This window comes from Salmo salar, chromosome 03 (assembly GCF_965601325.2).
Source record: "Salmo salar chromosome 03, fSalSal1, whole genome shotgun sequence".
Classification (NCBI taxonomy): domain Eukaryota; kingdom Metazoa; phylum Chordata; class Actinopteri; order Salmoniformes; family Salmonidae; genus Salmo; species Salmo salar.
Window position 1 is genome coordinate 7967058 of NC_138293.1, and position 71263 is coordinate 8038320.

Below are 71263 nucleotides of genomic sequence, written 5' to 3' on the forward strand. Positions count from 1 at the left end.
GAACTTGCCTTTGTATCTAGCCTGGGTAGGAGGTAAAGGGGAGCCCTGGGGAGTGCTGGAGCGGGGAGCGTCCCAGTCTGCAGGATGGAAATGTGGAGGTGAATGAGGGCTCTGTCTACCCCTACACTCTCCCTCCACACTCCCCAGTACTCCTGCCCCCTACACTACCCCTACACTCTCCCTCCACACTCCCCAGTGCTCCTGCCCCCTACACTACCCCTACACTCTCCCTCCACACTCCGCAATACTCCTGCCCCCTACACTCTCCCTCCACACTTGCCAGTACTCCTGCCCCCTACACTACACCTGCCCTCCACACTCCCCAGTACTCCTGCCCCCTACACTACACCTGCCCACCACACTCCCCAATACTCCTGCCCCCTACACTCTCCCTCCACACTCCCCAGTACTCCTGCCCCCTACACTCTCCCTCCACACTTGCCAGTACTCCTGCCCCCTTACACTACACCTGCCCTCCACACTCCCCAGTACTCCTGCCCCCTACACTACACCTGCCCTCCACACTCCCCAGTACTCCTGCCCCCTACACTACACCTGCCCACCACACTCCCCAGTACTCCTGCCCACTACACTCTCCCTCCACACTTGCCAGTACTCCTGCCCCCTACACTACACTTGCCCACCACACTCCCCAGCACTCCTGCCCCCTACACTACACCTGCCCTCCACACTCCCCAGTACTCCTGCCCACCACACTCCCCAGTACTCCTGCCCCCTCCATGCCAGCTCCAGTGGTCCTACAGATCAACCATCCATCAGGTGGTCTGACTGGGACATTAGTTAAGATTTCTCGATAAATTGATTAGTCAAATTAAAAAATAGATATAGGATTTTAGAAAGGGCCCATCCTGAGTTATTTAAAAAATATATATATATATTTTTGTACTGTTGTGTGCCATCCATTTGGGTACGTTTTCATTGAAAGCCTATGGGTGCTTTTTAGGTTGTATTTTCCCACATGGTATTTTTGGCCCCTCTATTCACCTCTACTATACTCCCTTGTTTCAAATGTTTCTCACCCGAGAAACTGTAGGAAGATGTTGTAAACCCGGATGTCTCAGGTAATCTGGAGGAAAAAGAGTGAAAATATGACAGTTTAACAACCTCCTCACAGTCTTTTTAGATTACATTTTATGATGTTAAATTTGACTAAAGAAACCAGTACACATGCCTTCATCTACACGCAGAGACATAAAAATGGTATCCACAACTTTTATAACTTTTATAACTTGTATAGCTGCTTTAATTGCTTTACGTTTGCTGGACCCCCAAGAAGGCAGCAGCTAATGGGGATCCATAATAAATACAAATACAAATCTGACTCTGGGGAAGTAGAATAACACAATTGCCAGAATCTCACACTATCCTTTTAATACTGTATGTATTGATTGTACTGACTTGAGGTGGTCTCCTTCCAGCAGGGTTCTGTAAGTGGAGATCTCCACGTCTAGAGCCAGCTTGACGTCCAGAAGCTCCTGGTAGGCCATGATCTGCTTGTGGAGGTCATTTTTGGCCACCTCGATGGCCGACGTCAAGCTGGAGATCTGACCCTGGTACCCGGCCACGCCCATGCTAGACTGGGCATGGGCTTCTGCCAAGCTCTGCTCCAGGGACATGTTCTGGAGAGAGGGGTGGAGAGAGAGCACAGGAATGGAGGAGTGTGAGGGCGGGGATTCCGGATAGAGTAAGGTAGGAGGGTAAAGGAGCGAAGGAGATTATGTGAGAAAAGATTAAGTGAGACAGGGAAGAGGAGAAGAGAGGGTGTGGGAATGGGAGATGAATGGGAAGTGGAGAAAGTGAGGGTGTGGGAATGGGAAGAGGAGAAAGAGAGGGTGTGGGAATGAGAGAGAGAGAGAGAGAGAGAGAGAGAGAGAGAGAGAGAGAGAGAGAGAGAGAGAGAGAGAGAGAGAGAGAGAGAGAGAGAGAGAGAGAGAGAGAGAGAGAGAGAGAGAGAGAGAGAGAGATTTAGCTATAGTAACTATTGTATTTGCATGTTGTAATGTCTTGGATGAGCAAAGATCTTTAGACAGTGAAAATCATCTCTTGTTTAAGAAAGGAACAGCATTTTCTTTCAACAGAAAAAAAAAACTGAAAATTAATTAGTGTAAGTTCCCTCTGAGGAAGTCTGTCTGGCACATTCAGAGCTGGTATCATGTGGGACTTTCCTGTCACTCAGAGAACCAGATACAGATTCAACCACTTCCTGTGTCTTCTGCATTCTACTTCCTGACGTGATTTATCATAAAGTCTGACGGTGATCTGCTGGGAAGCAGTGTACTGAAACAAAAGTTAAACAGTCGGTGTAGCTGGCGAACCGTGTGAAAAATGTTTTTTTGCTTTGTTGGCTGAGGTACATTTTTCACAAGGTCTTACTCAGTTGTTTTACTGCAGGTGGTTTCTCTTCTGAAATTGGCCTTGTGATAGCACTATGGTGGGGATTCTCCATGTGGTCACAGTGAGGCATTTTATTTGCATTTATTTAACTAGGGAATTCAGTTGAGAACAAATTCTTATCTACAATGACAGCCTACCCCTTGCCAAAACCAGACGACACTGGGCCAATTGTGCGGTGCCCTATGGGACTCCCAAATCACAGCCGGTTGTGATACAGCCTGGAATCGAACCAGGGTCTGTAGTGACGCCTCTAGCAGTGAGATACAGTACCTTAGACCGCTGCGCCACTCGGGAGATAAGACCAAGACTTTGAGATCAAAATGTTAGGTGTCCCCTCTCACCCCCCAAAACTTTACTGTAAAGAGGGTATTTTTTTTTTGTGTGAGGTGAAGTAGTAAGATGGAGGGTCCCACTCACTGCAGTGACCAGGCCTTGGAGCTCTAGACCGAAAGCCTGCAGCTCCTTCCGGGCCACTGAGATTTCCATCTTGGCCTCTGAGACGGCCTCCGAACTCTTGGCAGTAGCGGTCTGTATCTCTTCCATCTGCAAGAGGAGAGAGACACTCCCTGTTAAAACACTATTTACGTTCTTTGGGATTAGCTCATTTAAACAAGCGCCATTTTGTCACTTGGTACCAGGTAGTTGCCACTCAGTAGTAAACTATACAGATTACGAGAAAGTATCAAAAAGTATGCTTTGTTATTACAGACAGACAGACAGACAGACAAGCCAGGGTAGACAGACAGAGACAGACAAGCCAGGGTAGACAGACAGAGACAGACAAGCCAGGGTAGACAGACAGAGACAGACAAGCCAGGGTAGACAGACAGAGACAGACAGACAGGCCAGGCCAGGGTTGGCAGTTAGATAGATGCAGTAAATTGTTGAAGAACCTTCAGTTTGTAGTAGGCGTCCGCCTCATCTCTGTGTTGCTGCACAGACTTCTCGTACTCCACCCTGATCTTGTTGAGAGCAGTGGAGATGTCGAAGGACTTGCCCGTGTCAACCTCGATCATGGACACAGACGTGTCCATAGACGTGGTGCCCAGTTTGGACTGCAGAGTGGACAATTCCTGTGTGGATAGACGGGTGGACAGTGATGTACAGAGTTCAGCTAGACGGAGTCAGGGTAGAACAGAGAGGTCAGGTAGACAGAGAGTCAGGTGTGATGAACACATACACTTTGACAACCAGATATCAAAATAATGACATTGTTCATTTACTGTACTCATACTTAATTTACTATACTAATTTACTATACTCATAAACATAAACACTTTATTCTCTGTACCTCTTCCTGCGTCTTGGTGACAAAGTCCAGTTCGTCCTTCAAGCTGGAGTACTTGGCATCCAAATCAATGCGTAATTCAGATGCCATATCTATGTCCTGGAAAGAGAGAGTGATAGTGGTACATCTACACGCTGAACAAATTCGGAGGGAGAGTAGGGAATTTTGTCATGGGGGAGGAGGAGTATGTCCGTAAAATGTACACCATATCCCAGTAAAAATAAATGCCTCTTTGTTTCTCTCTTTACCTTCTTCATAGCTGAAATGTCAGAGTCCAACTGAAACTTCACACCTTGCTCAAAGTCAAACCTGCAACAACATGCAGCAAAACCCTTTTTAATGCACCATTCAGCTGCACAAGGAAGTTCCATCTAACCATCAAGCTTGTCTATAGAGGGGCCAGATGAATATGGGACGAGGATAAAAGTGCTATGCAAAATAAAAGCTATCCGGTCAAGAGGCATAATTTCAACAAATGGAGGAATCTTAAAGGATCACCGTTTAGAGTTTCCATATAGTTTTATCAACCGAATAAAGTAATAACTGCTTCTTGAATGTTCAATTACTTACAGTATTTGTCTAAATAAAGGTGGACTAAGTTAGAATATTTATAGTTGTATTGTGCTAGTACTCTAACCAAGATATTAAATAATTCTCTGAAAGTGAAATAAAATATGTGAAACGGACACTCACTTGGCCTTGAGTTCGTGGGCAGTGCCACGAACGTTGTCCAGCTCGATCTCCAGTTTGATGGTGTCCAGGGTGAGCGTCTCCAGGGCACCGCGGTACTCGACGAGCTGAGCCTCGTACTCCGCTGTGGTGGTGGTGGAGGACTCTGGAGACCCCATGTCCGCACCCCCCGACAACTGGGACAGTCTGGCCTCCAGGATGGCGTTCTCCTGCTGGAGGACTCTCACTTTGCCCATGTACGAGGAGAAACGTTCGTTGAGGCCGGACAGCATGTTCTTCTCTGCCTGCCGGGACCTCATAGGAGCCAATGCTGGGCCCAGAGAGGTACCCAATGCCATGGCCGACCCGCCACCGATCCCCCCTGCTGCCATGGTGCGCCCCATAGCGAAGGCAGGACTGGCCATCAGGACTCCACCATAACCTCCACCATAACCTCCACCTCCACCATAACCTGCACCTCCACCATAACCTACACCTCCACCTCCACCACCACCTCCACCTAAGCCACCACCGAAACCCAGCCCACCCCCTGCTCCCCCACCCAACCCCAGCCCAGACCCCATAGCCAGTCCTCCTCCCAAGCCCAGCCCCATGCCCAAGCCTCCTCCGCCACCTCCCCCAAAGCCACTGCCACCTCCCCCAAAGCCATCTCCAACTCCCCCAAAGCCAAAGCCCAACCTGGCTCCACCGCCTCCTATTCCCCCAGACAGGCCACTACCGGCCGACATCCTGGAGGACCAAGCCATGGACATGATGTGCAGCTGAGGATCACAGCATATGCAGCAGATGTAAGAGAATGGGAGAGAGAGCTGTCTATGAGAGTAGATTCCCCAAAGAAAGCAGATCTGGATTTATATACTGTGGAGTCAGGGAGTGGGGGGGGGGGGGGGGGGGGGGTTGAGGGAGTGGAGGAACAGGACGAGGCTTGTGACTGTGCCACACCACCACTCAGGCACAGACAGAGCCCTCGGGGTGCTGGAGCACCTGCCCTTTTGCCTTACTATGAAAAAATGCCCATTTGATTGGTGGAAAAAAATATATATACAGTTGAAGTCAGACGTTTACATACACCTTAGCCAAATACATTTAAACTCAGCTTTCACAATTCCTGACATTTAATCAGAGTAAAAATTCCCTGTCTTAGGTCAGTTAGGATCACCACTTTATTTTAAGAATGTGAAATGTCAGAATAATAGTAGAGAGAATGATTTATTTCAGCTTTTATTTCTTTCATCACATTCCCAGTGGGTCAGAAGCTTAAATACACTCAATTAGTATTTGGTAGCACTGCCTTTAAATTGTTTAACTTGGGTCAAAAGTTTTGGGTAGCCTTCCACAAGTTTCCAACAACAAATTGGGTTAATTTTGGCCCATTCCTCCTGACAGAGCTGGTGTAACTGAGTCAGGTTTGTAGGCCTCCTTGCTCGCACACGCTTTTTCAGTTCTGCCCACAAATTTTCTATAGGATTGAGGTTAGGGCTTTGTGATGGCCACTCCAATACCTTGACTTTGTTGTCCTTAAGCCATTTTGCCACAACTTTGGAAGTATGCTTGGGGTCATTGTCCATTTGGAAGACCCATTTGCGACCAAGCTTTAACCTGTTGGGGATAGGGGGCAGTTGTCCTTAAGCCATTTTGCCACAACTTTGGAAGTATGCTTGGGGTCATTGTCCATTTGGAAGACCCATTTGCGACCAAGCTTTAACTTCCTGACTGATGTCTTGAGATGTTGCTTCAATATATCCACATCATTTTCCAGCCTCATGATTCCATCTATTTTGTGAGGTGCACCAGTCCCTCCTGTAGCAAAGCACCCCCACAACATGATGCTGCCACCCCCATGCTTCACGGTTGGGATGGTGTTCTTCGGCTTGCAAGCGTCCCCCTTTTTCCTCCAAACATAACAATGGTCATTATGGCCAAACAGTTCTATTTATGTTTCATCAGACCAGAGGACATTTCTCCAAAAAGTACGATCTTTGTCACCATGTGCAGTTGCAAACCGTAGTCTGGCTTTGTTATGGCGGTTTTGGAGCAGTGGCTTCTTCCTTGCTGAGCGGCCTTTCAGGTTATGTCAATATAGGACTCGTTTTACTGTGGATATAGATACTTTTGTACCTGTTTCCTCCAGCATGTTCACAAGGTCCTTTGCTGTTGATCTGGGATTGATTTGCACTTTTCCCACCAAAGTACGTTCATCTCTAGGAGACAGAACGCATCTCCTTCCTGAGCGGTATGACAGCTGCGTGGTCCCATGGTGTTTATACATGCGTACTATTGTTTGTACAGATGAACATGGTACCTTCAGGCATTTGGAAATTGCTCCCAAGGATGAACCAGACTTGTGGAGGTCTACAATTTTTTTTCTGAGGTCTTGGCTGATTTCTTTGGATTTCCGATGCTGTCAAGCAAAGAGGCAGTGAGTTTGAAGGTAGGCCTTGAAATACATCCACAGGTACACCTCCAATTGACTCAAATGATGTCAGAAGCTTCTAAAGCCATGACATCATTTTCTGGAATTTTCCAAGCTGTTTAAAGGCACAGTCAACTTTGTGTATGTAAACTTCTGACCCACTGGAATTGGGATACAGTGAATTATAAGTGACATAATCTGTCTGTAAACGATTGTTGGAAAAATGACTTGTGTCATGCACAAAGTAGATGTCCTAACCGACTTGCCAAAACTATAGTTTGTTAACAATACATTTGTGGAGTGGTTGAAAAAACGAGTTTTAATGACTCCAAACTAAGTGTATGTTAACTTCCGACTTCAACTGTGTATATATATATATATATATATATATATATATAAATATATATATTTTTTTAAAGTGCTTGTATTGTATTTTTTTGTCTCTTTTCTCTCGTAACTTTAAATGCAACGAATTGCCTATCAAACTACATACTTTGTCATTAACACATTAATCTTGAAAGAAGTCCCCCCCCCAATGGCTTAAACTTTTAGTTAATGAGGGATACAAAGTATATTGAAAACATGTGCTTCCACACAGGTGTGGTTCCTGAGTTAATTAAGCAATTAACATCCCATCATGCTTAGGGCCATGTATAAAAATGCCCAGTTGCCCATTATTTTGGCTACCATGGCTAGAAGAAGAGATCTCAGGGACTTTGAAATAGAGGTCTCAAAGGAATATTTTAAAGGATGTGTGTGTGTGTGTGTGTGTGTGTGTGTGTGTGTGTGTGTGTGTGTGTGTGTGTGTGTCATCAGATCTCAACCCAATTGAACACTTATGAGAAATTCTGGAGCGGCGCCTGAGACAGCATTTTCCACCAACATCACCACAACACCAAATTATGGAATTTCTCGGGGAAGAATGGTGTCGCATCCCTCTGATAGAGTTCCAGACACTTGTAGAATCTATGCCAAGGAGCATTGAAGCTGTTCTGGCTCGTGGCGGCCCAACAACCCTATTAAAACACTATGTTGGTGTTTCCATTATTATGTGGCAACCTGTATGTCAGTTATGGTATGCTTTTAATGCTCGAGTTTGAAATCAGCCTTTATTAATAACTGCTAAAAAAAAGTACTGCCTCACTTCAACACGATATCAGTTACAGTACTATAACTTTGTTATAAAATCTATAATGCCTTTTTTCCCCTGGCTGTCTCCCAGCTATGCTATATGTCCCAACGGGTTCTCATTCCTGATGCTCATAAAACCTGGAATTCAAGTGGTGATGCAAAGGATACTGTCTGGTCTTGAAAGCCTCTGCGGGCGTTTTTAGGACGCTGTTTTTAGGAGTCTTTCCAGGTAAGAGGGTGTAGCGTGCCTATCTCTCCATGCGGCAGGTGGGGCATACCTGCACGTTGTGTGAAAACATGTACGCAGGATTTCAGCTTAACCCACCATCAGCTATCTGTGTAGCCGGCGCTTCACTAGCTAATCAATCATACTCTAAAGATTGCCCCTGCGGTCAAATACTATTTCTCTCATATTGGAAGGTTGAATGCCACATCACTAGTTAGCCTACGTGTGTTCTTTAATACAGAATCTAGATTGCATACGTCCTGCCATTACTGGGAAATGTTTTCCTTTGTTCTCATTATTAATGTAAATTGCTGAAGTTGATGGTAATGTGTGACTTTATTTAACTGGGAAATTCAGTTAAGAACAAATTCTTATTTACAATGACGGACTACCCCGGCCAAACCCGGACGACGCTGGGCCAATTGTGCACCGCCCTATGATATGCATGTTGTATAACCATTCTATAGCTCTGTACTGTTATTTGTGCACATTTATTTAAATGTATTTAACCGGACAACCTGTAGTGGTTACTATCTTAATTTACTGTAAATACCACTTTTTCATTCTTCATGGTCCTTTAATCCTCCACATATCATTCCTATTTTTTGGGCAGTATTATGTTACAAACATGTTAAGACAGCCTGAAAACACCAATAACCTGTACAAAAAAACATTCATGGCCCTTGTTGAGCAGGTGTGGGCTAACCTGTGTTGGCCTGGTGTGGGCTATCCCTTGTTGATGGGGTGTGGGCTTGATGTAGGCTAGCCCTCGTTGGGCCGGTGTGGGCTTGGAGGTTAGCCCTTGTTGGGCCAGTGTGGGCTTGATGTAGGCTAGCCCTCGTTGGGCCAGTGTGGGCTTGATGTAGGCTATCCCTTGTTGATCCGGTGTGGGCTTGATGTAGGCTAGCCCTCGTTGGGCCAGTGTGGGCTTGATGGAGGTTAGCCCTTGTTGGGCCAGTGTGGGCTTCATGTAGGCTAGCCCTCGTTGGGCCAGTGTGGGCTTCATGTAGGCTAGCCCTTGTTGGGCCGGTGTGGAATGGAAGGTTTGTATACTACAAAATAACAAACTATTTGATCAATTTTAGAATAAGGCTGTAATGTAATAAAATGTGGAAAAGTCAAGGGGTCTGAGTACTTTCCGAAGGTACTGTATAGCCATTGTTCAGCTGGAATGGAACTTTTGGATCCTGTATATTTGACTGTGATATGTGATTGTCTCACCTAGCTATCTTAAGATGAATGCAGTTACTGTAAATCGCTCTGGATAAGAGCATCTGCTAAATGACTAAAATGTAAAATATAAATGTTTTACATAGAGATCTAATATTACTGTATTGATTAAAAAAAACATGTTTTTAAATATTGGTCACAGATTTATTATTTGTAAAGTTCTTTATTAAACATTTGTGTAAAACCTAGCAGTACTACTTATTTCTCTGAGAGTGAAGCATATACTGTATACAGCGTTTTAATAAAAACAAGATTATTTGTCCCACCGAAATGAAACCATCAAGTGGTAAATTTCAAACAAATACATGTCATTGAACAATCCCATGATTAGATAGTGAAAAGACACCCCTATCCCTTTCATAAGTTCTTTAACCTGTTTGGGATAGGGGGCAGTATTTTCACGGCCGGATGAAAAAACGTACCCGATTTAAACTGGTTACTACTCATGCCCAGGAATGAGAATATGCATATTATTAGTAGATTTGGATAGAAAACACTCTAACGTTTCTAAAACTGTTTGAATGGTGTCTGTGAGTATAACAGAACTCATATGGCAGGCAAAAACCTGAGAAAATTCCAAGAAGGAAGTGGCCTGTCTGAGAATTTGTAGTTCTTCTTTTGATTCTCTATCAAAACTACAGTATCTGTGGGGTTACGTAGCACCTTCTAAGGCTTCCATTGGCTCTCTAAAGCCTTCAGAAAGCAGATTGAGGCGTTCTGTCTCTGGGCAGAGTATAGTAGCTCAGTTTGTCAGTGGTCTGCCTGGTGACAAAGAGATTGGATATGCGCGTTCACGTGAGCACGCTGTTTTTTCTTTTCCTCTTGGAATGAATACACTATTGTCCGGTTGGAATTTTATCGCTATTTTACGCGAAAAATCGCATAAAAATTGATTTTGAACACCGTTTGACATGCTTCTAAGTACGGTAATGGAACATTTAGAATTTTTTTGGTCTCGAAATGCGCTCGCGCGTTACCCTTTGGATAGTGACCTGAACGCACGAACAAAACGGAGGTATTTGGACATAACTATGGATTATTTGGAACAAAAACAACATTTCTTGTGGAAGTAGCAGTCCTGGGAGTGCATTCTAACGAAGATCAGCAAAGGTAATACCATTTTTCTAATAGTAATTCTGAGTTTAGTGTGCCCCGAACTTGGCGGGTGTCAAAATAGCTAGCCGTGATGGCTGAGCTATGTACTCAGAATATTGCAAAATGTGCTTTCGCCGAAAAGCTATTTTAAAATCTGACATAGCGATTGCATAAAGGAGTTCTGTATCTATAATTCTTAAAATAATTGTTATGTATTTTGTCAACGTTTATGATGAGTAATTTAGTAAATTCACTGGAAGTTTTGGGTGGGAATGCATGTTCTGAACATCACATGCCAATGTAAAAAGCTGTTTTTGGATATAAATATGAACTTGATTGAACAAAACATGCATGTATTGTATAACATAATGTCCTAGGAGTGTCATCTGATGAAGATCAAAGGTTAGTGCTTCATTTAGCTGTGTTTTGGGTTTTTGTGACATATATGCTTGCTTGGAAAATGGTTGTGTGATTATTTTTGTCTATGTACTCTCCTAACATAATCTAATGTTTTGCTTTCACTGTAAAGCCTTTTTGAAAATCGGACAATGTGGTTACATCAAGGAGAAGTGTATCTTTAAAATGGTGTAAAATAGTTGTATGTTTGAGAAAGTTGAATTATGACATTTTGTTGTTTTTGAATTTGCCGCCCTGATATTTCACTGGCTGTGTCCCGCAGGTGGGACGCTAGCGTCCCACGTAGCCCATAGAAGTTAAACAATAAAAGCCTATTTACTAATATTTTGGAAAAAGGTTTTGGAAAGAAACTAAACTATATAATTTTGTTTCAGTAATTATCAGTTTTGAGAAGTTTCATTAAAGCTGGAATCCTTTAATGAAACTTTCTCATGGCTTCTGGAGGGAAACGCTGTAGGAATGCTCAACCGGTGTCGCTTATTCAGCCGACAGAAACTTTCAACCGGTTCTCCCCATTAAGCGAGTCGGAGTCGGAGGCCGAGACTTCTCTGGTCTCTACTCCTCCCGTTGTGGGGTCTGAGACGCCGACGGCTCCCACCATTAGCTCTGACAAATTGAAAGCCCTAGTCATTGGCGACTCCATTACCCGCAGTATTAGACTTAAAACTAATCATCCAGCGATCATACACTGTTTACCAGGGGGCAGGGCTACCGACGTTAAGGCTAATCTAAAGACGGTGCTGGCTAAAGCTAAAACTGGCGAGTGTAGAGAGTATAGAGATATTGTTATCCACGTCGGCACCAACGATGTTAGGATGAAACAGTCAGAGGTCACCAAGCGCAACATAGCTTCAGCGTGTAAATCAGCTAGAAAGATGTGTCGGCATCGATTAATTGTCTCTGGCCCCCTCCCAGTTAGGGGGAGTGATGAGCTCTACAGCAGAGTCTCACAACTCAATCGCTGGTTGAAAACTGTTTTCTGCCCCTCCCAAAAGATAGAATTTGAAGATAATTGGCCCTCTTTCTGGGACTCACCCACAAACAGGACCAAGCCTGGCCTGTTGAGGAGTGACGGACTCCATCCTAGCTGGAGGGGTGCTCTCATCTTATCTACGAACATAGACAGGGCTCTAACTCCTCTAGCTCCACAATGAAATAGGGTGCAGGCCAGGCAGCAGGCTGTTAGCCAGCCTGCCAGCTTAGTGGAGTCTGCCACTAGCACAGTCAGCGTAGTCAGCTCAGCTTTCCCCATTGAGACCGTGTCTGTGCCTCGATCTAGGTTGGGCAAAATTAAAAATGGCGGTGTTCGCTTTAGCAATCTCACTAGTATAAAGACCTCCTCCATTCCTGCCATTATTGAAAGAGATTGTGATACCTCACATCTCAAAATTGGGTTACTTAATGTTAGATCCCTCACTTCCAAGGCAGTTATAGTCAATGAACTAATCACTGATCATAATCTTGATGTGATTGGCCTGACTGAAACATGGCTTAAGCCTGATGAATTTACTGTGTTAAATGAGGCCTCACCCCCTGGTTACACTAGTGACCATACCCCCCGTGCATCCGGCAAAGGCGGAGGTGTTGCTAACATTTACGATAGCAAATTTCAATTTACAAAAAAAAAAAACAATGACGTTTTCGTCTTTTGAGCTTCTAGTCATGAAATCTATGCAGCCTACTCACTCACTTTTTATAGCTACTGTTTACAGGCCTCCTGGGCCATATGCAGTGTTCCTCACTGAGTTCCCTGAATTCCTATCGGATCTTGTAGTCATAGCAGATAATATTCTAATTTTTGGTGACTTTAACATTCACATGGAAAAGTCCACAGACCCACTCCAAAAGGCTTTCGGAGCCATCATCGACTCACTGGGTTTTGTCCAACATGTCTCTGTACCTACTCACTGCCACAGTCATACTCTGGACCTAGTTTTGTCCCATGGAATAAATGTTGTGGATCTTAATGTTTTTCCTCATAATCCTGGATTATCGGACCACCATTTTATTGCGTTTGCAATCGCAACAAATAATCTGCTCAGACCCCAACCAAGGAGCATTAAAAGTCGTGCTATAAATTCTCAGACAACCCAAAGATTCCTTGATGCCCTTCCAGACTCCCTCTGCCTACCCAAGGACGTCAGAGGACAAAAATCAGTTAACCACCTAACCGAGGAACTCAATTTAACCTTGCGCAATACCCTAGATGCAGTTGCACCCCTAAAAATTTAAAACATCTGTCATAAGAAACTAGCTCCCTGGTATACAGAAAATACACAAGCTCTGAAGCAAGCTCCCAGAAAACTGGAACGGAAATGGCGCCACACCAAACTGGAAGTCTTCCTACTAGCTTGGAAAGACAGTACCGTGCAGGATCGAACAGCCCTTACTGCTGCTCGATCATCCTATTTTTCCAACTTAATTGAGGAAAATAAGAACAATCCAAAATTTCTTTTTGATACTGTCGCAAAGCTAACTAAAAAGCAGCCTTCGCAAATGGAGGATGGCTTTCACTTCAGCAGTAATAAATGTATGAACTTCTTTGAGGAAAAGATCATGATCATTAGAAAGCAAATTACGGACTCCTCTTTAAATCTGGGTATTCCTCCAAAGCTCCATTGTCCTGAGTCTACACAACTCTGCCAGGACCTAGGATCAAGGGAGATACTAAAGTGTTTTAGTACTATATCTCTTGACACAATGATGAAAATAATCATGGCCTCCAAACCCTCAAGCTGCATACTGGACCCTATTCCAACTAAACTACTGAAAGAGCTGCTTCCTGTGCTTGGCCCTCCTATGTTGAACATAATAAACGGCTCTCTATCCACCGGATGTGTACCAAGCTCACTAAAAGTGGCAGTAATAAAGCCTCTCTTGAAAAAGCCGAATCTTGACCCAGAAATTATAAAAAACTATCGCCCTATATCGAATCTTCCATTCCTCTCAAATTTTTTTGAAAAAGCTGTTGCACAGCAACTCACTGCCTTCCTGAAGACAAACAATGTATACGAAACACTTCAGTCTGGTTTTAGACCCCATCATAGCACTGAGACTGCACTTGTGAAGGTGGTAAATGACCTTTTAATGACGTCAGACCGAGGCTCTGCATCTGTCCTCGTGCTCCTAGATCTTAGTGCCGCTTTTGATACCATCGATCACCACATTCTTTTGGAGAGATTGGAAACCCAAATTGGTCTACATGGACAAGTTCTGGCCTGGTTTAGATCTTATCTGTCGGAAAGATATCAGTTTGTCTCTGTGAATGGTTTGTCCTCTGACAAATCAATTGTAAATTTCGGTGTTCCTCAAGGTTCCGTTTTAGGACCACTATTGTTTTCACTATATATTTTACCTCTTGGGGATGTCATTCGAAAACATAATGTTAAATTTCACTGCTATGCGGACGACACACAGCTGTACATTTCAATGAAACATGGTGAAGCCCCAAAATTGCCCTTGCTAGAAGCCTGTGTTTCAGACATAAAGAAGTGGATGGCTGCAAACTTTCTACTTTTAAACTCGGACAAAACAGAGATGCTTGTTCTAGGTCCCAAGAAACAAAGAGATCTTCTGTTGAATCTGACAATTAATCTGGATGGTTGTACAGTCGTCTCAAATAAAACTGTGAAGGACCTCGGCGTTACTCTGGACCCTGATCTCTCTTTTGAAGAACATATCAAGACTGTTTCAAGGACAGCTTTTTTCCATCTACTTAACATTGCAAAAATCAGAAACTTTCTGTCCAAAAATGACGCAGAAAAATTAATCCATGCTTTTGTTACTTCTAGGCTGGACTACTGCAATGCTCTACTTTCCGGCTACCCGGATAAAGCACTAAACAAACTTCAGTTAGTGCTAAATACGGCTGCTAGAATCCTGACTAGAACCCAAAAATTTGATCATATTACTCCAGTGCTAGCCTCCCTACACTGGCTTCCTGTTAAGGCAATGGCTGATTTCAAGGTTTTACTGCTAACCTACAAAGCATTACATGGGCTTGCTCCTACCTATCTTTCCGATTTGGTCCTGCCGTACATACCTACACGTACGCTACGGTCACAAGACGCAGGCCTCCTAATTGTCCCTAGAATTTCTAAGCAAACGGCTGGAGGTAGGGCTTTCTCCTATAGAGCTCCATTTTTATGGAATGGTCTGCCTACCAATGTGAGAGACGCAGACTCAGTCTCAACCTTTAAGTCTTTACTGAAGACTTATCTCTTCAGTAGGTCCTATGATTAAGTATAGTCTGGCCCAGGAGTGTGAAGGTGAACGGAAAGGCTGGAGCAACGAACCGCCCTTGCTGTCTCTGCCTTGCCGGTTCCCCTCTTTCCACTGGGATTCTCTGCCTCTAACCCTTTTACAGGGGCTGAGTCACTGGCTTACTGGTGTTCTTCCATGCCGTCCATGGGAGGGGTGCGTCACTTGAGTGGGTTGAGTCACTGACGTGGTCTTCCTGTCTGGGTTGTGCCATTGTGGAGATCGTTGTGGGCTATACTCGGCCTTGTCTTAGGACGGTAAGTTGGTGGTTGGAGACATCCCTCTAGTGGTGTGGGGGCTGTGCTTTGGCAAAGTGGGTGGGGTTATATCCTGCCTGTTTGGCCCTGTCCGGGGGTATCATCGGATGGGGCCACAGTGTCTTCTGATCCCTCCTGTCTCAGCCTCCAGTATTTATGCTGCAGTAGTTTATGTGTCGGGGGGCTAGGGTCAGTCTGTTACATCTGGAGTATTTCTCTTGTCTTCTCCGGTGTCCTGTGTGAATTTAAATATGCTCTCTCTAATTCTCTCTTTCTCTCTTTCTGTCTTTCTCTCGGAGGACCTGAGCCCTAGGACCATGCCTCAGGACTACCTGGTATGATGACTCCTTGCTGTCCCCGGTCCACCTGGCCGTGCCGCTGCTCCAGTTTCAACTGTTCTGCCTGCGGCTATGGAACCCTGACCTGTTCACCGGACGTGCTTGTTGCACCCTCGACAACTACTATGATTATTATTATTTGACCATGCTGGTCATTTATGAACATTTTAACATCTTGACCATGTTCTGTTATAATATCCACCTGGCACAGCCAGAAGAGGACTGGCCACCCCTCATAGCCTGGTTCCTCTCTAGGTTTCTTCCTAGGTTTTTGGCCTTTCTAGGGAGTTTTTCCTAGGGAGTTTTTCCTAGCCACCGTGCTTCTTTCACATGCATTGCTCTTGCTGTTTGGGGTTTTAGGCTGGGTTTCTGTACAGCACTTTGAGATATCAGCTGATGTACGAAGGGCTATATAAATACATTTGATTTGATTTGATTTATACGCCAGACCGAGGCCCCTGCAGTGGACGAGTGGTTCCGCCCCGTCCGCCGTCAGAAGGATCAGGCGGACCGCCACTGCACTGAGGCTCACGTGTTCCATCCTGGTGATCGCGTCTGGCTCTCCACCAGGAACCTCCCGCTCCGCCTGCCCCGCCAGAGGTGTGCCCCACAGGGAACGGCATCAGCCAGGGGACCAGCAACTACCGGCCTGAGGAGGTAAACATGAAAGGAGGGTGAGATTCCCTCCTTTCAAGTTTCCCTCCTCTGGCAGGTGGTTGCTGGTCCCCTGGCTGATGCCGTCCACCGTGACACCCCGCCGCCTCCCCTAGACATCGAGGGGACACCTGCCTATGCTGTTAGGTCCCTCCTGGACTCCGGACGTTGTGGGGGTTAGCTCCAGTATCTGGTGGACTGGGAGGGCTATGGTCCTGAGGAGCACTCTTGGGTACCGGACATCCTGGACCCCAACATCATCCGGGATTTCCATCTCCATTGTCCGGACCGGCCCGCTCCTCGCCCTCAGAGCCGTCCTGGGGCTCGAGCAGTGCGTTGGGAGGGTACTGTCATGCCTACTCCTGCTCCCTGCCTCCTGCGCTCGACCTCGCCGGTCTACTAACCACCAGTCCTGGCAGCCATCAATGCGCACAACTGATCACCATCATTAAGCACACCTGGACTTCATCACCACCCTGATTACTCTCCTTTTATATAGCCCTCAGTAAGCCTCAGTCATCAGACAGTAATGTTCTCTCTCATGTTCAGTACGCTTCTCATGTTTGTTCTTTTGTATCATTTCATTATTAAACTCAACTTCTGCACCTGCTTCCAGACTCCTGTAAACATTACAATAAACTCAAAGCTGTGGGATTACAATGTTGCAGATGACTGCTCGATGGCTCAAAGTGGGGTCCCTCGAGACCCGGCTTTTCTAGTGTTTAGGTTAGAGTACCACCGTCTGCTACTTCCCAGTGATGCATTAAAGTTCCATGATAATTATAAAACTTATTGAGTGAAACTAAACTTACTTGCTTGCTTTTTGATAACCTACTGTAGATGTGAGACCTATTGAGTGAACATGCAGCTATAATTGTAACTTGCTGAACTCCTTGTCAAACAGGTAGGAAAACTTCCAAAAGCTCAAGTAATTTGTCCAAAAATAGGAAATAGCGTTGTATGAAGCAAGAAACCACTTTACAAAATAAAAGTATAATAATTATCATACAGAGGATAAGAAAATAGGTAGGCTACCCTATGTATATTGGCTTCTTAGCATATTCAAGCCTGACAAACCAATATGCAAAATACCTTTGCATATTCAAGTCTGACTCAAAACAACACTCTTTACCTAACTCGCTTTTCAAAGATGTCTAGAAATATATACGTGTTGTGCTCCTGTAGGAACCAATCACTCCCGCCATTGCTGACCAGAAATTAGCTAGAACTTGGCTAATAACTAGCGAACTAGCAAAAAATACCAACAAATGTACAGACGCAGTGATTGTGTGTTTTTGTAGACTGACACGAGTTGAATTGGTATTTCTAGACCCGCTTGTCCCCATTTGCTTGCTAAATATTGGTATGAGGCCAGGTTAAAAAAAAATTCAGCTGATAATTGATTAAAAGGACCCCTCCAGAAGAAGTTACCGGCGCATTTCAAAGTAATTCCTGTCCTAGTGTGGAACTGCTGGTTCTGTTCCACCCTCCAAACACTGACGTATGGCTCCTTATAAATATTGATTAATCGGGCGTGTACATCTCCACTTTGCTCTGTATGCACAGCCCATACGGTCTCTGTCGCAGCCCACACTCTACGAGTAAACAAACCAAAAAGTCAGGGTCAGGGTAGCTTTGCTAATCACTACAGAAAACAGCACAGCTAGCTACGAAAAGGTGGAGGACCATCCACTCTCCTCTTCTACAACGGAATTGAAAAATCACGGATGAAACAGAGTTTAGCGGTAACCCTTGGGTTTTAGCGGTGAAGCTAGAGGCAAGCTAACCTACTTCCTGGGCCAATATGTAACGACGGTCGTCAGGAATGGACCAAGGCGCAGCGGGTTGAGTGCTCATAATTAACTTTTTAATGAAAACACTTATACAACCAAAAAACTAAACGATGGATGACGAATACAGACTTGAAGGCGAACAACAGCAATTCAAGTGACAACCTCCCACAAATTACAAACACAAACACACCCTAATATATAGGACTCTCAATCAAAGGCAACTAGACAACACCTGCCTTCAATTGAGAGTCCACACCCCAATTAACTAAACATAGAAAACAGACTAACTAGAAAGAACATAGACTAACAGAGCAGTGACCAAAAAACCCCGGAATACATAAATCAACTACCCTCTACATAATACACACACCCCGAACCACATAAACCAAATACCCTCTGCCACGTCCTGACCAGCCTACACTAACAAAAGAACCCTCATACTGGTCAGAACGTGACACAATAAAGCTAGGTAGATAGTGGTAACTACTAGCAACTATGTATAATTTGTTCCAAAAATGTTTCCAGCATAAGAGTACCTGTAACTACACTAGCTAGTTCAGCTGTTTTTCTGATAACTTTATTATCTGAAGCATCAATGGTTAAAAAAAGTAGCTGTACTTGAAATTTATCTAGCTTAGCTACCTGTCTAGCTAACTAAACAACAGCTGTAACGTTTACAAAGTATCCCCACTAGACGACCAAAATATATTTTTTATTTAACTAGGCAAGCCAGTTAAGAACAAATTCTTATTTACAATGCCAGCCTACCGGGTAACAGTGGGTTAACTGCCTTGTTCAGGGGGCAGAACAACAGATTTTTACCTTGTCAGCTTAGGGATTCAATCCAGCAACCTTTTGGTTACTGACCCAACGCTCTAACCACTAGGCTACCTGCCGCCCCTACACTCTAACCACTAGGCTACCTGCCTGCCCCTACACTCTAACCACTAGGCTACCTGCCTGCCCCTACACTCTAACCACTAGGCTACCTGCCTGCCCCTACACTCTAACCACTAGGCAACCTGCCTGCCCCTACACTCTAACCACTAGGCAACCTGCCTGCCCCTACACTCTAACCACTAGGCTACCTGCCGCCCCTACACTCTAACCACTAGGCTACCTGCCTGCCCCTACACTCTAACCACAAGGCAACCTGCCTGCCCCTACACTCTAAATCAAATCAAATTTATTTTTATATAGCCCTTCGTACATCAGCTGATATCTCAAAGTGCTGTACAGAAACCCAGCCTAAAACCCCAAACAGCAAGCAAAGCATGTGAAAGAAGCACGGTGGCTAGGAAAAACTCCCTAGGAAAAACTCCCTAGAAAGGCCAAAAACCTAGGAAGAAACCTAGAGAGGAACCAGGCTATGAGGGGTGGCCATTCCTCTTCTGGCTGTGCAGGGTGGATATTATAACAGAACATGGTCAAGATGTTAAAATGTTAAAATGTTCATAAATGACCAGCATGGTCAAATAATAATAATCATAGTAGTTGTCGAGGGTGCAACAAGCACGTCCGGTGAACAGGTCAGGGTTCCATAGCCGCAGGCAGAACAGTTGAAACTGGAGCAGCAGCACGGCCAGGTGGACTGGGGACAGCAAGGAGTCATCATACCAGGTAGTCCTGAGGCATGGTCCTAGGGCTCAGGTCCTCCGAGAGAAAGACAGAAAGAGAGAATTAGAGAGAGCATATTTAAATTCACACAGGACACCGGATAAGACAAGAGAAATACTCCAGATGTAACAGACTGACCCTAGCCCCCCGACACATAAACTACTGCAGCATAAATACTGGAGGCTGAGACAGGAGGGATCAGAAGACACTGTGGCCCCATCCGATGATACCCCCGGACAGGGCCAAACAGGCAGGATATAACCCCACCCACTTTGCCAAAGCACAGCCCCCACACCACTAGAGGGATGTCTCCAACCACCAACTTACCGTCCTAAGACAAGGCCGAGTATAGCCCACAACGATCTCCGCCATGGCACAACCCAAGGGGGGGCGCCAACCCAGACAGGAAGACCACGTCAGTGACTCAACCCACTCAAGTGACGCACCCCTCCCATGGACGGCATGGAAGAACATCAGTAAGCCAGTGACTCAGCCCCTGTAAAAGGGTTAGAGGCAGAGAATCCCAGTGGAAAGAGGGGAACCGGCAAGGCAGAGACAGCAAGGGCGGTTCGTTGCTCCAGCCTTTCCGTTCACCTTCACACTCCTGGGCCAGACTATACTTAATCATAGGACCTACTGAAGAGATAAGTCTTCAGTAAAGACTTAAAGGTTGAGACTGAGTCTGCGTCTCTCACATTGGTAGGCAGACCATTCCATAAAACTGGAGCTCTATAGGAGAAAGCCCTACCTCCAGCCGTTTGCTTAGAAATTCTAGGGACAATTAGGAGGCCTGTGTCTTGTGACCGTAGCGTACGTGTAGGTATGTACGGCAGGACCAAATCGGAAAGATAGGTAGGAGCAAGCCCATGTAATGCTTTGTAGGTTAGCAGTAAAACCTTGAAATCAGCCCTTGCCTTAACAGGAAGCCAGTGTAGGGAGGCTAGCACTGGAGTAATATGATCAAATTTTTGGGTTCTAGTCAGGATTCTAGCAGCCGTATTTAGCACTAACTGAAGTTTATTTAGTGCTTTATCCGGGTAGCCGGAAAGTAGAGCATTGCAGTAGTCCAGCCTAGAAGTAACAAAAGCATGGATTAATTTTTCTGCGTCATTTTTGGACAGAAGATTTCTGATTTTTGCAATGTTACGTAGATGGAAAAAAGCTGTCCTTGAAACAGTCTTGATATGTTCTTCAAAAGAGAGATCAGGGTCCAGAGTAACGCCGAGGTCCTTCACAGTTTTATTTGAGACGACTGTACAACCATCCAGATTAATTGTCAGATTCAACAGAAGATCTCTTTGTTTCTTGGGACCTAGAACAAGCATCTCTGTTTTGTCCGAGTTTAAAAGTAGAAAGTTTGCAGCCATCCACTTCTTTATGTCTGAAACACAGGCTTCTAGCGAGGGCAATTTTGGGGCTTCACCATGTTTCTGTCACGTCCTGACCAGCAGAGGGCGTATTGCTTAGTCTAGGTCAGGATGTGGCAGGGGGTTTGTGTTTGTTAAATGTTGGGTTGATGATTGGGACTTCCAATTGAAGGCAGGTGTGTATAGTTGCCTTTGATTGGAAGTCCTATATAGGTGTGTGTGTTTGTCTTTGGGGTGGTGGGGAAATGTTCTGTGTTGAGCCTATGCTTTGCCAGACTGTTGGTTGTTCGGTCATTCTCGTGAGTTCGTTTTGTTGTTTTGATGTTCATTTAGTCTGTAAATAAATACACACGATGAGCATACACATACCTGCTGCGTTTTGGTCCTCTTCTCTCCAGTACGACATTTTTAAGGATGAGTACGACTTATTCTACGACAGAATTCCCCACCAACAAAGGACCAAGCAGCGGAAGAAGGCTGGCGAGGTAAGGGAGACCGAGAGGCACCCCAAATAATTTTTTAGGGGGGGGCACAAGGGCTGTTTGACGGGGCAAGAGCTGCCCACCAGTCAACAGTCGCCAGAGCTGCCCGCCAGTCAACAGTCGTCAGAGCTGCCCGCCAGTCAACAGTCGTCAGAGCTGCCCGCCAGTCAACAGTCGTCAGAGCTGCCCGCCAGTCAACAGTCGTCAGAGCTGCCCGCCAGTCAACAGTCGCCAGAGAGGTCAGACTGCGCTGAACTGCCGGAGTGGCCAGACTGCGCTGAACTGCCGGAGTGGCCAGACTGCGCTGAACTGCCGGAGTGGCCAGACTGCGCTGACCTGCCGGAGTGGCCAGACTGCCCTGACCTGCCGGAGTGGCCAGACTGCCCTGACCTGCCGGAGTGGCCAGACTGCCCTGACCTGCCGGAGTGGCCAGACTGCCCTGACCTGCCGGAGTGGCCAGACTGCCCTGACCTGCCGGCGTGGCCAGACTGCCCTGACCTGCCGGAGTGGCCAGACTGCCCTGACCTGCCGGCGCGGCCAGACTGCCCTGAACTGCCGGCGCGGCCAGACTGCCCTGAACAGCCGGCGCGGCCAGACTGCCCTGAACGTCCCGAGCTGCCAGACTGCCCAGACGTCCCGAGCTGCCAGACTGCCCAGACTGTCCCGAGCTGCCAGACTGCCCAGACTGTCCCGAGCTGCCAGACTGCCCAGACTGTCCCGAGCTGCCAGACTGCCCAGACTGTCCCGAGCTGCCAGACTGCCCAGACTGTCCCGAGCTGCCAGACTGCCCAGACTGTCCCGAGCTGCCAGACTGCCCAGACTGTCCCGAGCTGCCAGACTGTCCCGAGCTGCCAGACTGCCCAGACTGTCCCGAGCTGCCAGACTGTCCCGAGCTGCCAGACTGCCCAGACTGTCCCGAGCTGCCAGACTGTCCCGAGCTGCCAGACTGCCCAGACTGTCCCGAGCTGCCAGACTGCCCAGACTGTCCCGAGCTGCCAGACTGCCCAGACTGTCCCGTGCTGCCAGAGTGGCCCGACTGCCTGGAACGGCCTGCACCTGAGCCACCTCCAGGATAGGTGGGTTGGGGAGGGAGGGTGTAGCACAGTGCCGTCGGTGACGGCAGCCACCCTCCCTTCCCTCCCTTATGGTTTAGGGGTTATTGTTTGTTGGGTTTTTGTTGGGGTATTGGGGATTTTCTTGTTTTTCTTTTTTAGGTGCATCCTGGAGTCTGCACCTTGAGGGGGGGGTACTGTCACGTCCTGACCAGCAGAGGGCGTATTGCTTAGTCTAGGTCAGGATGTGGCAGGGGGTTTGTGTTTGTTAAATGTTGGGTTGATGATTGGGACTTCCAATTGAAGGCAGGTGTGTATAGTTGCCTTTGATTGGAAGTCCTATATAGGTGTGTGTGTTTGTCTTTGGGGTGGTGGGGAAATGTTCTGTGTTGAGCCTATGCTTTGCCAGACTGTTGGTTGTTCGGTCATTCTCGTGAGTTCGTTTTGTTGTTTTGATGTTCATTTAGTCTGTAAATAAATACACACGATGAGCATACACATACCTGCTGCGTTTTGGTCCTCTTCTCTCCAGTACGACATTTTTAAGGATGAGTACGACTTATTCTATGACAGTTTCATTGAAATGTACAGCTGTGTGTCGTCTGCATAGCAGTGAAATGTAACATTATGTTTTCGAATGACATCCCCAAGAGGTAAAATATATAGTGAAAACAATAGTGGTCCTAAAACGGAACCTTGAGGAACACCGAAATTTACAATTGATTTGTCAGAGGACAAACTGATATCTTTCCGACAGATAAGATCTAAACCAGGCCAGAACTTGTCCATGTAGACCAATTTGGGTTTCCAATCTCTCCAAAAGAATGTGGTGATCGATGGTATCAAAAGCGGCACTAAGATCTAGGAGCACGAGGACAGATGCAGAGCCTCGGTCTGACGTCATTAAAAGGTCATTTACCACCTTCACAAGTGCAGTCTCAGTGCTATGATGGGGTCTAAAACCAGACTGAAGCGTTTCGTATACATTGTTTGTCTTCAGGAAGGCAGTGAGTTGCTGTGCAACAGCTTTTTCCCCAAAAAATTGAGAGGAATGGAAGATTCGATATAGGCCGATAGTTTTTTATAATTTCTGGATCAAGATTCGGCTTTTTCAAGAGAGGCTTTATTACTGCCACTTTTAGTGAGCTTGGTACACATCCGGTGGATAGAGAGCCGTTTATTATGTTCAACATAGGAGGGCCAAGCACAGGAAGCAGCTCTTTCAGTAGTTTAGTTGGAATAGGGTCCAGTATGCAGCTTGAGGGTTTGGAGGCCATGATTATTTTCATCATTGTGTCAAGAGATATAGTACTAAAACACTTTATCTCCCTTGATCCTAGGTCCTGGCAGAGTTGTGTAGACTCAGGACAATGGAGCTTTGGAGGAATACCCAGATTTAAAGAGGAGTCTGTAATTTGCTTTCTAATGATCATGATCTTTTCCTCAAAGAAGTTCATAAATTTATTACTGCTGAAGTGAAAGCCATCCTCCATTTGCGAAGGCTGCTTTTTAGTTAGCTTTGCGACAGTATCGAAAAGAAATTTCGGATTGTTCTTATTTTCCTCAATTAAGTTGGAAAAATAGGATGATCGAGCAGCAGTGATGGCTCTTCGATACTGCATGGTACTGTCTTTCCAAGCTAGTCGGAAGACTTCCAGTTTGGTGTGGCGCCATTTCCGTTCCAATTTTCTGGAAGCTTGCTTCAGAGCTCGTGTATTTTCTGTATACCAGGGAGCTAGTTTCTTATGACAGATGTTTTTAGTTTTTAGGGGTGCAACTGCATCTAGGGTATTGCGCAAGGTTAAATTGAGTTCCTCGGTTAGGTGGTTAACTGATTTTTGTCCTCTGACGTCCTTGGGTAGGCAGAGGCAGTCTGGAAGGGCATCAAGGAATCTTTGGGTTGTCTGAGAATTTATAGCACGACTTTTAATGCTCCTTGGTTGGGGTCTGAGCAGATTATTTGTTGCAATTGCAAACGTAATAAAATGATGGTCTGATAGTCCAGGATTATGAGGAAAAACATTAAGATCCACAACATTTATTCCATGGGACAAAACTAGGTCCAGAATATGACTGTGGCAGTGAGTAGGTCCAGAGACATGTTGGACAAAACCCACTGAGTCGATGATGGCTCCGAAAGCCTTTTGGAGTGGGTCTGTGGACTTTTCCATGTGAATGTTAAAGTCACCAAAAATTTTAATATTATCTGCGAAGACTACAAGATCCGATAGGAATTCAGGGAACTCAGTGAGGAACACTGCATATGGCCCAGGAGGCCTGTAAACAGTAGCTATAAAAAGTGAGTGAGTAGGATGCATAGATTTCATGACTAGAAGCTCAAAAGACGAAAACGTCATTGTTTTTTTTTTGTAAATTGAAATTTGCTATCGTAAATGTTAGCAACACCTCCGCCTTTGCCGGATGCACGGGGGGTATGGTCACTAGTGTAACCAGGGGGTGAGGCCTCATTTAACACAGTAAATTCATCAGGCTTAAGCCATGTTTCAGTCAGGCCAATCACATCAAGATTATTATCAGTGATTAGTTCATTGACTATAACTGCCTTGGAAGTGAGGGATCTAACATTAAGTAACCCAATTTTGAGATGTGAGGTATCACAATCTCTTTCAATAATGGCAGGAATGGAGGAGGTCTTTATACTAGTGAGATTGCTAAAGCGAACACCGCCATTTTTAATTTTGCCCAACCTAGATCGAGGCACAGACACGGTCTCAATGGGGAAAGCTGAGCTGACTACGCTGACTGTGCTAGTGGCAGACTCCACTAAGCTGGCAGGCCAGGCAGGCCAGGCATCTCTAACCACTAGGCAACCTGCCCGCCCCTACACTCTAACCACTAGGCTACCTGCCTGCCCCTACACTCTAACCACTAGGCTACCTGCCGCCCCTACACTCTAACCACTCGGCAACCTGCCTGCCCCTACACTCTAACCACTAGGCTACCTGCCGCCCCTACACTCTAACCACTAGGCAACCTGCCGCCCCTACACTCTAACCACTAGGCAACCTGCCTGCCCCTACACTCTAACCACTAGGCAACCTGCCTGCCCCTACACTCTAACCACTAGGCTACCTGCCGCCCCTACACTCTAACCACTCGGCAACCTGCCTGCCCCTACACTCTAACCACTAGGCAACCTGCCTGCCCCTACACTCTAACCACTAGGCAACCTGCCTGCCCCTACACTCTAACCACTAGGCTACCTGCCTGCCCCTACACTCTAACCACTAGGCTACCTGCCGCCCCTACACTCTAACCACTAGGCAACCTGCCTGCCCCTACACTCTAACCACTAGGCAACCTGCCTGCCCCTACACTCTAACCACTAGGCAACCTGCCTGCCCCTACACTCTAACCACTAGGCTACCTGCCGCCCCTACACTCTAACCACTAGGCTACCTGCCGCCCCTACACTCTAACCACTAGGCAACCTGCCTGCCCCTACACTCTAACCACTAGGCAACCTGCCTGCCCCTACACTCTAACCACTAGGCAACCTGCCTGCCCCTACACTCTAACCACTAGGCTACCTGCCGCCCCTACACTCTAACCACTAGGCTACCTGCCGCCCCTACACTCTAACCACTAGGCAACCTGCCGCCCCTACACTCTAACCACTAGGCAACCTGCCTCCCCAAAATAAAATAATCTAAGTGTTGGTTGACCCTAAAACCTTTTATAGGGAGCCAAGGAAACCAACTCTTCCGTTCACGTATCAGTGATGGACAGTAGCTAGAATGTGTAAGGTTAACAATACTATTAGCAATAGGCCAATACCAATACAATAGGCCAACTTCTTGCACATTGTTGTGATGAGCCAGTGCCCTTAGAATAAGGCTGTCACTTGGTTAAATCACAATTCATATTCTATACTAAATACATTGCATATCAATAAAAATGTAATTCAACTGCATGTTCCTTTGTATTTACTTATTATTATCAACCGTCATCCAGATATTACACTGTTGATGAGTCTGGACTACAACATTACTAGTTAGCTTGTATTCTCTGAACAATAACACCAGTGTTCCTGTAACAGAATGTGTACACTGTATATACAAAAGTATGTGGACATCCCTTCAAATTAGTGGATTTGGCTATTTCAGCCACAGCCATGCAATCTCCAAAGACAAACATTGGCAGTAGAATGGCCTTACTGAAGAGATCAATGACTTTCAACGTGGCAACGTCATAGGATGCCACCTTTCCAACTAGTCAGTTCGTCAAATTTCTGCCCTGCTAGAGCTGCCCCAGTCAACTGTGCTGTTATTGTGAAATGGAAACATCTAGGAGCAACACTGGCTCAGCCGCAAAGTGGTAGGCCACACAAGCTCACAGAACGGGACCGCCGAGTGCTGAAGCGTGATTGCAATACTCACTACCGAGTTTCAAACTGCCTCAAGAACTGTTCGTCTGGAGCATCATGAAATGGGTTTCCATGGCCGAGCAGTCACACACAAGCCTAAGATCACCATGCGCATGCCAAGCGTCGGCTGGAGTGGTGTAAAGCTCGCAGACATTGGACTCTGGAGCAGTGGAAACGCGTTCTCTGGAGAGATGAATCACGCATGACAATGCACCCGTGCACAAAGTGAGGTCCATACAGAAATGGTTTGTCGAGATCAGTGTGGAAGAACTTGACTGGCCTGCACAGAGCCCTGACCTCAATCCCATCGAACACCTTTGGGATGAATTGGAACGCCGATTACAAGCCAGGCCTAAACGCCCAACATCAGTACCCGACCTCACTAATGCCCTTGTGGCTGAATGGAAGCAAGTCCCTGCAGCAATGTTGCAGTGGAAAACCTTTCCCAGAAGAGTGGAGGTCGTTAAAGCAGCAACGGGGGACCAACTCCATATCCAATGATTTTGGAAATAGATGTTCGACGAGCAGGTGTCCACATACTTTTGGTCATGTAGTGTATGTACTGTAGGTTATAGCCAAGAGAGGAGGAAGTCGTGGCTTCTTAGAACACAGACATGGTTTGAATTTTCCATGGTGCTTCTTATAACATAACCCTGTAAAAAGATTGTAACATTGTAACATCTTATCAATATGTGATAGAACCCTGACCATAAGAGTAGACTATAATGAACAATTTGTTTTCCATTTTATTGTTTGCTCAGATTGAACAGCCATCATTCTCCTGTAGTAAGCACACACACACACACACACACACACACACACACACACACACACACACACACACACACACACACACACACACACACACACACAGCCACACACACACACACACACACACACCATTAAACATACTCACAAACACTTTTATATTGTTTTTCACACTATGTCTATGCTGTTTACTTCAAATAGCTCATTGTAATATACACTATCTACTATTGTACAATACATTTTTGGTTAAACTGTTTATACACACACTGCATATTTATATACTGGATTCTTCAGAACAGGCATTGTGTGATAAACAAAGCAAAACATGGACCCATTTTGGGGAAAGAAAATGTACAATGTCATCCACAACTCACTTTATGTCAATATAACAATATCGCTACTGAGCGTCTGTAAGACACATGAATCGCATAGGTAGGATGTTGAATTTGTCATTATGTCTGTCTCGGGGTTCAGTCCATACCATTACCATTTTGATGTTCTCAGTTTAGCCCAGAGAACAGAATCAGGTAGGGATTCTCTCTGTGTATACAGTCAAGACAGTGCTGTCGGGTTCCTACCCACCCTATGTAGATCAATGATTGGCTCAAGCCACCTCTTCTACTCAATTTCACCTGGGTGGTGGAGGGATTTTAGGGGGGGGGGATGGACAAAATGAAGGAAAAAGGAAACCGCACACTGCTCTATCACTGATCTTTAATAAGCTTAGTATCACTGATCTTTAATAAGCTTAGTATCACTGATCTTTAATAAGCTTACGTATCGGCCTCACAGAGCTTTTGTGAGTTAAAAAAAAAAAGTGCACCCTTATGTAGACCTAGCCACACCCACATCCGTTCCACGCATCGAAAGGGGTTGAAGGGAAAAACAAATAAATGCTACCAAATATAACAATATGCATTTCATAAATATTCAAATAAAGTGTGTAAATAAGATGTATTAAACACGTCTGTAAAACCACAGTGAGGACATAGACCTACCGAGCAAGTCTTCATTAATCATTGGGTACATCGTACGAAAAACATCAGAGTAATCTTAAATAAAGGGATAATTCATGCTCAAATTCACAACATAACATAACAACATAACATAACATAGGCATTTCATCATTAAGTGGACAAACAAACTATCATGGACTGATGAAAATGGGGTCAATTTAGGATCTGATTGGCTGTTTTTGGAGAGAGAGAATAATCTTTCTCAGTTTTCTGGGTATCGCTTGTGTGATTGACAGTGACATACCTTTACAGGCTACTCAAATGAATGTGTAGTACACGGCATTTGTCTGGACAAACTTCAGTGACGCTGAATAGTTGCTGTCTGGTGACTCGTGAAACACAGACAAATACTGTAGGTGGAGTTAGTGAATAGTCACCTTGTCTGTCTGTCATGCATCAAAGTATAGCTTCATTTATAGGAACTATGTAGATCAATGACAGGCTCAAGACACACCCATGATTGTCCAGCCTTGTAGTCCTCACATCCTCTACTCTATTTCCCCTGGGTGGTGAAGGGATTTTAGGGGGATAGAAACTGGGGTTAATTTAGGATCTGATTTGCAGTTTTTAGAAAGAGAAAATAATCTCCCCCCGCAAATTAGACATGGATGTTTAGTCGGGAATTGAGGAAGTATCTTCAAGTTAAGGTTGGTCCAAAATTCTCTGTACTATGCCAAACAGTACGTAATCTGTAACGGCTAATGAAGCATCACATTAGCCCGTTACAATCTGCTAAATAAGCTAGTTAGTGACCCATAGGCCTACTCTTGCTGCTACTTTAGCGCGCCATGCATTATAACATGTATCCAGAAACAACGAGGTGTCCCAGCTGTGTTGACATTTCACCGATCCACGTCATCCACTTTTGATGTCACTACAGATGTAGGATCTTAATTTGATCATCTTGTTGCAGGAGAACTTTCCTGCAACGCATTTAACACTTGTAGTGTATTTGAGGTTTAAAAAAAGCTTCTGAAGTTTGTAATTTCCACTTTCAGACTTGATTTTCACTTACGAAAAATGTATAAACCCCAACAAATGTCCATTAATGTATAATTCACATAATACTTCACATTTTCTGTTGCTGGAGGATTATTTTCCTGCTGTAGCAAACTGGCTCAAATTAAGATCTGTAGCTAGCTATCCATCTAATGTTAGCTAGGTGACATAAGCCATGAAGCTAGCCCGTGATAAGTCGTTCGGCTAGCATGTGCCTTGCTAGGCTGCTTACTTCACACATTCAATGTGACATTGGCAGCCATGGATATATAAGTGAACGTCAGAAGCTCATCAGAATAATATTAGCTATTTTCTTACTCACCGTTTCACCATCTACCCCTCCGCCTCTGGATTTCCCTGAATCCAATGTCGTGTCCACTCAGTGGATGGAGAAAATAGCTAATATTATACACTGTCCACAGAAGGAATCAATCAGATTCCAAACTCTCCACCATGGCCAAGACCAAAGAGACCAAAGAGCTCTCCAAGGATGTCAGGGACAAGATTGTAGACCTACACAAGGCTGGAATGGGCTACAAGACCATCGCCAAGCAGCTTGGTGAGAAGGTGACAACATTTGGTGCGATTATTCGCAAATGGAGGAGAAACAAAAGAACTGTCAATATCCCTCGGCCTGGGGCTCCATGCAAGATCTCACCTCGTGGAGTTGCAATGATAATGAGAACGGTGAGGAATCAGCCCAGAACTACACGGGAGGATGTTGTCAATGATCTCAAGGCAGCTGGGACCATAGTCACCAAGAAAACAATTGGTAATACACTACGCCGTGAAGGACTGAAATCCTACAGCGCACGCAAGGTCCCCCTGCTCAAGAATACATATACATGCCCATCTGAAGTTTGCCAATGAACATCTGAATGACTCAGAGGACAACTGGGGGAAAGTGTTGTAGTCAGATGAGACCAAAATGGAGCTCTTTGACATCAACTCAACTCGCCGTGTTTGGAGGAGGAGGAATGCTGCCTATGACCCCAAGAACACCATCCCCACCGTCAAACATGGAGGTGGAAACATTATGCTTTGGGGGTGTTTTTCTGCTAAGGGTACAGGACAACTTCACCGCATCAAAGGGACGATGGACAGGGCCATGTACCATCAAATCTTGGGTGAGAACCTCCTTCCCTCAGCCAGGGCATTGAAAATGGGTCGTGGATGGGTATTCCAGCATGACAATGACCCAAAACACACGGCCAAGGCAACAAAGGAGTGGCTCAAGAAGAAGCACATTAAGGTCCTGGAGTGGCCTAGCCAGTCTCCAGACCTTAATCCCATAGAAAATCTGTGAGTTTGAGTTGCCAAACGTCAGCCTCGAAACCTTAATGACTTGGAGAAGATCTGCAAAGAGGAGTGGGACAAAATCCCTCCTGAGATGTGTGCAAACCTGGTGGCCAACTACAAGAAACATCTGACCTCTGTGATTGCCAACAAGGGTTTTGCCACCAAGTACTAAGTCATGTTTTGCAGAGGGGTCAAATACTTATTTCCCTCATTAAAATGCAAATAATTTTATAACATTTTTGACATGCGTCTTTTTTGTTGTTGTTGTTATTCTGTCTCTCACTGTTCAAATAAACCTACCATTAAAATTATAGACTGATCATTACTTTGTAAGTGTGCAAACGTACAAAATCAGCAGGGGATCAAATACTTTGTTCCCCCACTGTATGCTTAGTGCTCAGTTGACATTTTCAGAGAGATTCTTGTTTTTCTGAGAAATATTTGAAAAAGAACATGAAATAATTCGTCTCAAAATCGATATCCATCTTACCTCTTTTTTTTTAATGTCCTGTGGGTTCGAGAAGAAAGAACGAGTTCAACAGGAAAGTGAGCCTGTCAGGTAGCCTTAATTCTTGCACAGAATCCAGCCTAGCTGACGCAATACAGTGTTCCACATTTCTGACTACTTTTTTTCTCTCTGGCCCCCATTTGATTTAGTCCCCCATTTGATTTAGTCCCCCGAATTCTGGCCATCCAACAAGGATAAAAACTTCATTTTCTTAACCTCATGTCTCGATCATAATCTGTTATCTTAGAAGATTATCTATACCAGAGCATGAAGGGGAGGACCATCTTCTTCAGTGAATTCCATAAAAATAGTGAAACATTAAAGTTATCCTTTAGATAAAACTATACTAAATATTTTTACGGCTCCAAATAATTGATTAAAACACACTGTTTTGCAATTAAGGTCTACAGTAGCCTCAACTGTAGGGTAGCACCATGGTGTAGCCAGAGGACAGCTAGCTTCTATCCTCCTCTGGGTACATTGACTACAGTATAAAAACTAGGAGGCTCACGGTTCTCACCCCCTTCCATAGACTTACACGGTAATTATGGCAACTTCCGGAGGACGTCCTCCATCCTATCAGAGCTCTTGCAGCATGAACTGTCCACCCAATCAAAGGATCAGAGAATGAATCTAGTACTGAAAGCATAAGCTACAGCTAGCTAGCACTGCAGTGCATAAAATGTGGTGAGTAGTTGACTCAAAAATGAAGGAGAGAGAGGGATTTCGTTGTATTTTTTTCTTCCAATTTCTTAGCTAGCTAGTTTAGCGTACTCAAACACCCGGCTCAAACTTTTCCAAGTCAAGGTAAGCTTTTGATTTTATAAATGTATTGCCACCAGGGCCCGCCGGTGTAACTGCTAAACTGCTTGCTGACTGAACACTGTACTGCATGATTGTAGCGTGTTTACTAACGCGTTAGTTCTAGTAGCTATGTTGACTATGACGTTAGATAATATGGTGACAACGATGTAGGCTGTGTTTAGCAGTTAGGATATGAAGGTTTGGCTTGTAAAGGTCCCAGACAGCTGATGTGTTGTGCACTGAAGTCCACAAGCGAAGGGAAAAGGTGAGAGGAGGAGAGTGCGTCGATGCGAGAAGGAATTATGCTGTTTGTATCTGGCTGCTATGAAAGTGAACTGTGTTTGCGTGTGATCAGGGGTGTATTCATTCAACCGATTCTGTTGAAAAACATTTCTTAAACGGAAGCATAAGGAACGAAATGGGTATAAACATACCTAAATTTGTCCAATAGAAACTCTCGTTTGCAAATGTTGGACTAATGATTACACTCTAGATCAGCTAGATGCAGGCAAGAGTGCAAGGTGGTATTGAATGTGTCACTGTCTGTCACCTTCATTACTCAAATTGTTTCTCTCGACCTGTGCACCTACGTTGTAAAATTTCATTCATAGGGTAGGTTTGGAGCAACCTCATGATGGGTATAGGGAAAATGTGAGTATCATGTAGTAACCTAAACCTATCGATGTTACATTGAGCTGGGTGAATGGAATATGAATGACAGTCATCCAATATGCTGTAATAGAAATAAGGCCATGGTAATTAAAAAAAATGATGGTCCTCCTCATCTTGAACAGCACCAATCCACACAATTAACATATTATTTTACCCGTTGGTCAAAATATGCGTTTTTGATTGGACAACCTACCTTAAGTAAATTGAAATTGTGTACCATTGTTTACTTAATTATATAGCTCACAATAAGACCTGTATAAATGTAGCATCAGTCAGCTTGTTCGTTTATTTGACTAATTTCAAATTTTCTATTGTAATGAAATCCAAAGAAGTTTATAGCAGGATTTCACAATAATATTCTCCGAAAGTCAGTATGAAGGTTTGCGCTCAGACTAGAATGAAAAGTGGCTGGTACGTAGGAGAAAAAATATCTATAGAGTTCAAAAGGTAGTCGCACTTTAAAACCATCTTAATCCCATAGAAAATCTGTGGAGGGAGCTGAAGGTTCGAGTTGCCAAATGTCAGCCTCAAAACCTTAATGACTTGGAGAAGATCTGCAAAGAGGAGTGGGACAAAATCCCTCCTGAGATGTGTGCAAACCTGGTGGCCAACTACAAAAAACGTCTGCACTCTGTGATTGCCAAGAAGTGTTTTGCCACCAAGTACTAAGTCATGTTTTGCAGAGGGGTCAAATACTTATTTCCCTCATTAAAATGCAAATCAATTTATAACGTTTTTTACATGCGTTTTTCTGGATATTTTTTTGTTATTCTGTCTCTCACTGTTCAAATAAACCTACCATTAAAATTATAGACTGATCCTTTCTTTGTCAGTGGGCAAACGTACAAAATCAGCAGGGGATCAAATACTTTTTCCCCCACTGTATACCAAGCTTTTTATATACAAAGCCTTTTACATTTAAATTTAGCTCGTCATGCAAATTTTGCTTTTAGCGACCCGCAGAAACAACTTTGAAGGTGAATAACACCAAAATATAAAATCCTCAAAAATTGTTACTAGAAACCTGCACCTCTGTCAATAGAGCTCGATGCTTATGAATCAGATTTATAATGTTATGAAATCTGACTTTAATGTTGATGATATGTTCAAGAAAGAACCCACTGAACAATTAATAACATGAATTATCATATTTCTATTGGTAAAATGTATTTTATAATACAAGGAAGTGGAACTTCATCACCAAAGCAATCCCTCTTGGCAGTGTGGGTGGACTCCCTACTTAATTAAGGCACTGTTCTTTCACACACCGGACCCATAAAGCTAGAAAGAGTTGGCAGCCTTTGGCAGACAAGATGGCCTACCTGTGGCTGCTCTGAGGCCCCTCTCAGCATGGCCAGGTGGGTGAGCAGTACATTTTTTACATTTACATTTTAGTCATTTAGCAGACGCTCTTATCCAGAGTGACTTACAGTAGTGAAAGCATACATTTCATTTCATGCATATTTTTTTTTTTTTTTTTTTTTTTTTTTTGTACTGGCCCCCCGTGGGAATCGAACCCACAACCCTGGCGTTGCTCACACCATGCAGGCGTTGCAAACACCATGCCCTACCAACTGAGCCACAGGGAAGGCCAAGCAGTCTGACCAGGATGAAGGGGGTGAGGGACATGTTTTTGGTGTCCAGGGTGTCTGGGTTGTCCCTCCTCTGAGGGTCTCCCAGGATGTGGCCAGTCCTTGTGAGATCTCCCCTAAGAGGACACGTTCAGTTATTGGTCATGACATGAGATCTGGAGCCATGTATAAAATGGATCAGAAAACACTCTAAGAAAAAAAGGGTTCCAAAAGGGTTCTTGTCTTCGTAGGAACCCTTTTTGGTTCCAGGTTGGACCCTTTGGGGTTCCATGTAGAACCCTCTGTGGAAAGAGTTGTACATGGAACCAAAAGGGTTCTACCTGGAACCAAAAGGGTTCTTCAAAGACTTATCCTATGAGGATAGATGAAGAACCCTTTTTCTAAGAGTGGTGGGAGTGCTGGTCTAGGATCAGGTCCCTCCTGTCCATATACTTTAGTATTATTTTAAAGGCCAAACTGATCTTACATCAGCACTCCTACTCTGATGCTTTGGCAGTAATATCTATGTTGGACCCTTAGAGAGCTGACTTACTGCTGTAGCTCCATCTTCTGGAAACCAGTCAAGGGAACATGGTTCTCCCCTCCAATCTCCACCCTACACTCTAGACATTGTGCCTTATGGGTGGGTTGACCACACTGCAATAGAGTGAGTAAATCAGTTGGCTGTTTGCTTAGCTAATGAACATAAAATATGAAACTAACGCAATTTTACATGAAGAACTTTGCTTACCTTATCCACAACACAGGGGTGACCATTCGGACAAGCTGTTGAGATTTGAGTCAAAACTGAGCTTATTATTACAGAAATGTCATTGTTTTTAACCCAAAATTGTATTAGCTGAATCTGAAAATAACAATTAATTTATATGTCTATACTGTCTATATGCTTCCTGTAGCACGATGTTAACAAATACAATTTCACAGAGGTGTAACTCGGATGATTTACTCAAAGTTCAAGTTATAGTACATGCATTTATCAGGTTAGGATTCAAAATGTCTGTACTTACAGTACCAGGAGAGTCCATAATCCACTTCACTCTGTGTTATAAGCCTTTGAGCGACAGCCAGCATGTCCTCAGGCATTGTGGGTAGAAAGGCACTCTGTTGGGATAGACATAAGCAGATAAAGACAACTCTCACAGTCAACAAGGAGAAAGTCAATGTAAGATATTGACAGGTGCTGATGAGAATCATACCAGCATATTGTTGGGAGACAGGCCAAGCTGCTGAAGAGGTGTGAGCAGCCCTTCTGTCCCAGTGAGCAGCACAGCAGACATGTGGACAACCAGCTCTATAAGGGTGTGCTCCACACTGGACCGGTCTGCCAGGACACTCAGTCCTCCCATCCTGTTGTGAACCAATTATTTGGCAAAGTCCCTCACTTCCCTGCAATTTAGGTACCTTGATCCCTCGATGAAGTCCTCAAGTGCTTTGCATTGCTGGAGGAATAAAACAAAGTCAGACATTTTGGATAAATGTAATTGGGATTTTCTGAAGTCTACAAAAAGTCAATATAATTCAAAGTATAACTATTATAACATAAAAATCAGAATAGTTTGCCAACTCTATCGTTAGTTGTGGGCTAACAGTTTTCCCTCTGATGTGGAGTTGAAGGAGATGGTCTAACGTGTATAGCTTAGGGGCGGGGTAGGGGGCTGTGTTCCTACCTTAGGGGTGGGGTGGAGGCCTGTGTTCCTACCTTAGGGGCGGGGTGGAGGCCTGTCTTCCTACCTTAGGGGTGGGGTAGGGGCCTGTCTTCCTACCTTAGGGGCGGGGTAGGGGGCTGTCTTCCTACCTTAGGGGAAGGGGTAGAGGCCTGTGTTCCTACATTAGGGGCGGGGTGGAGGCCTGTATTCCTACCTTAGGGGCGGGGTAGAGGCCGGTCTTCCTACCTTAGGGGTGGGGTGGAGGCCTGTCTTCCTACCTTAGGGGTGGGGTGGAGGCCTGTCTTCCTACCTTAGGGGCGGGGTGGAGGCCTGTCTTCCTACCTTAGGGGCGGGGTGGAGGCCTGTCTTCCTACCTTAGGGGTGGGGTGGAGGCCTGTCTTCCTACCTTAGGGGTGGGGTGGAGGCCTGTCTTCCTATCTTAGGGGCGGGGTGGAGGCCTGTCTTCCTACCTTAGGGGTGGGGTAGAGGCCTGTCTTCCTACCTTAGGGGTGGGGTGGAGGCCTGTGTTCCTACCTTAGGGGTGGGGTGGAGGCCTGTCTTCCTACCTTAGGGGTGGAGGCCTGTCTTCCTACCTTAGGGGTGGGGTGGAGGCCTGTGTTCCTACCTTAGGGGTGGGGTAGAGGCCTGTATTCCTACCTTAGGGGTGGGGTAGAGGCCTGTGTTCCTACCTTAGGGGTGGAGGCCTGTCTTCCTACCTTAGGGGTGGAGGCCTGTCTTCCTACCTTAGGGGTGGAGGCCTGTCTTCCTACCTTAGGGGCGGGGTAGAGGCCTGTGTTCCTACCTTAGAATGGGGGTAGAGGCCTGTCTTCCTAACTTAGGGGTGGGGTAGGGGCCTGTCTTCCTAACTTAGGGGTAGAGGCCTGTCTTCCTACCTTAGGGGTAGAGGCCTGTATTACTACCTTAGGGGTGGGGTGGAGGCCTGTATTCCTACCTTAGGGGCGGGGTAGAGGCCTGTATTCCTACCTTAGGGGCGGGGTAGAGGCCTGTGTTCCTACCTTAGGGGTGGGGTGGAGGCCTGTATTCCTACCTTAGGGGCGGGGTAGAGGCCTGTGTTCCTACCTTAGGGGCGGGGTAGAGGCCTGTGTTCCTACCTTAGGGGCGGGGTAGAGGCCTGTATTCCTACCTTAGGGGCGGGGTAGAGGCCTGTCTTCCTACCTTAGGGGCGGGGTAGAGGCCTGTGTTCCTACCTTAGGGGCGGGGTAGAGGCCTGTATTCCTACCTTAGGGGTGGGGTAGAGGCCTGTATTCCTACCTTAGGGGCGGGGTAGAGGCCTGTATTCCTACCTTATGGGCGGGGTAGAGGCCTGTCTTCCTATCTTAGGGGTGGGGTAGAGGCCTGTGTTCCTACCTTAGGGGCGGGGTAGAGGCCTGTGTTCCTACCTTAGGGGCGGGGTAGAGGCCTGTGTTCCTACCTTAGGGGTGGGGTAGAGGCCTGTCTTCCTACCTTAGGGGCGGGGTAGAGGCCTGTATTCCTACCTTAGGGGCGGGGTAGAGGCCTGTATTCCTACCTTAGGGGTGGGGTGGAGGCCTGTGTTGGCTGCTCGGTACAGACTGGTGACTTCTCTGAAAAGAGACAGCAGGACATACAAGGTCCGCCTCCTTGCAGGTGCAGTACATCTCTACAACAAAACAACACACAAAGATGAGGACAAATTCACCAAACATCCATAAACTCTTAGGTTAGAAATAGTTTTAATAAAACTAATACACACACACACACACACACACATTACATACAGTGGTATTGAGTTTAGTGGAGTTAAACTAATACCTGACAGGTATCCTCAATCTCCTGCACACTGTCCTCTAGTACTGCTTTGGCAACAGCCTCGCGGATATCCTGGTAGTCGTCTCCATAGACGAGATACTGGTCCATCTGGCCAACATCTTCATTCTGCATACAAGACGATGGAAGACCCTGATATCTAGAACATCGTCCTTCACAGTACTAGCTAGGAAATACACATCATTGTATCTAACCCGCTCAGGTCCTCTTTAGAAACATGTTTGTAAACAATAGAGAACAGGAAACAGGGCCGATGGGTAATTTCAACAGTTTAAAACAAATGGAGTATGAAACGTTTCATGAAACCCTGTGATGTACCTGCTGCTGCAACTCTTCAGGAAAAAGCCACCTGTACTTCTCTGTATCCTTCAGCATTCTCTGGACATACTCTACACCGTGCTGGCTGCTGACGTTGCGGATCAGGTAAACCCGGTACCAGTCGTTCTTACTCTCCTTACACAGGAACTCCTCGACAACATCCTGAGGATTTTCACATTCCCCTGCACACAATGTGAGGAACCGAGGACAGATCTTGGATCAGTCAGTCAAAGTGATTGCAAGCATTCTTTATAAAACATTCCGTATAAAAAAACAACTATAATTCATTTACACCAACAAGCACAATTTTGAAAGCAACAAGGATCAGAATTCATGACGCCATATTGACTGAGTGTTTTTACCAGACTGTATTACATTTACATTTTAGTCACTTAGCAGACGCTCTTATCCAGAGCGACTTACAGTAGTGAATGCATACATTTCATGCATTTTTTTGCTATGGAGCAGGTGTGCAGCCATGTCCAGGCATAGACGGACCCTCGCGATCTGTTGCAGGTACTCTATTGTGACGGTCTCAGCCGACGTAGTGACAAAGTCCAGGAAGTGACGCAAGAACTCAGTCTCATTCTGCAGGTAGGCCTGCTGATCTGCAGGCTTCTGGCATTCATGTGGCTTTCTGTCGAACATGGAGTCCTGCAGAAAAACAGTTATAAACATCTATTCCATTTATTTAACCTTTATTTATCCATAAAGTCCCGTTGAGGTTAGAAGACCTCTTTTACAAATAGAATAGTGATAGCACTCCATTGATTTAGGGTGAAATCCTGTCAGATCCTACCTCAAGGCAGTTGATGTAGAGCGCATAAAGTTCATTTTTATCCTCAGCCTCTAGAATGTTGCTCTCTTCTATCAATGTCAAATACTGCTGCAGATATTCTTTGACGTCATCAAAGCTAAAAAAAAAATAAAAAAATAAAAAAAGAGTTAATTTTCAGTCAAATGTTTGATAACATCTGAAACCAACTGAATTGCGTTGCTGGTTACAGCAGCATTGCAGTGATACACTACATGACGAAAAGTATGTGGACACCAGCTCGTCAAACATCTCATTGCAAAATCATGGGCATTAATATGGAGTTGGTCCCCCCCCCCCCTTTGCTGCTATAACAGCCTCCACTCTTCTGGTAAGGCTTTCCACTAGATGTTGGAACATTGCTGCGAAACTTGCTTCCATTCAGCCACAAGAGCATTAGTGAGATTGGGTACTAATGTTGGGCGATTAGGCCTGGCTTGCAGTTGGCATTCAAATTCATCCCAAAGGTGTTCGATGGGGTTGAGGTCAGGTCTCTGTGTAGGTCAATCAAGTTCTTCCAAACCGATCTTGACAAACCATTTCTGTATAGACCTCGCTTTGTGCACGGGGGCATTGTCATGCTGAAACAGGAAAGGGCCTTCCCCAAACTGTTGCCACAAAGTTGGAAGCACAGAATCGTCTATAATGTCATAGTATGCGTTAGCGTTAAGATTTTCCTTCACTGGAACTAAGGCGCCGAGCCCGAACCATGAAAAACAGCCCCAGACCATTATTCCGCTTCCACCAAACTTTACAGTTGGCACTAAACATTGGGGCAGGTAGCATTCTCCTGGCATCCGCCAAACCCAGATTCGTCCGTCAGACTGCCAGATGGTGAAGCGTGAGTCATCACGCCAGAGAACACGTTTCCACTGCTCCAGAGTCCAATGGCGGCAAGCTTTACACCACTCCAGCCGACGCTTGGCATTGCGCATGGTGATCTTAGGCTTGTGTACGGCTGCTCGGCCATGGAAACCCATTTCATGAAGCTCCCGACAAACAGTCCTTGTGCTGACGTTGCTTCCAGAGGCAGTTTGGAACTCGGTAGTGGAGTGTTGCAAACAAGGACAGACAGTTTTTACGCAGTAAACGCTTCAGCACTCAATGGTCCCGTTCTGTGAGCTTTTGTGGCCTACCACTTCGCAGCTGAGCCATTGTTGCTCCTAGACGTTTCCACTTCACAATAACAGCACTTACAGTTGACCGGGGCAGGTCCAGCAAGGCAAACATTTTACGAACTGACTTTCTGGAAAGGTGGCATCCTATGACGGTGCCATGTTGAAAGTCACAGAGCTCTTCAGTAAGGCCATTCTACTGCTAATGTTTGTCTATGGAGATCGCATTGCTGTGTGCTCGATTTTATACACCTGTCAGCAACGGGTGTGGCTGAAATAGCTGAATCCACTCATTTGAAGGGGTGTCCACATACTTTTGTATATATAGTGTATAAACAACATTTATTTCCTGGTTCACTCACGTGTACTTGAGCAGAAGCTTGAGTATCACTGATCGCACCACAGGATTCTTGTCCATAGACTCATCAAATGGTGAGAAATCTTTGGTGTGTATCTGACTTTGTGCTGGTACAAATATAATACATATCAGAACACAGATAAAAACATTTTACTGAGCCACAATCTTCCCTCTGGTCTGTTTAATGCTTAAAATGTCAAAAAGAATACAGGAACAAATGGAATCTAAACACTATAATTTTGGCTAGTGTGTGTGTGTGTGTTGAGGGTACCTCTGATGAGTGGGATGGGTTCTGTCTCAACCATGAGGAAGGACAACAGGTGCAGGATGACACCTTTTGATGGGGGGATGTTGTCCTTGAAGCACACAGTAGTGACCAGGTCTATGAAAAACGCATTGCAACTCTGCCTGAACTGAGCGTTTAGTGTGATGCAAGCTCTGCAAAACCATAGTAGACAGATTAGACAGATAAGACGGTTAACAGGGAAAGACATGTCCTTTATCATTGGTTATCCAGATTTAAAAAAAAGGGTAAAACACACCCACCTTATGTCCTCAGTCACTTTGACCTCGAAGTCATCTGGGAGTTCGTGTTTGCACGTGGGGCAGTACATTTGGCCTGTGTTGAGACATCCTCTGACACAGGTCAGACAGAACATGTGGTGGCAGGGCAGGTCCACGGGGTCTTGTGGTTCCCCCATGCACACACGGCACTGGAAACCAAACCTAAAGAGAAAAAAATAGCTGCCGTTATTAAACATCAAATTCTGTATACAGCTTATCAACCACAGCGAATAATGTAGACATATAATATGAATAGACTTTTACACTAAATAAATTATATCATATAGACCTACTTGCAAATCAGATCACTTGCTTTTTGCTTGCAAGTCTTCAGTACTGTAATGATGGCCGCAAATGGTTCCTCCGATTTTACGTCTGAGTTTTTTGCCAGAATCTGCCACACGAGATAATTAGCAGTCACATAGATTAGTTAAAATGACATCCAACCAATTGAGTTGATTTCAGTTGAATGTTTTTTTTTTAAATGACATAGTTGTCGCCCATTACTCCCATTGGTTTTTAGCTAGTGGTGTCAAAAGTTAGCTGAAGTTCCAGGGTTAGGAACCGTTTAAACATTCACTTGTAAAATACTGAATTTATCCTTTACGCACAAAGTTCAATGCAATGAGAAAATTGCAATACGTTAACATAGTTCAAGAGCTCAGGTTGACATTTACATTTATTTCCATCCCATATTTCAGGTTTAGCAACCATCAGACTTAAACTATGTAGAAGTATAAACAAAGCACAAATGTAATTGGTGGCATGTTGACTTAAAGAACAAAAATATATGATATAAACTCACTTTGCCTATGGTACGAGTGTGATCAAGGACCAGAGACTTGAGCTCCCTCTCCTCAGACTCAAAGCCTATCAGCATGTGTTCCACAAACAGAAAGATGATGCAGATACGGTTCCAATGATTACTAAAAACACAAAACAAACAAGGACAAATCTTTACTTATTCTGGAAGAATTAACCATATCTGGGAGAAAGTTAATTCAGACAAACAATTACTTAGCTTTTATTTATTTATATATAAGTTTTACTATGTTCTACATTGTATCAAAACACAAACACAGACATCAAAACTATGAAATAACACATATGGAATCATGTAGTAACCAAAAAAAGTGTTAATTCAAAATATATTTGATATTTGATATTCTTCAAAGTAGCCACCCTTTGCCTTGATGACAGCTTCGCACACACTTGGCATTCTCTCAACCAGCTTCATGAGGTAGTCACCTTGAATACATTTCAATTAACAGGTGTGCCTTGTTCAAAGTTAATTTGTGGAATTTCTTTCTGTCGTAACGCGTTTGAGCCAACCAGTTGTGTTGTGACGAGGTTGGGGTGGTATACAGAAGATAGGGCTATTTGGTAAAAGACCAAGTCCATATTATGGAAAGAACAGCTCAAAGAAGCAAAGAGAAGCGAGAGTCCAGCATTAGTTTTAGACATTAAGGTTTCTTCAAGTGCAGTCGCAAAAACCATCAAGCGCTATGATGAAACTGGCTCTCGTGAGGACCGCCACAGGAAAGGAAGACCCAGAGTTACCTCGCTACAGAGGATACGTTCATTAGAGTTAGCGGCACTTCAGATTGCAGCCCAAATAAATGCTTCACAGAGTTCAAGAGACACATCTCAACATCAACTGTTCAGAGGAGACTGCATGAATCAGGCCTTTATGGTCGAATTGCTGCAAAGAAACCACGACTAGAGGACACCAACAAGAAGAAGAGACTTTCTTGGATCAAGAAACATGAGCAATGTTCATTAGACCGGTGGAAATCTGTCCTTGTCTTTGTTTGACGCAGAGTAGGTGAACAGATGATCTCCGGGTGTATGGTTCCCACCGTGAAGCATGGAGGAGGAGGTGTGAAGGTGTGGGGGTGCATTGATGGTAACACTGTCAGTGATTTATTTAGAATTCAAGGCACACTTAACCAGCATGGCTCCCATAGCATTCTGCAGCAATATGCCATCCCATCTGGTTTGTGCTTAGTGGGACTATCCTTTGTTTTTCAACATGACAATGAACCAACACACCTCCAGGCTGTGTAAAGGTTATTTGACCAAGAATGAGAGTGACGGAGTACTGCATCAAATGACCTGGCCTCCACAATCACCCGACCTCAACCCAATTGAGATGGTTTGGGATGAGTTGGACCGCAGAATGAAGGAAAAGCAGCCAACAAGTGCTCAGCATATATCGGAACTCATTCAAGACTATCGGAAAAGCATTCCAGGTGAAGCTGGTTGAGGGAATGCCAAGAGTGTACAAAGCTGTCATCAAGGCAAAGGGTGGCTACTTTCAAGAATCTAAAATATATTTTGATTTGTTTAACACTCATTTGGTTACTACATGATTCCTTATGTGTTATTTCATAGTTTTTATTCTACAATGTAGAAAATAGTAAAAATAAAGAAAAACCCTTCAATGAGTAAGTGTCTAGATTTTTGACTGATACTATATATTTTTGTTCTTGCTTTTTGAATATCATGGATATGCTTGCTTTATTACTTCATTCCAACATGTGTGGATGGACTAGCACCTTGAATTCAGAACTTTATACAGTGAAGGTCTTCACCTCTTTCACAACGCATATTGACTTTCTTAAAAAATAAAATGAATAAAGAAAGTCAAATGGCCCTCTGTAGTCTTTCAAAGGGACATTTCCCTCACCAGATGTAGTCAAACAGTTCCCGGCTCCTCTCTCCATACTGCTTCAGGCTTCTCTGGGAGCAGACCAGCTCCATAGACCCCTTCAGTCTTTTCACCTGCTTCAGCCAGTCCTGGCACTGGGCATCAAAGTCCAATGCATGGGGGTCCAGGAGCTCAACACAGGCAACAGATGCATAGACATCCAGAACCTGGCAGAGGAGTGAGACAGAAACATAGTATAGTTACTGGCATGTTTACTATGACATTTCTATCAGCATGTTGGCAGCCTCATTTCAATACAGTATATACTGTACATAACCTGGTAAAAGTTCAACTACCATATATACTGATGTGATACTACTATCATACATTCATATATACTGTATCTTCAACTACTATCATACATTCATATATACTCTATACAAACATTTGGCACATAAAAAAAACTGATTTCTCATAACTAAATGCGGCAGTGTGTAGAAAATATATGCACTTAACATCTCTGGGCTGTTCTTCACTAGTGTGATTCTTACCATCTCTGGGCTGTCCTTCACTAGTGTGATTCTTACCATCTCTGGGCTGTCCTTCACTAGTGTGATTCTTACCATCTCTGGGCTGTGCTTCACTAGTGTGATTCTTACCATCTCTGGGCTGTCCTTCACTAGTGTGATTCTTACCATCTCTGGGCTGTTCTTCACTAGTGTGATTCTTACCATCTCTGGGCTGTCCTTCACTAGTGTGATTCTTACCATCTCTGGGCTGTCCTTCACTAGTGTGATTCTTACCATCTATGGGCTGTCCTTCACTAGTGTGATTCTTACCATCTCTGGGCTGTCCTTCACTAGTTTGATTCTTACCATTCTTACCAGGTAAACTGTCAAATTGTACAAATGCTGTGATTCCTTATAAACACGAGGGTTTCTCATGTGGAATTGCAAGGATTAATGTAGCCTAAATAAAGATGAGATTGTAGTTACATGAAAACATTTGTATTATTTGCCTTCCAGGTTTCTATTTTATGGAGCTCGATTGGTGAAATTAGGCTACAGAAATGATTGTAAATGAAGATGTTTCCATAATTGAATGATTTCTAATGAATAGCCTTGTTTTACATGGAAATGCTAAAGAAATATTGGACTTCCACTGTAGCCTAGGCTAACCTAGCCTAGTTTTCGATTGGTTAGAATTAACATATTACCCTATTTAATTTAGAGTTGATCATTTAGGACATCTGTCTACAAAATTGCCCTGCATGGCACAGCCTAGTATCATAAGGGTGTACGACTTTCAAAATTGCTCAGTTGGTAGAGCAGGGTGCTTGTAACGCCAGGGTAGTGGGTTTGATTCCTGGGACCACCCACATGTAAAATGTATTCACGCATGACTGTAAGGCGCTTTGGATAAAAGTGTCTGCTAAATGGCACATTATTATATGCAGAGCATGTGTTGTGTATCTATTGACATAGTGATTGCAAACTAGAGGAACTGATAGTGAACTCCTACAGATGTCTCTATTTGCTGAATTGAGAGGATGGAGTGGGTGCAGGGACAAAACAAGGTCAAGTAAAGTAAACAGACAATGTTTGGAATGGGAGAAGGCTGGCACAGGAGACAGGCTTTACTGGCAGAGTCATTGGGTTGATGACGTGTCCATTTGATATCTAAGATTAAGACAGAGTTGAGTTTGCATATTAATGAATAGTTTCACAGACCAAATCAATCTGTAATATTGTGCATTTATCCCTGTTCTTTTCAAACCCCACACACATCTGTTGTGAACTACTCAGGTCAAGGCCTAGGGTTACCAGGTGCCATAGGCCTATGCAGAGCATAAAGATAAAAACCAAAAAAACAGGACGGTCCAATGATGCCATGAGTGAGTAAATATCCCAACTCAACTCTGTCTTAATGGGATAGTTCACTCAAATCACAAAATGTAATATTGGTTTCCTTACCCTGTAAGCAGTCTAAGACTGCAATCCATGCTTTTGTTGACCTGCCCACTGTCTCCAAATGCTAACGTTGTGTAAATAAAGTTTGATTTGAAAATGTCATTCAAAATAGCAATGCAAAACAATTAGCTTATTTGTCAAATCCTTCAGAATCTATGTGTTCTATTTGGCCTACAATGTGGTTAATAAAATCCGATTTGGATATATTTGGCTGTTTTCACAAAACAGTGTGAAATATACACATAAACATCCTGAATGTAGGCTAAACTTATTGTGCTGTAAAAAGATGAACTAATTGATTAATCTGTTCTACAGCACATGTCATGTTTCTATTGGCCACAGACAACGATTGTGTAGAATCTCCCTTGTAGAGGTATTCACACAGCACGAAATGTGCAGATCTATGACAGATAATTCTGACATGCTAGTCTTTTGTTCGGGACGATTTTGTGTTGTCCGGAGCTCGCAAGTGCAGTAAATTGCGACACGTGAATGGTATCATTATCATTCCAAACTCGCACATTGAGAGCTTGACATTAGGAAAGCAATATATAATGTTGTAATTTGGGTGAACTATCCCTTTAATCGTAGGTTTAAAAATGGGAACGTGCTAATTAAAACACTTGAATGTGACAAATAAAATGTTGATTTGATTATGTTGTTGTTTTTGCGCTGTTGCCAGTGTCGTCTGTCTGTGTTGTCCGTTTTGTCTTATATTGTGTTTTCATTTTTAATTCTAGCCCTTGTCCACACAGGCGACGTTTTGTCTCTTCCAAGGTCGTCATTGCACAATTCAGTTGCCTGGTTAAATGAAGGTTACATAAAAAATACATTAAATGTTGACATGATCCCAGTTAAAGCCAGTGAACCTGTCTTCTACTGTCGGTCAACAACCTAACATCAAGCAAATACACTGGTTCAAAAGTTTGGGGTCACTTTGAAAGAAAAACAATTTTTTGGGCCATTAAAATAACATCAAATCGATCAGAAATACAGTGTAGACATTGTTAATGTTGTAAATGACTATTGTAGCTGGAAACTGCAGATTTTTTATGGAATATCTACATAGGCGTACAGAGGCCCATTATCAGCAACCATCACTCCTGTGTTCCAATGGCACGTTGTGTTAGCTAATCCAAGTTTATCATTTTAAAAGGATAATTGATCATTAGAAAACCCTTTTCCAATTACGTTAGCATAGCTGAAAACTGTTGTTCTGATTAAAGAAGCAATACAACTGGCCTTCTTTAGACTAGTTGAGTATCTGGAGCATCAAACACATGGTTAGCAGATGTTAATGCGAGTGTAGCGAAATGCTTGTGCTTCTAGTTCCGACCGTGCAGTAATATCTAACAAGTAATCTAACAATTTCACAACATCTACCTTATACACACACAAGTGTAAAGGAATGAATAAGAATATGTACATATAAATATATAGATGAGCGATGGCCGTGCTGCGTTGGCAAGATGCAGCAGATGGTATAGAGTACAGTATATACATATGAGATGAGTAATGTAGGGTATGTAAACATTATATAAAGTGGCATTGTTTAAGTGACTAGTGAAACATTTATTACATCCAATTTTTTATTATTAAAGTGGCTAGAGATTGAGTCAGTATGTTGGCAGCAGCTACTCAATGTTAGTCATGGTTGTTTAACAGTCTGATGTCCTTGAGATAGAAGCTGTTTTTCAGTCTCTCGGTCCCAGCTTTGATGCACCTGTACTGACCTCGCCTTCTGGATGATAGCGGGGTGAACAGGCAGTGGCTCAGGTGGTTGTTGTCCTTGGTGATCTTTTTGGCCTTCCTGTGACATCGGGTGGTGTAAGTGTCCTGGAGGGCAGGTAGTTTGCCCCCGGTGATGCGTTGTGCAGACCTCACTACCCTCTGGAAAGCCTTACGGTTGTGGGCGGAGCAGTTGCCATACCAGGCGGTGATACAGCCCGACAGGATGCTCTCGATTGTGCATCTGTAAAAGTTTGTGAGTGTTTTCGGTGACAGGACAGGTTTGTGAGTGTTTTCGGTGACAGGCGCTGTTGCGCCTTCTTCACTACACTGTCTATGTGGGTTGACCATTTCAGTTTGTCCGTGATGTGTATGCCGAGGAACTTAAACAACTTCCCACCTTCTCCACTACTGTCCCGTCGATGTGGATGGGGGGTGCTCCCTCTGCTGTTTCCTGAAGTTTCCAGTGTGATTGCAATTGCATCGTCTGTGGACCTATTGGGGCGGTAAGCAAATTGGAGTGGGTCTAGGGTGTCAGGTAGGGTGGAGGTAGGGTGGATTTGTGGGTTCGATTACAGGCTCAAAATGGCCAGAAACAAATAACCTCTCTGGGAAAGACAACATCCGGTGAAATTGCAGAGCGCCAAATTCAAATGACAGAAATAGTAATAATAAACATTCATAATGATACAAGTGTTATACATCGGCTTAAAGATTTACTTCTTGTTAATCCAGCCGCTGTGTCAGATTTCAAAAAGGCTTTACGGCGAAAGCATACCATGCGATTATCTTTGGACAGTGCCCCGCTTACAAAAGCATACAAACATTTTCCAGCCAAGTAGAGGAGTCAGAAAGTCAGAAATATCGATAAAATGAATCACTTACCTTTGATAATCTTCATCTGGTTGCCCTCACAAGACTCCCTGTTACACAATAAATGTTTGTTTTGTTCGATAAAGTCCCTCTTTATATCCAAAAAACTCAGTTTTGTTGGTGCGTTTTGTTCAGTAATCCACTGGCTCAAAGGCGGTCACAACAGGCAGACGAATACATCCTAATAGTACCGGTAAAGTTCGTCGAAAGATGTCAAACAATGTTTATAATTAATCCTCAGGTTGTCTATTGTCTAAATAATCAATAATATTTCAACCAGACAATATCATTTTCAATAGAAAGGAAAAACAACGAACGGCGCGCCCACAGTCACGCGCCCAATCCAGCTCTGCCTACTTCCCCTGTCCACTGACCAAAAGGTCTTTTTACTCATCGTTTTTCAAAATAAAAGCCTGAAAGCATGTCTAAAGACTGTTGACATCTAGTGGAAGCCATAGGAACTGCAATCTGGGTCCTAACCCATTACATTCTGTATAGGCATTGAATTGAAAAACAGCCACATCAAAATATTTCCACTTCCTGGATGGATTTGTCTCAGGTTTTCGCCTGCCATATCAGTTCTGTTATACTCACAGACATTATTTTAACCGTTTTGGAAACGTTAGAGTGTTTTCTATCCAATACTACCAATTATATGCATATCTTAGCTTCTGGGCCTGAGTAACAGGCAGTTTACATTGGGCACCTCCTTCATCCAAGCTTCCCAATGCTGCCCCCTGTCCCTAACAAGATAACTTTCTTCTGAAAGTCGTCAGTCTATTCTTGTTTGAGGAAATTATGTCTATTCCATGCAAAAAATTGCCAAGAAACTGAAGATCTGGTACAACGCTGTGAACCTCTCCCTTCACAGAACAGCGCAAACTGGCTCTAATCAGAATAGAAAGAGGAGTGGGAGGCCTCGGTACACAACTGAGCAAGAGGACAAGTACATTAGAGTGTCTAGTTTGAGAAACAGATGCCTCACAAGTCCTCAACTGGCAGCTTCATTAAATAGTACCTGTAAAACACCAGTCTCAACATCAACAGTGAAGAGGCGACTCCGGGATGCTGGCCTTCTAGGCAGAGTTCCTCTGTCCAGTGTCTGTGTTATTTTGCCCATCTTAATCTTATATTTTTATTGGCCAGTCTGAGATATGGCTTTTCACTTTAATGTTGAGCTATTTTTTACATTCAGCATCACTATGTCAGGGGAAATATAGTATTCTTTCTAACAAAAATATCTACATATATCTCAAGATGTTGTGTATCCCTGGAAATAATCAGAATTCATGTAAACATAACAGTTTTGAAAACATAGCTTGTCCAAAAAAAGAGGTCTCAGGGTATGGGGTAATAGAGAATGGGTAAGTTGAGCCGCCAGTTGTCTTGAACGGGGATGTTGTGCCAATTCATAGGCAAGTTCTCTACATTTGAGTCTACTAAGCTCATGAAAATGTCTGCCGGATTCTTGATATGTTTAATAAGATCAGACTCCATGTCATGACTCTATCAGACTCTATCAAAGCCTCTCTTTCTCACAGGAACATGTTTGTTTTCTTGTTTGTTAATGTACTGAGCTATTTATTGGCTTAACTTGCCCCTGGCCAAATCACACAATTACCCCAAAGCAACCATTTTGACTGTATTAGCTCGCACAGCTACAGGGATGCACTTTTATGCTAGGTTCAGGTCCTCATATTGTAGCTTATAGAGACCCCAACTAATGTATGAAACAGTCTTTAAATTATCTACTTTGGTTTGGATACAAGCACCATGAAACCTACAACACAATACATTTATTTGACTTTGTGAAAATCTGTTTTTTGGAACTAACAACACTTTTTCCATGTGGTTTCTTCCTTCACAGACTCCATGAAATGATGACCTCTTCCTAAATATCACTTATTTTCTTTCTCCTATCTCCCTTGTTCTCACTCTTTTAGATCAGGCAACAGTTGGCCCAAGCAAAGATTTTGTATTTGAGCAATGCCCTGGCCATGTTACTTGGTACAAACTGGGGTCCTACTGTGTTAAGCACTTCAACCAGAGGTTGGACTATACGTCAGCTGAGGTAAATTCAGACTTCTTTCAGGTTTTATCCCACATACCCATGATGTCTCAGTTAAAGGTAGACATACAGTAGCGTACCTCACCACTGGGCACAGACGTCAGTTCAACATCTAGTTTTGATTTAACATTTGACTGAGTTGTCAAATAACATCACCGACAACGATGAGATAGCCTATAGGGACGAGGTCAGAGACCTGGCAGGGTGGTGCCAGGACAACAACCTCTCCCTCAACGTGAGCAAGACAAAGGAGACGATCGTGGACTACAGGAAAAGGAGGACCGAACACGCCCCCATTCACATCGACAGGGCTGTAGTGGAGCAGCTGGAGAGTTTCAAGTTCCTTGGTGTCCACATCACCAACAAACTATCATGTTCTAAACACACCAAGACAGTCTTGAAGAGGGCACGACAACACCTTTTCCCCCTCAGGAGACTGAAAAGATTTAGCATGGGTCCCCAGATCCTCAAAAAAATCTACAGCTGCACCATCGAGAGCATCCTGACCGGTTGCATCAACGCCTGGTACTGCAACTGCTCGACATTCGACCGTAATGCGCTGCAGAGGGTATGCGTAAAGCCCAGTACATCACTGGGACCAAGCTTCCTGCCATCCAGGACCTATATACTAAGCGGTGTCAGAGGAAAGCCCAAAAAATTGTCAAAGACTCCAGTCACCCAAGTCATAGACTGTTCTCTCTGCTACCGCACGGCAAGCGGTACCGGAGCGCCAAGTCTAGGTCCAAAAGGCTCCTTAACAGCTTCTACCCCTAAGCCATAAGACTGCTGAACAATTAATCAAATGGCCACCCGAACGATTTGTTTTTACACTGCTGCTACTCGTTGTTATTATCTATGCATAGCCAATTTACCCCTACCTACGTGTACAAATGACCTCAACTAACCTGAACCCCCGCACATTGACTCGGTACCGGTACCCCCTGTATATAGCCTCTATATTGTTATTTTATTGTGTTACTTTTTATTGTATTTTTTAATTGAGTTTATTTAGTAAATATTTTCATAACTCTATTTCTTGAACTGCATTGTTGGCTTAGTAAGCAAGCATTTCACGCTAAGGTCTACCTACACCTGTTGTATTCGGCGCATGTGACAAATCAATTTTGATTTGATTTGATATGTGCTGGTTGGGACAACATGCCACGAATAGATGATACTTTAGTTAACATCCACTATAAGATTAAAGGATGCTGCATCAGAGTGAGGGGCTGAAGCAGCCTTGACAGGTTAGAGATGGACAATAGGTTGAACCCATAGATTTAGAATGGATCCCATACCTTCCCATTCATTGCCCTGTTGGAGTAGTGCACCCAAACAGAGACTGGCATGGCACAGCCTAGTATTATAAGGGTGCACGTCTTTCAAAATTGCTCGGTTGGTAGATCAGGGCGCTTGTAATGCCAGGGTAGTGGGTTTGATTCCTGGGACCACCATTACTTAAAATGTATTCACGCATGACTGGGAAATGCTTTGGATAAAAATGTCTGCTAAATGGCACATTATATTATATTATTATTACGTCAAGGTGAAATGAATAAATGTTGAATCTAAATAACATAATGTGTAGAGAATGAGTCTTACATTCCTTGATAAAATATATTTATCGTTCCAAAACCTGCTCATGACAATAGTTCAGGCACAAACCGCAGCTGAAACACAAATTGCTCAAAAACGAATGGTACGTAAGTGGTTTCTGACTGTGCAATTGAAATCAAGGTGAGAGTGAGGTTGGCTCTAAAATGCAGGTGCTGGGGAATGCAGTGCAATCAGGTTTAGGCAACTGCCTTATCTAGCCTTATCTCCTAAAATGTGGGTCTGAACCACTTTTGAAGGCTAAAACGCAGCTAAACTAAAGACACTATAACAGCTGCTTGTGTTCACTATTCAAATTGATCATCATGATAAAATCCAGAAGAGTTGTCATGGCCCCCCAACTGCTTCTGTCCTCATGCTTGGTCTCTGTCTGTCTGTTCTCCCATAGCCTCACCAGTACCTCTGCACTGTCAGATACCTTTTGCCTTATAGCTTAGTCTCAGACATCACAACCACACCAAAACTCTACAAAATGTTAGAGAAAGCCCATGGTTCAAAGACAAAGCCTTTGTCAGTTCAAGATTTCCATCACAGTCAAGATTTTACAAAAAGGACTGTGTTTAAAAAGGCTAAACACAGTGTACTTGAGACTTCTGTACATCGATTTCTTGCTCTTTGTGAATCTATTTTCATAATGAATGATGTTGATATTGCTTCAGTTATTTTAATTTGAGACATCATGCATTGCTACAAATATCTTCATTCATCAATAATCTTTGCCCGACTTTTTTGGACCTGGCCTTATACCAATATTTAGGAATCCGATGGGGACAAATACCAATACACCCTAATGTCTATTGGTGTAATGTGTGGGAGGAGTAGCTGACCAGGAGGGTGAAGTTAATGATTACAGTATATTATGAAATGTTCAGATAGAAATGCGTTGTGTAGAACAGATTATTATTAATATTTTTGTTATTTTTATTTAACTAGGCAAGTCAGTTTTAAGAACAAATTCTTATGTACAATGATGGCCTACCCCAGCCAAACTCGTACGATGCTGGGCCAATTGTGCACCGCCCTATGGGACTCCCAACCACGGCCGGATGTGATGCAGCCACAAACGTGTCCATTTGATATCTAAGATTAAAACAGAGTTGAGTTTGCATATTAATGAATAGTTTCACAGACCAAATCAATCTGTAATATTGTGCATTTATCCCTGTTCTTTTCAAACCCCACACACATCTGTTGTGAACTACTCAGGTCAAGGCCTAGGGTTACCAGGTGCCATAGGCCTATGCAGAGCATAAAGATAAAAACCCAAACCCGGTCCAATGATGCCATGAGTGAGTAAATATCCCAACTCAACTCTGTCTTAATGGGATAGTTCACTCAAATCACAAAATGTAATATTGGTTTCCTTACCCTGTAAGCAGTCTAAGACTGCAATCCATGCTTTTGTTGACCTGCCCATTGTCTCCAAATGCTAACGTTGTGTAAATAAAGTTTGATTTGAAAATGACATTCAAAATAGCAATGCAAAACACTTTGCTTATTTGTCAAATCCTTCAGAATCTATGTGTTCTATTTGGCCTGGTTAAATGAAGGTTACATAAAAAATACATTAAATGTTGACATGAACCCAGTTAAAGCCAGTGAACATGTCTTCTATTCAACAATCTAACGTCAAATAAATATACCAACATAAAATTATAATTGACACATCTCTTCTCTCTAGCGGGCCAATATTGTGTTGGAATGCACAACTCCACTTCATGATAAGCCTAACTTCAAATATGCTCAATAGGCTACTACATTTTAAGATGATAAAATATGATGAACTTTCTTCGTTGTTATGACATTTTGTCATATCTTCTGAAATGCTTTTAAATGGTTAATTGTACTCATAAGGTACTGAATTAAAAACAAACCAAAACAACAGACCTTATAAGGATAGAGACAAACAAGGAAGCATGCAGAGGTGAAGAGGAGATAGAGGAGGGGTATGAGACAGATACACTATAAAAGCAGAGAGCGGTGAGTGAAAGAATTAGAAAGTCAAAAGAATAGAAAAGAAAGAGTTCACACTTTGGTAAGACAATTGTTTTACTTCTTGTATCCATTTTTTGCATCAATCTTTTATTTTTCTCCTTTAGCTAACTTATGCTCTTTTACCTGTGTTAATCAATACAAACAAACAGATAGAGAGACAGACAGACAGAAGACAAGATGAAGGTCCTACTCGTTCTGGCGATGATGTTCCTCGGGGCCTCTGCCCACCCCTGCCCCCATACCTTTGCAGGTGAGCATCAATGCTATCATGATCATGTCAAACCCAGAGTGGCTACTGTATACTTTGAGTTTGGAAGTGGTGTTGTTTTCAGTTTTAATTGTCTTTAGGGGTAAAATAACCAAATTATGAAAGAGGTTGGTTAAACATTTCCAGTTAAGATAGTCTGTTTATAAGGAATTGACTTAAGTCACAGAGTAACATATTTCTAATGTAAACTACTCAGAAGTGGTAGGGGGTATGTTGAGTCATTTTTTACATTCAGCATCACTACATCATAGTATTCTTTCTAACAAATATATCTACATATATCTCAAGATGTTGTGTATCCCTGGAAATAATCAGAATTCATGTAAACATAACAGTTTTGAAAACATAGCTTGTCCAAAAAAAGAGGTCTCAGGGTATGGGGTAATAGAGAATGGGTAAGTTGAGCCGCCAGCTGTCTTGAACGGGGATGTTGTGCCAATTCATAGGCAAGTTCTCTACATTTGAGTCTACTAAACCCATGAAAATGTCTGCCGGATTCTTGATATGTTTAATAAGATCAGACTCCATGTCATGACTCTATCAGACTCTATCAAAGCCTCTCTTTCTCACAGGAACATGTTTGTTTTCTTGTTTGTCAATGTTCCTCTTCAGTGTCACTCTGTCAATTTTTCCTCCCTAACTGCTGCTTGAATGGACTTTTTCCCTTCTCTCACTTCCTTGGCTGCTCTTTCAAGAACCTCAAGGGAGGCTAGACCCCTGCTTGTTTTGCATTTGTATACACGGGGCATGATCGTGCATTTTTATTGCTACAGAGCAGACACTACCTTGAGTTCATATGCATGACAAATGGAAAAAATACTATGCATATTATGTATAAAACTGACTAAATGTAATTAGCATTTGTATGGGGTGTGTTGAGCTATTGGCTTAACTTGTCCCTGGCCAAATGACACAATTTACCCCAAAGCAACCATTTTGACTGTATTAGCTCATGCAGCTACAGGGATGCACTTTCATGCTAGGTTTAGGACCTCATATTGTTGCTTATAGAGACCCCAACTGATATATGAAAGAGTCTTAAAACAACCTATTTTGTTTTAGATACAAGCACCATGAAATCTATAACACAATACATTTATTTGACTTTGTGGAATTCCGTTTTTTGGAACTAGCAACACTTTCTCCATGTTTCTTCCTTCATGAAATGATGACCACTTCCTAAATGTTTGGTCACATTCATTTAATTAATGTCGTGTATGGTTTCCTAGAAACAAGGGGTTGCTCAACTAACCCGTTGGCACAACGTACCCCACTCTCCCCTACAGCCTTACCTCTGTTTTACTTGCTATATTATTAGCTCTGTCTGTTTGTATCACTTGTTTTCTCTCTCCTATCTCTCTTGTTCTCCCTCTTTTAGATAATTCAACAGTTAAACTACTAGAGAATTATGTCATTGAGCAATGCACTGGTCATGCTGCTTGGTACAAACTGGGGTCCTACTGTATTAAGCACTTCAACCAGATGTTGGACTATACGTCAGCTGAGGTAAATTCAGACTTCTCTCAGGTTTTATCCCACGTATCCATGATGTCTCAGTTAAAGGTAGACATACAGTAGTGTACCTCACCACTGGGCACAGATGTCACATCTAGTTTTGATGGATTGAGTTGTCAAGTATCGTGAATTCAAAGTGAAATAAACAACAATTTGAACCATGTCATTGGATTTAGGTTAAACTTTGGGTGAAAAAAAATCCTAAATTCCTGTACTGTACGCTAATGACTTTTTCCTAATCCAACCAGTTTTCCACATTGATTCAATGTCATCAGAAGGAAAAACATAGATTTTTTGATTGAAACGACATGGTAACAACTTTGATTTGATTTAACAAGTTTGTGCCCACTGGGTCTATATCTGCTGTGTGATTTTACCTCCATAAGTAACTCTCAAAGCATCATCAATATTAATCCAACTCTAAATATGTTTTCTCTGTTTCCTTAATGTCTACATCACACAGAATCACTGCAAATCTGTGAAGACTGGTGCTCATCTGGTATCAACCCACAATGCTGAGGAAAACAATGCCCTGGATGAATTCACTCAGTGGAGCAGCCGACCAAACCCTCGCATCTGGCTCGGTGGTTATGCACTAACTGACCCTTCACAGGTGTTAATAATCATAAGAACTAGTGGTGGGCACCAAAATCCATGATATCGATATTGCTTGATGTATCAATATGAGCAAGGCATATCGTGATATTGGTTTATCCCTTCCTGTTAACATACACTTTTATGTAAAAGGGAATACATGATTGTGCCTCTCACAGACCTTCTCACAGGCTCTCAACTGAGCATACATAATTGCCTGCTATTGGGCCATCGACAATGGATGGAAACTGGTTGGGTGGGTTTAGGCTTCTAGAACATTCACACCTGGTCCAATGGGCAATCAGCAAGCCGTTGTCTAGACTTCATAGAACCGTGGAAGTCAACAGAAAAGTGAACATTCATGTGGTTGCAAGGTTGTCATGAAGCCAGTACATACACTGAGTGTATAAACATTAGGAACACCTTCCTAATATTGGTTTTGAAAGCATTCCACAGGGATGCTGGCAAGGGAAATGTTGACTCCAATGCTTCCCACAGTTGTGTCAAGTTGGCTGGATGTCCTTTGGGTGGTGGACCATTCTTGATACACACGGGAAACTGTTGAGCATGAAAAACCAAGCAGTGTTACTTTTATTCACACACTCAAACCGGTGCGCCTGCCACCTACTACCATACCTCGTTCAAAGGCACCTAAATATTTTGTCTTGTCCATTCACCCTCTGAATGGCACATATACACAATCCATGACTCAATTGTCTCAAGGCTTAAAAATCCTTCTTTAGCCTGTCTCCCTTCCTTCATCTATACAAATGTAAGTATATTTAACAAGTGACATCGATAAGGGATCATAGCTTTAACCTGGATTCACCTGGTCAGTCTATGTCATGGGAAGAGCAGGTGTTCCTAATGTTGTTTACACTCATTGTATATCAATATTGTTTGGGGAAAAAATGCAACTGTATTGACATCAACTTTTTGATATCGGTGCCCATCACTAATATGAACTGACTAAAATGAATCTCAAAACAAGTAGTGTTCACTGTTCAAATTGGCCATCATTAGCAAAAGCAGGTGGGCAACACCAGTTATACCCCCTTGCTTGCCCCTATGTTTTGGTCAGTTATATGTCCTGCTCTCTCTCTCTCACAGGCTAGCAACTTCCTCTGGGCCGATGGGTCTAATATGGATTTCTTTGCCTGGATTCAGGAACCCAAGCAACCATCCGGTGATGGACGTTGCATGGAGATGAACTGGCTCGGTAAGCAAGGGATAACTGGCTGTGGTTGGAATTGTGCTGGTGAAACCTTTACATTTCTACTGCTTGAGTACTGGCACTTCTTCTAGAATATTCTGGGACCTTTTTTTTTATTCCAAAAGGTGTTGTGGGGGTGGGAGGCAAGAAAATGTTTCATTTTATTTTTGTTTCTGACATATCATGACATATTCTAAGAATACTATACATTTCTTTCATTTAACGTCTCCATCTCTATTCATCTTCTCAGAAACCGGCAAATGGAATGATAAACCATGTAGCCAGAAGAACTTCTTTGTGTGTGCCTTTAAACCTGACGGAGGCTGCCCAAGAGTGGAAGATACCGATAGATTGGAGCCTGAGGTGTCTCAGTTGAATCCGATGACAGATGAGTAGTATATACCTGTCAGATATGCTTTGCCTTATATAGCTTTAGTCTCAGACATCACAACGACACCAGGACCCTGTAAAACGTTAGAGAAAACCCATGGCTCAAAGACAAAGCTTTTGTTGGATTAAAGATTTCCACATCACAGTCAGTTTCAATCCACCCAAAGTATGAATTTCTGATACTGGTTGTATTTGAATATTCTAAACACATTGCATTTGAGAATACTATATTTTGTCAGAAAACAATGTAACCCAATCTATTTTCTGGATGAATGGTGTTGATATTGCTTCAGTTGTTTGGAAGATGAGACATTACGCATTGCTTGGTTAGCAAATAAAAATGAATATTTTCATCCATCTTATCCATGACCTCCCTCTCTTTTCTAAACTGGCGATTCAACAAGTGTCTCCACAATTCCCTCTTGTGATTCCTCATGCAGCTGTAGGCCTATACATTTACCACAACTATTCACTTACTATGTAGACAGACAGTAAGTAATGCACTTCAAATGAGATGAACCCAATTCAATTCCCTAAATGGATATGTGCTGGTTGGGACAACATGCCACGAATAGATGATACTTTAGTTAACATCCACTATAAGATTAAAGGATGCTGCATCAGAGTGAGGGGCTGAAGCAGCCTTGACAGGTTAGAGATGGACAATAGGTTGAACCCATAGATTTAGAATGAAATCCCATACCTTCCCATTCATTGCCCTGTTGGAGTAGTGCACCCAAACAGAGAGCATGAGTGATTGGACTTCAATACATTTTCACGCAAGGCCACTTATTTTAAAAACAAGTAGACGCTATTGTAGCGTCGTTAGCTTAGCTCTGCTTTAGAAAGATTATACTCAAATCAGTCACATCGTTGGTTTAGAGCGCAGCTGTGCATTAGGTTAAACGTGATTGCTCTGTCCAAACAAGAATGAGTTCAGCTGAATTGCTGCAAAACTGTTAACAAGTCAAGTGTCTGTCCAATCAGCAACCTCTGATAAATAATGGGAAGGGGGCCGGTGCGGTTTTAGACACATGAACCAATGTGGCGTGCTTCTTTACATATGGCCAAAATATGTTTATCTTGTTATTAGAATTGCAGACTTCGCCCTCATTACAGGTAAACTGTCAAATTGTACAAATGCTGTGATTCCTTATAAACACGAGGGTTTCTCATGTGGAATTGCAAGGATTAATGTAGCCTAAATAAAGATGAGATTGTAGTTACATGAAAACATTTGTATTATTTGCCTTCCAGGTTTCTATTTTATGGAGCTCGATTGGTGAAATTAGGCTACAGAAATGATTGTAAATGAAGATGTTTCCATAATTGAATGATTTCTAATGAATAGCCTTGTTTTACATGGAAATGCTAAAGAAATATTGGACTTCCACTGTAGCCTAGGCTAACCTAGTCTTGTTTTCGATGGTGAGAGTTAATATATTACCCTGTTCAATTTAGAGTTGATCATTTAGGACATCTGTCTACAAAATTGCCCTGCATGGCACAGCCTAGTATTATAAGGGTGTACGACTTTCAAAATTGCTCAGTTGGTAGAGCAGGGTGCTTGTAACACCAGGGTAGTGGGTTTGATTCCTGGGACCACCCACATGTAAAATGTATTCACGCATGACTGTAAGACGCTTTGGATAAAAGTGTCTGCTAAATGGCACATTATATTATTATTATTATTATGTCAATGTGAAATAAATTGTAGTAAGATAATGTGTAGAGAATGAGTTTTACATTCCTTGATAAATGATGGTTTATTTGTCCTAAAACATGTTCATGAGGTTAGTTCAGCCACAAACCGCAGCTGAAACACAACTTGCTCTTCCACTAATGGTACAAGAGTAATTTTTGACTGTGCAATTGAAATCAAGGTGAGAGTGAGGTTGGCTCTAAAATGCAGGTGCTGGGGAATGCAGTGCAATCAGGTTTAGGCAACTGCCTTATCTAGCCTTATCTCCTAAAATGTGGGTCTGAACCACTTTTGAAGGCTAAAACGCAGCTAAACTAAAGACACTATAACAGCTGCTTGTGTTCACTATTCAAATTGATCATCATGATAAAATCCAGAAGAGTTGTCATGGCCCCCCAACTGCTTCTGTCCTCATGCTTGGTCTCTGTCTGTCTGTTCTCCCATAGCCTCACCAGTACCTCTGCACTGTCAGATACCTTTCGCCTTATAGCTTAGTCTCAGACATCACAACCACACCAAAACTCTACAAAATGTTAGAGAAAGCCCATGGTTCAAAGACAAAGCCTTTGTCAGTTCAAGATTTCCATCACAGTCAAGATTTTACAAAAAGGACTGTGATTAAAAAGGCTAAACACAGTGTACTTGAGACTTCTGTACATCGATTTCTTGCTCTTTGTGAATCTATTTTCATAATGAATGATGTTGATATTGCTTCAGTTATTTTAATTTGAGACATCATGCATTGCTACAAATATCTTCATTCATCAATAATCTTTGCCCGACTTTTTTGGACCTGGCCTTATACCAATATTTAGGAATCCGATGGGGACAAATACCAATACACCCTAATGTCTATTGGTGTAATGTGTGGGAGGAGTAGCCGACCAGGAGGATGAAGATAATGATTACAGTATATTATGAAGGGGCTGAAATCGGAGGACATAACGTTTCAGAATGTTCAGATAGAAGTGCAACATGTAGAACAGATATGATTGACACGCACGACTCAGCCCGTACTCTACACAGACTGGTGAGGCATAACCAATCAGAGCTGCAGTAGGCCTATATGCAAATAGACCATTGCCATATATGGATTTGTGCCATTTACTTTGATCTGGACTGTGTTTACAGCTGTGGTCGTGAGTAGATGTGCTTGTTTAGAGATCACAGTGAGAGCTGCATGTAGCCACATGTGCACATTTTGTTCATATCCTTTGCCAGTTAGTGAGTTATTAGCCAAGTTATAGATCATTTGTAGTCAGCAATATGGGAGGGATTGCTTCCTACAAGAGCTCAAAACGTTTACATTTCTTTTCATCTTTGAAAAGCAAGTCAAGTAAAGAGCATTTTTATGTCTTAAAGGGGCAGTGTTGTATTTTGAGACAGGCTTGAATAAGTTAAGTAGCCAATAGGCAGAGTGTAGCATAATTTGTCTGACTCTCTGTAATAATGCATTCTATTTTGTAAAGTGGTTTCTTGCATCAAACAACAACACAATTTTCAGTCACCTCCTTGTCTGAAGGACAAGTGGTTAAACAGGTTAATGTCAACAACTGGGGTACTGATCTCCCTCCATCTGATGGTTTCACCACTATTATGGTTGTTGTGGACAGATTGTCTAAATCCTGTTGTTTTATCCCTCTCTGTGGTCTCCCTACCACTCTCCAGGTCGCTGAGGTACTGTTCCAGCAGGTCTTCCGGAACTATGGCCTTCCGGAGGACATCGTCTCTGACCGTGGTGCCCAATTCACATCACGGGTATGGAAAGCCTTCATGGAGAAGCTGGGGGTCACGGTCAGCCTCACTTCCGGGTACCGGCCTCAGTCTGACGGGCAGGTGGAGAGGATGAACCAGGAGCTGGGGAGGTTCCTGAAGAGTCACTGCTAGGAGAGGCAGGGGGAGCGGGCACGATTCCTTCGGAGTACGCCCAGAATTCATTGCGTCACTCCTCCACCGGGCTGACTCCCTTCCAGTGTGTTCTGGGTTATCAGCCAGCCATGGCTAAATAGACCCCGAGCCAGACCGAAGCTCCTGCGGTTGACGAGTGGTTCAGGCACGCAGAAAATGTTTGGAACGATGCCCAAGTGAGGCTCCAGCGCATCGTCCGCCGCCAGAAGGAGCAGGTGGATCGCCACCGTAGTGAGGCTCCCGTGTTCCATCCTGGTGATCGCGTCTGGCTCTCCACCAGGAACCTCCCACTCCGCCTGTCCTGTATGAAGCTGAGCCCCCGGTTTATGGGGCCGTTCAAGGTCCTCCAGAGGGTCAACAAGGTGACATATAGATTACAGCTCCCCACCAACTACCGGATCTTACCCTTTTTTCATGTTTCCCTCCTCAGGCCGGTGGTTCCTGGACCCCTGGCTGATGCCATCCCCACGACACCCCTCCGGAGGCCTCCCCTGGACATCGAGGGAAGCCCCGCCTATGCCGTCAGATCCCTCTTGGATGTTGTGGGGGTCGGCTTTGTGGGGGTCGTCAATCTTCAGCTGGAGCTGGGCGTCAATGGGGGGGGTATCGTCACGTCTACTCCCGCTTTGGCGCTTGATGTCGCCGGTTTACTAACCACCGGTCCTGGTAACCGATCATTATGCACACCTGTGCCCCATCATTAGTCTCACCTGGACTTCATCACTACCCTGATTACTTACCCTTTATCTAGCCCACTGTAGCATTACTCATCCGGCAGTATTGGTTTTGGTTACATTCAGTACGCTTCTCCTGTTTTGTATATTATTCATGTTTATTATTATTAAACTCACCTTCTGCACTTGTTTCCTGACTCCCTGCGTATACATTACAGTTATGATCAAATAGCTACAGTAACCTACTTGGCTGTAACTTAAAGCAGATACAGCCTCAGTGTTCACAGTAAACGTGCACTGGAAGTTACTGAATATTCAATTTTGTGCTCAGCAGAGCTGAAATTTGCTCAGTGCCGGAAAAAATTTGAGGGAACATTGGTGGCCACGCATGACGCCAACTCCATCAAGTTTGCTGACAACACAACAATGGTAGGCCTGGTCACCAACGGCAATGAGACAGCCTACAGGAAGAAGGTCAGAGAACTGGCAGTGTAGTTCCAGGACACCAGAGGTTTGGAGAGGGTCAAGAGCTGAAAGTTCCTCGGTATCCACATCACTGAGGACTTAACATGGTCCTCTCACACCAGAACAGTCGTGAAGAAGGCACGGCAATGCCTCTTTTCCCTCAGGAGGTTGAAACAATTTGGCATGGCCTCTCAGATCCTCAATAACTTTTACAGCTGCACCTAACTGGTTGTATCACTGTATGGTATGGCAACTGCACCGCCCGCCGCCGGAAGGCCTTTGGCAGAGAGTGGTATGGACGGCCCAGCGCATCACAGGGGGCAAGCTCCCTGCCATCCAGACATACTTGCCAGGCGGTGTCTGAGAAAGGCCCATCTCCAGCCACCCGAGACATGGACTGTTCTCCATGCTCCTGTCCGGCAGGCGGTACCGGTGCATCAAGGCTCAGACCAACAGACTCCTAAACAGCTTCTATCCCCTGGCCATAAGACTGTTAAATGGCTAACAACTACTGCTCTCCCTCTCCCACATACTATACTATATAATTCCCTCTTGTGATTCCTCATGCAGCTGTAGGCCTATACATTTACCACAACTATTCACTTACTATGTAGACAGACAGTAAGTAATGCACTTCAAATGAGATGAACCCAATTCAATTCCCTAAATGGATATGTGCTGGTTGGGACAACATGCCACGAATAGATGATACTTTAGTTAACATCCACTATAAGATTAAAGGATGCTGCATCAGAGTGAGGGGCTGAAGCAGCCTTGACAGGTTAGAGATGGACAATAGGTTGAACCCATAGATTTAGAATGAAATCCCATACCTTCCCATTCATTGCCCTGTTGGAGTAGTGCACCCAAACAGAGAGCATGAGTGATTGGACTTCAATACATTTTCACGCAAGGCCACTTATTTTAAAAACAAGTAGACGCTATTGTAGCGTCGTTAGCTTAGCTCTGCTTTAGAAAGATTATACTCAAATCAGTCACATCGTTGGTTTAGAGCGCAGCTGTGCATTAGGTTAAACGTGATTGCTCTGTCCAAACAAGAATGAGTTCAGCTGAATTGCTGCAAAACTGTTAACAAGTCAAGTGTCTGTCCAATCAGCAACCTCTGATAAATAATGGGAAGGGGGCCGGTGCGGTTTTAGACACATGAACCAATGTGGCGTGCTTCTTTACATATGGCCAAAATATGTTTATCTTGTTATTAGAATTGCAGACTTCGCCCTCATTACAGGTAAACTGTCAAATTGTACAAATGCTGTGATTCCTTATAAACACGAGGGTTTCTCATGTGGAATTGCAAGGATTAATGTAGCCTAAATAAAGATGAGATTGTAGTTACATGAAAACATTTGTATTATTTGCCTTCCAGGTTTCTATTTTATGGAGCTCGATTGGTGAAATTAGGCTACAGAAATGATTGTAAATGAAGATGTTTCCATAATTGAATGATTTCTAATGAATAGCCTTGTTTTACATGGAAATGCTAAAGAAATATTGGACTTCCACTGTAGCCTAGGCTAACCTAGTCTTGTTTTCGATGGTGAGAGTTAATATATTACCCTGTTCAATTTAGAGTTGATCATTTAGGACATCTGTCTACAAAATTGCCCTGCATGGCACAGCCTAGTATTATAAGGGTGTACGACTTTCAAAATTGCTCAGTTGGTAGAGCAGGGTGCTTGTAACACCAGGGTAGTGGGTTTGATTCCTGGGACCACCCACATGTAAAATGTATTCACGCATGACTGTAAGACGCTTTGGATAAAAGTGTCTGCTAAATGGCACATTATATTATTATTATTATTATGTCAATGTGAAATAAATTGTAGTAAGATAATGTGTAGAGAATGAGTTTTACATTCCTTGATAAATGATGGTTTATTTGTCCTAAAACATGTTCATGAGGTTAGTTCAGCCACAAACCGCAGCTGAAACACAACTTGCTCTTCCACTAATGGTACAAGAGTAATTTTTGACTGTGCAATTGAAATCAAGGTGAGAGTGAGGTTGGCTCTAAAATGCAGGTGCTGGGGAATGCAGTGCAATCAGGTTTAGGCAACTGCCTTATCTAGCCTTATCTCCTAAAATGTGGGTCTGAACCACTTTTGAAGGCTAAAACGCAGCTAAACTAAAGACACTATAACAGCTGCTTGTGTTCACTATTCAAATTGATCATCATGATAAAATCCAGAAGAGTTGTCATGGCCCCCCAACTGCTTCTGTCCTCATGCTTGGTCTCTGTCTGTCTGTTCTCCCATAGCCTCACCAGTACCTCTGCACTGTCAGATACCTTTCGCCTTATAGCTTAGTCTCAGACATCACAACCACACCAAAACTCTACAAAATGTTAGAGAAAGCCCATGGTTCAAAGACAAAGCCTTTGTCAGTTCAAGATTTCCATCACAGTCAAGATTTTACAAAAAGGACTGTGATTAAAAAGGCTAAACACAGTGTACTTGAGACTTCTGTACATCGATTTCTTGCTCTTTGTGAATCTATTTTCATAATGAATGATGTTGATATTGCTTCAGTTATTTTAATTTGAGACATCATGCATTGCTACAAATATCTTCATTCATCAATAATCTTTGCCCGACTTTTTTGGACCTGGCCTTATACCAATATTTAGGAATCCGATGGGGACAAATACCAATACACCCTAATGTCTATTGGTGTAATGTGTGGGAGGAGTAGCCGACCAGGAGGATGAAGATAATGATTACAGTATATTATGAAGGGGCTGAAATCGGAGGACATAACGTTTCAGAATGTTCAGATAGAAGTGCAACATGTAGAACAGATATGATTGACACGCACGACTCAGCCCGTACTCTACACAGACTGGTGAGGCATAACCAATCAGAGCTGCAGTAGGCCTATATGCAAATAGACCATTGCCATATATGGATTTGTGCCATTTACTTTGATCTGGACTGTGTTTACAGCTGTGGTCGTGAGTAGATGTGCTTGTTTAGAGATCACAGTGAGAGCTGCATGTAGCCACATGTGCACATTTTGTTCATATCCTTTGCCAGTTAGTGAGTTATTAGCCAAGTTATAGATCATTTGTAGTCAGCAATATGGGAGGGATTGCTTCCTACAAGAGCTCAAAACGTTTACATTTCTTTTCATCTTTGAAAAGCAAGTCAAGTAAAGAGCATTTTTATGTCTTAAAGGGGCAGTGTTGTATTTTGAGACAGGCTTGAATAAGTTAAGTAGCCAATAGGCAGAGTGTAGCATAATTTGTCTGACTCTCTGTAATAATGCATTCTATTTTGTAAAGTGGTTTCTTGCATCAAACAACAACACAATTTTCAGTCACCTCCTTGTCTGAAGGACAAGTGGTTAAACAGGTTAATGTCAACAACTGGGGTACTGATCTCCCTCCATCTGATGGTTTCACCACTATTATGGTTGTTGTGGACAGATTGTCTAAATCCTGTTGTTTTATCCCTCTCTGTGGTCTCCCTACCACTCTCCAGGTCGCTGAGGTACTGTTCCAGCAGGTCTTCCGGAACTATGGCCTTCCGGAGGACATCGTCTCTGACCGTGGTGCCCAATTCACATCACGGGTATGGAAAGCCTTCATGGAGAAGCTGGGGGTCACGGTCAGCCTCACTTCCGGGTACCGGCCTCAGTCTGACGGGCAGGTGGAGAGGATGAACCAGGAGCTGGGGAGGTTCCTGAAGAGTCACTGCTAGGAGAGGCAGGGGGAGCGGGCACGATTCCTTCGGAGTACGCCCAGAATTCATTGCGTCACTCCTCCACCGGGCTGACTCCCTTCCAGTGTGTTCTGGGTTATCAGCCAGCCATGGCTAAATAGACCCCGAGCCAGACCGAAGCTCCTGCGGTTGACGAGTGGTTCAGGCACGCAGAAAATGTTTGGAACGATGCCCAAGTGAGGCTCCAGCGCATCGTCCGCCGCCAGAAGGAGCAGGTGGATCGCCACCGTAGTGAGGCTCCCGTGTTCCATCCTGGTGATCGCGTCTGGCTCTCCACCAGGAACCTCCCACTCCGCCTGTCCTGTATGAAGCTGAGCCCCCGGTTTATGGGGCCGTTCAAGGTCCTCCAGAGGGTCAACAAGGTGACATATAGATTACAGCTCCCCACCAACTACCGGATCTTACCCTTTTTTCATGTTTCCCTCCTCAGGCCGGTGGTTCCTGGACCCCTGGCTGATGCCATCCCCACGACACCCCTCCGGAGGCCTCCCCTGGACATCGAGGGAAGCCCCGCCTATGCCGTCAGATCCCTCTTGGATGTTGTGGGGGTCGGCTTTGTGGGGGTCGTCAATCTTCAGCTGGAGCTGGGCGTCAATGGGGGGGGTATCGTCACGTCTACTCCCGCTTTGGCGCTTGATGTCGCCGGTTTACTAACCACCGGTCCTGGTAACCGATCATTATGCACACCTGTGCCCCATCATTAGTCTCACCTGGACTTCATCACTACCCTGATTACTTACCCTTTATCTAGCCCACTGTAGCATTACTCATCCGGCAGTATTGGTTTTGGTTACATTCAGTACGCTTCTCCTGTTTTGTATATTATTCATGTTTATTATTATTAAACTCACCTTCTGCACTTGTTTCCTGACTCCCTGCGAATACATTACAGTTATGATCAAATAGCTACAGTAACCTACTTGGCTGTAACTTAAAGCAGATACAGCCTCAGTGTTCACAGTAAACGTGCACTGGAAGTTACTGAATATTCAATTTTGTGCTCAGCAGAGCTGAAATTTGCTCAGTGCCGGAAAAAATTTGAGGGAACATTGGTGGCCACGCATGACGCCAACTCCATCAAGTTTGCTGACAACACAACAATGGTAGGCCTGGTCACCAACGGCAATGAGACAGCCTACAGGAAGAAGGTCAGAGAACTGGCAGTGTAGTTCCAGGACACCAGAGGTTTGGAGAGGGTCAAGAGCTGAAAGTTCCTCGGTATCCACATCACTGAGGACTTAACATGGTCCTCTCACACCAGAACAGTCGTGAAGAAGGCACGGCAATGCCTCTTTTCCCTCAGGAGGTTGAAACAATTTGGCATGGCCTCTCAGATCCTCAATAACTTTTACAGCTGCACCTAACTGGTTGTATCACTGTATGGTATGGCAACTGCACCGCCCGCCGCCGGAAGGCCTTTGGCAGAGAGTGGTATGGACGGCCCAGCGCATCACAGGGGGCAAGCTCCCTGCCATCCAGACATACTTGCCAGGCGGTGTCTGAGAAAGGCCCATCTCCAGCCACCCGAGACATGGACTGTTCTCCATGCTCCTGTCCGGCAGGCGGTACCGGTGCATCAAGGCTCAGACCAACAGACTCCTAAACAGCTTCTATCCCCTGGCCATAAGACTGTTAAATGGCTAACAACTACTGCTCTCCCTCTCCCACATACTATACATACTGATTCTATGCCCATCCACATATCTCTACCCTCTCTTACCAACACTGCTGCTGAAATGATTATTGTTCCTTCTTTAAAAGGAAATAGCAGATTGAGGATTACATCAAGTAGTTCCAGAAAATAAATGTGAGGAGCTCTCCATTAAAACAACATAACTTCCTGATGAGCCAGGTCACATGACAGAGGTCAAGGTAACATTAACTGGGCATATCTAAAACAACCAGCAGGGGGAGACAAACACACCCAAATGGTAAATGAATACTCACGTAACAGAACGACTATTGATTCGATGCATTACTCCATTACGCTGCTGTCCACTGATTATTGATTGCCATTACCATTAGAATGTATCTATTTATCCTGCTACTGGTCACTATTACTCCTGTTTGCATGTATATATTACCATCAGTATATTACCATAAGTATTTACACTGAGTATACCAAACAGGAACAATTTCCTAATATTGAGTTGCACTCAATGCCCCCCCCCCCCATTTGCCCCCAGAACAGCCTCAATTTGTCAAGGCATCGACTCTACAAGGTGTCGAAAACTTTCCACAGGAATGCTGGCCCATGTTGACTCCAATGCTTCCCACAGTTGTGTCAAGTAGGCTGGATGTCCTTGGTGGACCATCCTTGATACACACGGAAAACTGTTGAGTGTGAAAAACCCAGCAGAGTTGTAGTTCTTGACACAAACCGTTGTGCCTGGCACCTACTACCATACCCCGTTCAAAGGCCCTTATATCTGTTGTCTTGTCCATTCACCCTCTGAATGGCACACATACACAATCCATGTCTCAATTGTCTCAAGGCTTAAAAATCCTTCTTTAACCTGTCTCCCTTCCTTCATCTATACAAATGTAAGTATATTTAACAAGTGACATCGATAAGGGATCATAGCTTTCACCTGGATTCACCTGGTCAGTCTATGTCATGGAAAGAGCAGGTGTTCCTAATGTTGTGTCTACATCACACAGAATCACTGCAAATCTGTGAAGACTGGTGCTCATCTGGTATCAACCCACAATGCTGAGGAAAACAATGCCCTGGATGAATTCACTCAGTGGAGCAGCCGACCAAACCCTCGCATCTGGCTCGGTGGTTATGCACTAACTGACCCTTCACAGGTGTTAATAATCATAAGAACTAGTGGTGGGCACCAAAATCCATGATATCGATATTGCTTGATGTATCAATATGAGCAAGGCATATCGTGATATTGGTTTATCCCTTCCTGTTAACATACACTTTTATGTAAAAGGGAATACATGATTGTGCCTCTTACAGACCTTCTCACAGGCTCTCAACTGAGCATACATAATTGCCTGCTATTGGGCCATCGACAATGGATGGAAACTGGTTGGGTGGGTTTAGGCTTCTAGAACATTCACACCTGGTCCAATGGGCAATCAGCAAGCCGTTGTCTAGACTTCATAGAACCGTGGAAGTCAACAGAAAAGTGAACATTCATGTGGTTGCAAGGTTGTCATAAAGCCAGTACATACACTGAGTGTATAAACATTAGGAACACCTTCCTAATATTGGTTTTGAAAGCATTCCACAGGGATGCTGGCAAGGGAAATGTTGACTCCAATGCTTCCCACAGTTGTGTCAAGTTGGCTGGATGTCCTTTGGGTGGTGGACCATTCTTGATACACACGGGAAACTGTTGAGCATGAAAAACCAAGCAGTGTTACTTTTATTCACACACTCAAACCGGTGCGCCTGCCACCTACTACCATACCTCGTTCAAAGGCACCTAAATATTTTGTCTTGTCCATTCACCCTCTGAATGGCACATATACACAATCCATGACTCAATTGTCTCAAGGCTTAAAAATCCTTCTTTAGCCTGTCTCCCTTCCTTCATCTATACAAATGTAAGTATATTTAACAAGTGACATCGATAAGGGATCATAGCTTTAACCTGGATTCACCTGGTCAGTCTATGTCATGGGAAGAGCAGGTGTTCCTAATGTTGTTTACACTCATTGTATATCAATATTGTTTGGGGAAAAAATGCAACTGTATTGACATCAACTTTTTGATATCGGTGCCCATCACTAATATGAACTGACTAAAATGAATCTCAAAACAAGTAGTGTTCACTGTTCAAATTGGCCATCATTAGCAAAAGCAGGTGGGCAACACCAGTTATACCCCCTTGCTTGCCCCTATGTTTTGGTCAGTTATATGTCCTGCTCTCTCTCTCTCACAGGCTAGCAACTTCCTCTGGACCGATGGGTCTAATATGGATTTCTCTGCCTGGATTCAGGAACCCAAGCAACCATCCGGTGATGGACGTTGCATGGAGATGAACTGGCTCGGTAAGCAAGGGATAACTGGCTGTGGTTGGAATTGTGCTGGTGAAACCTTTACATTTCTACTGCTTGAGTACTGGCACTTCTTCTAGAATATTCTGGGACCTTTTTTTTTATTCCAAAAGGTGTTGTGGGGGTGGGAGGCAAGAAAATGTTTCATTTTATTTTTGTTTCTGACATATCATGACATATTCTAAGAATACTATACATTTCTTTCATTTAACGTCTCCATCTCTATTCATCTTCTCAGAAACCGGCAAATGGAATGATAAACCATGTAGCCAGAAGAACTTCTTTGTGTGTGCCTTTAAACCTGACGGAGGCTGCCCAAGAGTGGAAGATACCGATAGATTGGAGCCTGAGGTGTCTCAGTTGAATCCGATGACAGATGAGTAGTATATACCTGTCAGATATGCTTTGCCTTATATAGCTTTAGTCTCAGACATCACAACGACACCAGGACCCTGTAAAACGTTAGAGAAAACCCATGGCTCAAAGAC

At 43.8% G+C, this 71263-nt stretch overlaps 4 protein-coding genes and 1 long non-coding RNA gene across 6 annotated transcripts in view; 2 read left to right on the plus strand and 3 right to left on the minus strand.

Moving 5' to 3' along the window:
• Positions 1 to 4887, minus strand: part of zgc:136930 (thread biopolymer filament subunit gamma) — a 5977-nt gene extending 1090 nt beyond the window's left edge. Inside the window, exons 1-7 of one of the 2 annotated variants that reach the window (XM_014188511.3) lie at positions 4397 to 4887; positions 3952 to 4012; positions 3707 to 3802; positions 3309 to 3488; positions 2833 to 2958; positions 1420 to 1640; positions 1006 to 1087 (exon numbers count right to left, since the gene is read on the minus strand). In XM_014188511.3, coding sequence (XP_014043986.2) covers positions 1006 to 1087; positions 1420 to 1640; positions 2833 to 2958; positions 3309 to 3488; positions 3707 to 3802; positions 3952 to 4012; positions 4397 to 4797 — 1167 coding nt within the window. In that variant the 5' untranslated portion in view covers positions 4798 to 4887. The remainder of the gene's footprint in view (positions 1 to 1005; positions 1088 to 1419; positions 1641 to 2832; positions 2959 to 3308; positions 3489 to 3706; positions 3803 to 3951; positions 4013 to 4396) is intronic. The other variant, XM_014188509.3, reaches the window with a different exon arrangement.
• Positions 4888 to 17938: 13051 nt separating this feature from the next.
• Positions 17939 to 36116, minus strand: LOC145877463 (E3 ubiquitin-protein ligase rnf213-alpha-like). Its single transcript, XM_082973038.1, has 6 exons — positions 35967 to 36116; positions 35778 to 35871; positions 35501 to 35535; positions 35303 to 35406; positions 34750 to 34886; positions 17939 to 18009 (listed from the first exon to the last, which is right to left on the minus strand). The coding sequence occupies exons 1-6, from the start codon at positions 36114 to 36116 to the stop codon at positions 17939 to 17941; spliced, it is 591 nt and encodes a 196-aa protein (XP_082829164.1).
• Positions 36117 to 37908: 1792 nt separating this feature from the next.
• Positions 37909 to 42271, minus strand: LOC123741597 (E3 ubiquitin-protein ligase rnf213-alpha-like). Its single transcript, XM_045714456.2, has 10 exons — positions 42197 to 42271; positions 41685 to 41785; positions 41374 to 41553; positions 41099 to 41265; positions 40832 to 40934; positions 39340 to 39454; positions 38964 to 39194; positions 38541 to 38702; positions 38208 to 38330; positions 37909 to 38055 (listed from the first exon to the last, which is right to left on the minus strand). Exons 1-10 carry the CDS (start codon positions 42269 to 42271, stop codon positions 37909 to 37911), a joined length of 1404 nt encoding a protein of 467 aa, XP_045570412.2.
• An 11994-nt stretch (positions 42272 to 54265) lies between these two features.
• On the plus strand, positions 54266 to 58631 carry LOC145877528 (C-type lectin lectoxin-Thr1-like). The gene is made up of 6 exons (XM_082973235.1): positions 54266 to 54329; positions 54439 to 54539; positions 55936 to 56063; positions 56536 to 56685; positions 57777 to 57885; positions 58130 to 58631. The coding sequence occupies exons 2-6, from the start codon at positions 54467 to 54469 to the stop codon at positions 58273 to 58275; spliced, it is 606 nt and encodes a 201-aa protein (XP_082829361.1). The 5' UTR covers positions 54266 to 54329; positions 54439 to 54466; the 3' UTR covers positions 58276 to 58631.
• Positions 58632 to 69422: 10791 nt separating this feature from the next.
• LOC145877529 (uncharacterized) overlaps positions 69423 to 71263 on the plus strand; it is a 2093-nt gene continuing 252 nt past the window's right edge. The window contains exons 1-3 of the long non-coding RNA XR_014391826.1: positions 69423 to 69569; positions 70661 to 70769; positions 71014 to 71263. The exon at positions 71014 to 71263 is cut by the window's right edge and continues 252 nt beyond it. This is a non-coding gene — a long non-coding RNA (uncharacterized LOC145877529). The remainder of the gene's footprint in view (positions 69570 to 70660; positions 70770 to 71013) is intronic.

What these genes read in the sequence shown, in the direction of transcription:
- LOC145877463 (XM_082973038.1), bottom strand. Translation starts at nt 36,116, where the DNA reads ATGGGAGGACTGAGTGTCCTGGCAGACCGGTCCAGTGTGGAGCACACC. An exon ending in TTATGGACTCTCCTGGTACT is followed by an intron (nt 35,536 to 35,777) that starts GTAAGTACAGAC and finishes AAATCTCAACAG; the next exon opens with CTTGTCCGAATGGTCACCCC. An exon ending in CAGAAGATGGAGCTACAGCA is followed by an intron (nt 34,887 to 35,302) that starts GTAAGTCAGCTC and finishes GTGTCCTCTTAG; the next exon opens with GGGAGATCTCACAAGGACTG.
- LOC123741597 (XM_045714456.2), bottom strand. Translation starts at nt 42,271, where the DNA reads ATGCTGATAGGCTTTGAGTCTGAGGAGAGGGAGCTCAAGTCTCTGGTC. An exon ending in AAATGTATGCATTCACTACT is followed by an intron (nt 38,703 to 38,963) that starts GTAAGTCGCTCT and finishes GAAAATCCTCAG; the next exon opens with GATGTTGTCGAGGAGTTCCT. An exon ending in CTGAAGAGTTGCAGCAGCAG is followed by an intron (nt 38,331 to 38,540) that starts GTACATCACAGG and finishes TCTTGTATGCAG; the next exon opens with AATGAAGATGTTGGCCAGAT.
- LOC145877528 (XM_082973235.1), top strand. Translation starts at nt 54,467, where the DNA reads ATGAAGGTCCTACTCGTTCTGGCGATGATGTTCCTCGGGGCCTCTGCC. An exon ending in CTGCCCCCATACCTTTGCAG is followed by an intron (nt 54,540 to 55,935) that starts GTGAGCATCAAT and finishes TCCCTCTTTTAG; the next exon opens with ATAATTCAACAGTTAAACTA. An exon ending in CATGGAGATGAACTGGCTCG is followed by an intron (nt 57,886 to 58,129) that starts GTAAGCAAGGGA and finishes TCATCTTCTCAG; the next exon opens with AAACCGGCAAATGGAATGAT.